The 72,089-nt window shown below is 34.7% G+C and overlaps 1 protein-coding gene and 1 long non-coding RNA gene across 4 annotated transcripts; both read right to left on the reverse strand.

Moving 5' to 3' along the window:
• Positions 1–5,070: 5,070 nt before the first annotated feature.
• On the reverse strand, positions 5,071–5,896 carry LOC131873703 (uncharacterized). Its single transcript, XR_009371620.1, has 2 exons — positions 5,506–5,896; positions 5,071–5,319 (listed from the first exon to the last, which is right to left on the reverse strand). It is a non-coding gene; the product is annotated as an uncharacterized LOC131873703 (long non-coding RNA).
• A 3,177-nt stretch (positions 5,897–9,073) lies between these two features.
• LOC131038408 (retrovirus-related Pol polyprotein from transposon TNT 1-94) lies at positions 9,074–30,809 on the reverse strand. 3 transcript variants are annotated; one of them, XM_059216487.1, is made up of 3 exons: positions 30,123–30,809; positions 15,428–15,750; positions 9,074–15,317 (listed from the first exon to the last, which is right to left on the reverse strand). In XM_059216487.1, the coding sequence occupies exon 3, from the start codon at positions 11,839–11,841 to the stop codon at positions 10,240–10,242; it is 1,602 nt and encodes a 533-aa protein (XP_059072470.1). In that variant the 5' UTR covers positions 11,842–15,317; positions 15,428–15,750; positions 30,123–30,809; the 3' UTR covers positions 9,074–10,239. The 3 variants fall into 3 exon arrangements, with proteins under 3 accessions (XP_059072470.1, XP_059072469.1, XP_059072468.1); XM_059216486.1 differs by having other exon boundaries at positions 9,074–15,759; XM_059216485.1 differs by having other exon boundaries at positions 9,074–15,750; positions 30,123–30,808.
• Between the last annotated feature and the right edge of the window lie 41,280 nt (positions 30,810–72,089).

Consider the following 72,089-nt stretch of genomic DNA (forward strand, 5'->3'; position numbering starts at 1 on the left):
TGATTTTGTGTTATAACAGTGACCGTAATGCTTCTAGGGCTTATACATTGTTATCTTATTTGACGCCTAATGACCATAATAGCTCTATTACTATGATATTCACCATGTGTTGACTGTTAGAGATAGACATCACTGTTCTAATGTTTGTGATAAGCTGCCTACAACTTTAGACAGTCATCTTTCACTGTTATCTGTGCATTGAATGTTCTCATTGCCTTATTGTTATTTAAACTATCTTCATTATTAAACAACATGGTTTCTCATACATGCTTACTGTCATTGTACAAACCCTTCCTCACACTATCAATACTCTGTATTTTTTCTTTTCTTTTCATGATTTGTAGCTCAAAGCACTGCATGCTTGCCTTTACTCATGTGATGGCTTTAATCACCCGTTGACCATCGAATACAATTTTATTCATTGTTGTACGTGTTGACATTGGATGGCAAATTTTACCTGTCATTGAATGTCAATATATGGGACCATGGGTACAGTTGTGTCTCATGTTTAGTAGCTGATTAGTGCCACCATGTGCTTAGTGACATGTATGCTCAACCCCTTCGGGAGCCCATTTTAACCCACATACATGATATTTCTGAAATGAAAACCTTTATCTGCACATGAACCAAACAAGTTAGATAAAACATGGTTCATGCTGATATATCATGGCATCTTTTCTGCATTGATCTCTTTTGTTTTGAATCTGATATGCTGCTTATTGTAGGCATGTGTTTTGATATTCTTATGTAGATGAACTATATTGATGATGAGTTTGAGTGTGAGAACATGATAATCCTCATTGCTCTAATATCATTTTTCTGAATCTCTTGCAGGTATTGATGAACTGAGAGCAGAAGAAAGTGAAGTGGATAAGCATCTGTGACTTCAACAACTTTCTCAGCTTCAGACTTGTCATTCCAGGCAATGACGAGTTACCTTGTTCCCCTACTCATCTTTTTCTGTTATATAGTTAATTGTCATGCTTGTATGAAAATATATGTCTATGGTTTCAGCTATTCCCACGACTTGTGTGGGATTTCATGTACAGGTTGATCTTTATAAACAAAAATATGTTACATGCAAATGTTTTATTCATGTATATCTCTTTTGATTCAAACAATTGCACATTTGAAACAAGATACTTGTATGGCATACATGTTTATTTGTAAAGATAACAATTTTTTTTAAAAAATCGTGTACCTTTCCCAACTGCAATATATAATGACCTGTATAGGTCACCAAATTTAGGTGTGATAAAAATTTGGCAACATTTACATTCATCATTAGCTCTTTATTTTATCCCTAAGTTAGTCTTAAGGGGGGGAGTTGGAGTAATTAGGACACTTTATCTAATTATTTATTAATTAGGTCCTTTAATTACTTTTTCACTGAAGCTAAACTTAGGTGCATTTTCCTTTATTAGCTTTAGTTGTCTCTTTTATTACGATTGTGACACTTGGAACTAGCTAATCTAATCTAGCCTTTAGGGTTTTGCATCTAGGGTTTCATTCATCATTTCATAAGGACTCATTCTTTCATTCATTGTAATTGTATATCCAAATTTGTGTGTGCAATAATATAGAATTTTCTGGTTGTTATAGAACATATTATCTTTATTTGGTCTCTTTTGTGTGATAGGTGTTTTGCTTGCAGATGATTCTTGGCTCCTATGCTTGTATCACCAAGTTCTACAGATATGAATATACAATTTAGCAAAAACTAGAATGAAATGAATATAAGTAGTGATGATCCCAATGTGCTCAAGGGCATAACAAGAAATGAATTATGCAATAACAATGAAAGGAAAAATAATAACAATGGAAACACAATAACTATATCACCTAAAAGGGCTTAAGGAAGTCAAGATGACAAGAGAACCATAGCAAGATTTTTGTAGGAGATAGCATAAAAATGCAAGATCTATAGCAAGGTACATAATTTTTGGAGAGTGGTTGAGAATGCCAAATATTTTCCAAGAAGAGATACCAAGATTATAAAAGTGAAATATAACTTCAAAAATGAGAGAGAAATTGGTAAAGGAAGGAGTTGACAATATGTTTGCATTTGTTTTAAGTGGACTCCGTTGAACTAGGGAATTACATGTGGAAAAATGATAAAAGAAGAAATTGGCATGGTATTCTAGTGCATCATATGAATGCCCGCACATCATGCTAGTGTTCAAACAATTTCAGCTCAAACATAATAAGGCACTAGCAAAACATAACTTAGAGGTGACATAAAAATTGACAAAAATAGACAATAGGAAATAATAACTAAGCACTATGGGAAGGTAATAAGCTAATGCAAGGGATAAAATGAACTAGAAATAGATAAAGGGAATGGACACTTAAGTGAGAAAAATATAGTGTGAAATTGCAAAAGTATGAAATTTTTAATGTTACACTTTTCTCTCATTTTAGTGAGATTATGAACCTATGTGAATGTGCATGATAAATTGAAAAGAAAATGCTAGAAAGGAAATAAAGTCTTGAAAATAAAAAGGATACTTTAGAGGACACAAAAATCTTTTCAAGTAGAGGAACAATGAACCCAAGATAAAAAGAAGTATAAAATAAATACATTAGAGAATAAAAACTTGCACACAAGATAATAAAATTAAAAAATAAAAAATAAAAATATATAAAAAAATAAACAATACACACACAAAGGAGAATTTAAGTACATAAACAAAAAATTGAATCAACAAAATGAAACAGACCTCAATGTGAAAGGTGTCTAAATAATTTGCATCATCCTAAAATATAAAGGAAAAAAAGGAAACAAGAAATATAATGACTCAATAAATTGCTCCAAAGAGAAAATACATTAAATAAATACAAATGAGGGAACATGCTTAGGGAACTAGCTTTCTTTTTCATAAGGGGTCATGCAAATCACAATATAATCATGGATCATAGACTAGCAAGTTGTGTTATGCTACCCAATGACCATTGGTGTAAAATGGTAAGCTATATAAAGTGCATATGATAGAGCCCATAGAATATTAGGTGACTTATAGGTGCCAAGGTAGGACATGTGAAGGACGTAAAAGCCAAAAAGTTGTATACGCTAGGTGGCTCATGTGCTACCAACATTGTACAAAGCACACGCTCTAGGGGGCACAATAATGAATACCACCATTGGGGAAATATAAAATTAAGGCCACAAGAGGAAAAAAATAAAGTAAGGTGCATGTATTGATGCACATGTGAGAAGAATATATGTCCCCTTAAAATATTGGCATGTGTAATATGTTGAATTTTTAAGGTAATCTAAAGATGAAGAAAGAAGAGAAGGGATCCTTAGGAATGATGCACGCTTCTAGAATAAGTTGTCCATGCCTCCTAGATATAGGCATGAAGAAAACCAAACTATTATGTTGTTACCATAGGGTGTTATGGTTGTGCATGAGATTGTACCAATGCCATATATACAAATAAGCAGAAAAATAAATCTACATGTGCCACGTAGTTGGCAGCAACACAATATACTCATGAGTAAGTGCATAAAAACGGGGAACCAAAAGGGGTGTTAAGTGCCCACATTTTTTTAAAATTGAAAAAAACTAACACTGGATGAGAAATTGAAGATAATTATGCTCAAATTTTGAAGACACAACAAGAGCATGAGTCATAATGCTCTGAGTCTACTTTCTCAACTACTATTTTTTTAAATGTTGGAAATTAAGGGGTTAGAATAGGGTGGCCACACAAAGTGCTATTTTTTATCATAAAAACATAACATAACATCTAGTGTGATCCCCTTAAAATGTTAATTTTTTAATTATTTTAAAAATTACTTTAGTGAAAAATTAGCTAACACCATGTAGTTTATCGTTGATTTTTCTTATAATGTTTTAATAAATATGCAATTTTTACTAATTTTTGAAGTGGAGACATCCTAAAAAAAATGAGCATACATGTACCCCTAATCTTTTTGAAAACTAATTGAAAATCATTTTTTTTTAATTTGTAAAGAGTATAGTCTAGTTTGTAAAAATGTTATCTATTTCCATGAGCTAACAATCCTTACTATTTATTGGTTCTCATTAACTACATCAGTATAAAGTGTTCACATAAACTACTAGCCATACAATATAAACACAAACATTCAAATAAATGAAGGTATGGAATGAAATAGTATATTCATTTCTTAAATGAAATAACTGAAGAATTAATAGATTTGTATTATTAAAATTTAGGCTATCATAAATAGAACATTTAATCTTAGCCAAGGTATATGACTTGCAATAATAACACATGGGAATAGTTTTATATAGGGAAACCATCTTTAGCTCAATTGATGAAATTTGATAGAGCACATTAGATTAATGTGAGGGGCCATACAACTCACATGATTTCAAAGAGAATATATTCACATAAATTATAAAAAAAAAAATGAGAGTAGAATCTTAATTATACATTTTTCATATTAATTATAACTTTTAGCTATAAATAGAAGGTTATTTAGACTACAAAAACATAAGTGTTGTGATTTGTTAGCTTTTTTATTAGATGGGAACACTGACTATTGGAGAAAAAAATGTGAGACACAATTCATTTGACATTTAGGGGTGTGGTTCTTGATAATAGTCACTCATTGGTTCAAGGAAGGAATATAAATAAATCATATAGGTCATGGTATACCAAGCAATATGAAATATATGCCCAAAGAAAGAATAAGATGAAATAACATTTGTACTTCCTTAGGATCCACCTTAAGAGATAAAATGACACAACAATGCAATGAGGGATGATACTATACACAAACTAAGTTCCTAAGCTCATCATAAAGGAGGTCAATGCTCTTATAAGTAATCACACAAACTCTTCATCAAGATACATCAAGAATCAATCCCTTTCTTACATTAGATTATAGTCATATATAGGTGAAAATTACATATCTTTGAATAAATTTGTAAACTATTCATAATTATTTCACATGGTAATGAATTTGTCATAAGATAAAAGAAGACAACAATTACTTTATATATGCAGTACTATGGATTATATGATTAATCACAGAAAAAGGAAAAAGGACAAAAATAATTGTTAATCAATACAAATGTGTAATATAATAAAACAAGAAACTATTGATTATAAATAGGTGTAGTCTTTCATTCTCACTGATATTTCATTTTTTAATTGCATAGTAAAATAAGCTATGCAATGAGATGAGCCATTAAATATCTTAGTGAAATCATTTACATTTGTGAACTTTCTTCTCTTATCTTCACCGTCTTGTTCTTCTTGCTTTATTTTATATTGTAAATGCCATGTTTAACATCTAAAAAAATAGCTTGTTTCTACTTCAAACCCCTGCACCACACATGCATGAAACAAAGAACAAAGAATAGGTTAACGAAGAAAACTTATGTTTAGGAAAAATTAAAACAAATTCACATCTGAAAGAAGAAGGAACAACAGAAAGAGCTTCCAGAGAAAGAGAATGAAGTCTACACAGGCCCTTGTACAAACATAATGAAGAAAATTACATTTCATTACCTGAAGTAGTCTTGTATAGAGAATAGTTGTTATCATCGGGTTATTCATCCAAGAATGCCCACAGAATTTATGACCTTTCTAATAGTCAGCCATGGAAGGATTTTGAGGAAGGTGACAGAGTAGGGTGAAGCAGAAATCTTGTTTCTTTGCAAGAACAGAGAAACATCAGTGGTATTCCTATTTCGCTACATTCTAAGTTACAATGAGTATGACAAAAAGGCAATGCAAGATTGAAAATTTTGTATAGAGGATTTGATATGATTTTATTGTATCTAGAATCTGAAAATTCAATTAACACAATCAAGATTTCTAGATATTTTTAATACTCAGAGTGCAATAAGATGTCAATTCAACTGAAAATATATAAATATTGTTAAACATTTCTTTATAATTTCAACTACAAATTGTTTAACTTATTATATTCATAATATCAAAACAACTTTGACAAAAAAAAAACTTAGCACTGTCAATAAATAAGAATCTTAAATCTATAATCAGTTCTATCATCAACGACGATGAACTTATTATTTAATTTAAAAAAATTACTACCCAAAATTTTTACAACATAAATTTGGGGCAAATTAAATATTGTAGCTTTTACCTTCCATGAAAATTAGAACTCAATTTTAATGACTGTTCTAAATCATTCACTTTAATCTTTAATCTTATTCCACAATAAAATCTCTGAGATAACAATAACCCTTCATTAGATTTTAAATCATTCACTTCAATCTTAAATCTTATTCCACAACATAGACTACAGGGAGATAACAAAAATTCCCCTTTAAGATTAATGCTGATAGTAATTTTAAAAGAATGGATAATGTACGAAGATGAGCTTTTTTTGTTTTTATTGTCACATGTGGCTTCCTCCTTCTCAGGTGTTTGGAGTAAGAAAGTATTACATTCTATTTTTTATTTATAGAATTCTCCTTTGCCTCACATATCGCAAGATAAATGTTAGGTATCCTTGAATGACATTTCAGAGACACAAAAAAGATTTATATTCTGATATCAAGTTGAAAAATGATAGACACGAATATTTTCAAAATAGGCTAATTCATAATACGACAATAAAAATATATAAACTTATTTTTTATTAATTATTAAAATTACGTACACACTTATAAAACATTACATTTCTTTCTAACTTCGCAAATCATCATACGAGAAAACTCTGAACTAGCTACTAACTTAAATCACTAAAGAACTATATTGAAATATAAGCTTTAATTTTTCAAAAAAAAAATGATATTGTACAAGAAAGGAGCCAATAGTGGACATAGGACCAATAACCATCATCTTTTTGTCAACCTCACCCCTGTTAGTAGACATAGTAGGAGCCAAAAAAAATGGTAACGGAAGGTCCATTAATAAATATCACATGTACCAATAGTGGATAATTTTTTAGCTTTTTTTACCACAATTAGCCCGTTACTAGGGCATTTGTGCACCACTACTGGGATATTTGTGCATAACTACTGGGGCATTTGTCCACTACTACTAGCTATTTTGAGTTATCTACTATTGGCGCAAAGGTGATTATGTATTGGACCACACTTTGAAATGACCACTTTTTGACCTTTGTGCACATAACGAATTCCACAGCGTACATCATACAAGCCAAAACAATAGCTTTAAGCAGTTAAGTCGCATATGGAGAGAACTAAAAATAATTGTCGAAATCGGATGAACCGTTTAGGAGCTTAAGATATGCGATGTCCACTACTCGCTCCTTTCCCCTATGTTGAATTTGTTTGGAAAATAATTCTTTCACAGGTGGGAACCGCAACGCCAAACTAAATCATCGCGTTGACATAGTCCATATTAGAAAACTCGTGCTTAACACCATGTGTTAGAGTGCTCTGTTTACTGTATTTTTTAATTAAACAAAAATAAGAAACAGTTGTATTGCAGTTGTTTTCTGATTTTAAATTAATTAATAAATACAGTCAACAGTGCATTCTGATTCTGCATCAATTCGCATGTATACAGCATATATTTGCATATATATACAATTGATATGTACATGTTGCCATTCTGTAAAGTTTTGTAGCGTTTGCCATTGAAGAATATGGTGGTTGACTGCCGGTTGCTGCAGTTGATGTTTATTCAGGTTTCTCTGTTCTTTGTCTCAGTTCAATGTAGGGAACTTATGCTCGGGGGAATGAGTCTTGGGAGACTTTTAGCGGTTAATCAGTTCTCTGCTTTTTCTTCTTAGATTTTTTCTTTTTTAAGGGGTAAATGCTTTTAACTCGGAGCTATGAACCAGTGGGATTTGAACCTTGATGGCAAGAACAACAACACAACAACTTAACCATCACAACATGCCACTATTAATTTTAGTACTTTCAGATTGAATAAAACTCAGGAAAATCAGAATTAGTTTAAACTAGGTTAATTAATTTATAGTTTTCCAGGCTTAAGTATAATAAGAAAATGAAATGCACAAGGACAAAACACAGTTACCCTGGGAAAACCTCCTAGGAGGAAAAACCCAGCCAAAAGATCCTCAGATCTGATTATGATTATGAACTGAACATTACACACTTATCTGGAGCATAGAAGTTGCAGTCACAAGGAAGAAGAGATAGAAGTCTACACAATTAGTTTGCTAATGAAGGTTATGATTTGCAGTCCTCCTCATCGGAATTTTCTGTGTAGCAAGGGTAGCAGCACCTTTCCAAGTAGATTACAGTCCTTCAATGGAGTCCTTCAAAGGTTCGCTGACTTCAATTTGAAATCTGCTGCTAAATAGGTTCGTTGTCTCCTATTAGAGATCTGCTGCCATCTGGTGAAGTTCGTTGCCTCCTATTTCGAGATCTGCTACCTTCTAGTGGAGTTCGTTGTTGCCAACTGCCCTTCTATGAATTTCGCCTTCACCGAATATATTTTGCATGTGCATTAAAACTGAATAAAGATATTGAGAAGTATATGCCACATTTATAGGAGTCATATAGCTTCTTAATTATGTCGGCCTTCTTTGCATTTAGATATTTATTTATTTTAATTCCTTTAGGTGAAGTGAGATAGGGTCGGCCCTATCAAGGAGGCGAGTGGGTTTGGGTGAAGCGTGGAAGCCTTTTAGGTGAGCCGAAAGGTATTGGGCCAGGCCCTATATGAAGGAGGCAGATTCCAATGTTGCCCAAGGCAATTGGAATCCGCCAGCCCTAATTACAACCAACACTCCCTCTTAATTAGGGAATAGAATCATAATCATAATCTTCCAACTTGCACACAAGCATAGATTGGATCCACCTTGTATTGCTCACAGAGGGTGGAGAGGATCTTTTTCTACCATCTTACATTGCCCGCAGAGGATGGTCAAAGGTTACAATACCATCTTACATTGCCCGCAGAGGATGGTTTAACAATTACACTTCTCCCTGAGAAGTTTACAATACCACCTTACATTGCCCGTAGAGGGTGGTTAACATTTACAATACCATCTTACATTGCCCGCAGAGGATGGTTAAGAATTATACTTCTCCTTGAGAAGTTTACAATACCACCTTACATTGCCCGCAGAGGGTGGTTAACATTTACAATACCATCTTACATTGCCTGCAGAGGATGGTTAAGAATTATACTTCTCCCTGAGAAGTTTACAATACCACCTTACATTGCCCGCAGAGGGTGGTTTTATACAATACAAAGTATCATTGAAATTGAGACTCCCTCTCAATCGGAGTTTCATTTTCCACAATACCAAGTCTATCCCTGAAGTACACAAACTTCACTTTGGATAGAGGCTTGGTAAGAATATTTGCAACTTGCTCATCAGCGCTGACATACTTCAGCTGAATAGCACCTCTTTGCACCATGTCCCGAATAAAATGATAATGGGTTTCCACATGTTTTGACCTGTCATGAAACACTGGATTGATAGACATTTTAATACAACTCTGATTATCACAGTGAATAACTGTAGGATCCCATGGTTGACCAAACAGCCCAACAAGAAGCTTACGAAGCCACACTGCTTCTCTGGATGCTACACTTGCTGCAATATACTCAGCTTCAGCAGTACTCAATGCCACTAAGGATTGTTTTCTGCAAGCCCAAGAGATCACTACAGAACCCAAGCTAAAACAAATACCAGAGGTGCTTTTCCTGTCTTTGATGCTTCCAGCCTAGTCTGCATCAGAATAACCTTCCAAGGTTATTGGAGTGTTAAGTGGATACTTCAGCCCAAAACCAACTGTGCCCCACAAGTATCTTAGGATATGCTTGGCTGCAACAAGGTGAACATGCTTGGGCAAGCTCATGAACTGGCTGAGAGCATTTACAGCAAAACATATGTCTGGTCTAGTGTTAACTAGATACATCAGTGATCCAATCAACTGTCGGTACTCGGATGGATCTGCAAATTCAGAGTTAGCTGCAGAAACACTTAACTTCTTTAAGTTAGATTCCATAGGAGTAGACATTGGTTTACAATCCATCATTCTAAATCTTTTCAAAATGTCAATAGTATACTTCCCTTGACTTAGAAAGATTTCGTTACATCTTTGCCATACTTCTAGACCTAAGAAATAATGCATTAGACCTAAATCTTTCATTTCAAATTCTGAAGCTAGTTCTTTCTTGCATCTAATAATAAGTTCATCTTTACCAGTAAAAAATAAGTCATCCACATAAAGAACTAGAATTAGCATTTCATCATTGGCTACTTTAAAGTAAATGTTAGGGTCAGCATCATTTTTACAAAAGCCTAGACTTAGCAAATATTTATCAATTCTTTTCATACCAAGCACGAGGAGCTTGTTTAAGACCATACAGAGCTTTCTTTAACCTGCACACATGGGTTAATCTATCCCGAATCTCATATCCCTCAGGTTGCTCAATATAGACTTCTTCCTCAATGACACCATTGAGAAAGGCAGTCTTAACATCCATCTGATGTAGTTTCCAACCCTTAGAAGCAGCAATAGCAATTATTGTTCTAATGGAAGTATATCTAGCAACAGGAGCAAAAGTCTCTTCATAGTCTATGCCTTCCTTTTGGGAAAAACCACGCGCTACAAATCTAGCCTTATATTTTTCAATATTGCCATCAGCATTATGTTTAATTTTAAATAACCATTTAGAGGAAACAATAGATTTACCTTTGGGTCTGGGCACAAGGTCCCACACATCATTCTTGATGATTGACTGATATTCTTCATCCATAGCAAGCTTCCAGGCATGATGACTTAAGGCTTCTTCAACATTGCAAGGTTCAGTTTCAATGAGATTACACATTAAAGAAACGTAGTTGGAAAATACCTGAGGTCTCTTAGTTTCACGGAAGGTGCCACTTGGAGCAGCAAATCTTTCAGCTTCTTGAATGGTGTTTCTTACCCAAAGTGACCTCTTTTTGGTAACGACAATGTCACTAGAAATATCAGTGGGATTCATGGGTTCTGGAGGATCATCATGATCATCTTGAGGTGGAGGTTCAACTTGCTCCCTCTGAATCTCAGGGTTAGTATCAACGTTTATATTTTGATTATCATTAGATTCATCAATAACACAAGAACCTTTCGATTTCTTAAAAGCAATGTCTTCTTCAAATTTAACATCCCTACTTACCTCAACGTACCTTTGACCTGGGATGTAAATCCTGAATGCCTTGGAGGATTCACTATATCCGACTAGCATGCCTTTCTTTCCGGAGGGTTCCAACTTTGATCGCTTTTCCTTGGGCACATGAACATAGACGGGACTTCCAAAGATTCTGAGGTGACTAATGTCTGATTTGGATCCTGTGAAGGCTTCTTCCAGGGTCATGTTCTTTAGAGCACGGTAAGAACATCTGTTCTGGATATATACTGTTGTTCTAGAAGCCTCAGCCCATAGAAGGGTCTGCAAGTCTTGATCGTGGATCATAGCTTTTGCAACCTCTACAATGGTCCTATTCTTTCTTTCAGCAACACCATTTTGTTGAGGATTGTATGGAACACAAAACTCCCTCTTAATTTCTGACTCAACACAAAAATCATGAAAGCTACTGGAGGTGTACTCACCTCCATTGTCAGATCTTAAACATTTGATTCTTTTACTAGAGAAGTTTTCAGTTAATGCTTTAAACTCCTTAAATTTACTTAAGACTTTATCAGATTCTTTATATTTCAAGAAGTAGATCCAAGTTTTCCTAGAGAAATTATCTATGAAGATTACATAATAAAAGAATCCACTAGGAGATGCTATAGACATAGGACCACATAAATCAGAGTGAACAAGTTCTAGTTTGTCTTTAGCTCTATTTTCACTTTTATGAAATGGACTTTTAACATTCTTACCAATAGCACAACCTTTACAAGTGTTATCATGAATTTGACTGAGTTTAGGCATACCTTTTAACTAACCTTTCAAGGGATGGAAGGGCTTGATAATGTAGATGTCCAAGTCTTCTATGCCATAACTCACAGGATTCCGGAGCCTCATTAATGAGGGCTTGAATAGGGTTAGTAGAGAGCTTATAAAGACTATCATATCTATGGCCAATTATACGAGCAGATTTAAAACTATCTTTCTTAGACCAAGCAAGAACTTTTCCTTCAGAAAATGCAATTTGATAACCTTTATCGTCTAGAGCAGAAATGGAAATTAGGTTTCTTTTAATTCCAGGAACAAACAATGTATCACTGAGATGCAAGGAAATACCAGAATCTAATTTTAGAGAAGTAGAGCCAGAACCTCTTACCGAATAACGAGCGTCATCACCAATTACCACGTGAAGGCTGGTACCTTTTTCTACTAGGCCTGAAAGATGATCACAGTAACCTGTGATGTGTCTGGAGGCACCACTGTCAATCAACCATGTATTGCTATCTGAGGGAACACTGCTAGATAGAGCGGAGATGAATAAGAAGTCATCATTTTGTTCTGAGACTTCATTTAGGTTTGTTTCACTTTGGTTAAGGTTAAACTGACATTCCTTAGCATAGTGACCGAATTTGTCACATCTAAAACATCGCACACGCGAAGTATCTCTTGATTTCTTCCAAGGGTGTTGGGAACTAAAAGATCTGGATTCCCTATTTCTTTTAGGATAAGGTTGCTTCCAATTTCCCCTTTTCTTGCATTGAGCTGCAAGCATGTGATGATCATCTACATGGGGGCTCTTGGATTGACTCCTTGTGATGAGGCGAGACTCTTCTTGGATGCAATCATTCTTAAGGCGATCAAGTGTAGGTAACTCAGACCGACCACTTATGGTTTGGATAAATGACTCCCATGAGTGAGGTAGACCATTAAGGGCAATCATGACAAGGTCTTTGTCTTCCATGTTATGGCCAATTAAACCTAGCTGATTCTTTAGTTCTGAAATTTTCATGAAGTAGGAAATAACAGAATCTTCTTTAGCCATTTTGATATTAAGTAGTTGTTGTCTTAATGTAATTGCCCTACTAAGATTGTTAACTTCATATGTACCTTGTAGATGGCTGAACATTTCCCTTGCAGTGGTGAATGATGCAATAGAGGTGACGAGGTGGTCTTTGACTGAATCAATGAGAATCTTCCTAGCCTTGATAGCATCCCTTTTGAATTGTTTCAACTCAGCTGCATCCGAAGGCTCAATTAGCTCTTTCGCTTCTATGAATTGGAGAAGATCTTCTTCCTCAAGAGCCAACTTGATTCGAACTTTCCATACAGTAAAATTTAGATTCCCATCAAGCCTATCTTCAACTTTCAGCCCCATTGACCTGATCTGCAAAAGCTACAGCAATCTGAAAATAAAAGTGTACTGAATTTTAAATCTGAAAATTGATCTAACCAATTAGCTCTGATACCATGTTAATTTTAGTACTTTCAGATTGAATATAACTCAGAAAAATCAGAATTAGTTTAAACTAGATTAATTAATTTATAGTTTTCCAGACTTAAGCATAATAAGAAAATGAAATGCACAAGGACAAAACACAGTTACCCTGGGAAAACATCCTAGGAGGAAAAACCCAGCCAAAGGATCCTCAGATCTGATTATGATTATGAACTGAACATTACACACTTATCTGGAGCATAGAGGTTGCAGCCACAAGGAAGAAGAGATAGAAGTCTTCACAATTAGTTTGCTAATGAAGGTTATGATTTGCAGTCCTCCTCATCGGAATTTTCTGAGTGTAGCAAGGGTAGCAGCACCTTTCCAAGTAGATTACAGTCCTTCAATGGAGTCCTTCAAGGGTTCGCTGACTTCAATTTGAAATCTGCTGCTAAATAGGTTCGTTGTCTCCTATTAGAGATCTGCTGCCATCTGGTGAAGTTCGCTGCCTCCTATTTCGAGATCTGCTACCTTCTAGTGGAGTTCGCTGTTGCCAACTGCCCTTCTATGAATTTCGCCTTCACCGAATATATTTTGCATGTGCATTAAAACTGAATAAAGATATTGAGAAGTATATGCCACATTTATAGGAGTCATATTGCTTCTTAATTATGTCGGCCTTCTTTGCATTTAGATATTTATTTATTTTAATTCCTTTTAGGTGAAGTGAGATAGGGTTGGCCCTATCAAGGAGGCGAGTGGGTTTGGGTGAAGCGTGGAAGCCTTTTAGGTGAGCCGAAAGGTATTGGGCCAGGCCCTATATGAAGGAGGCGGATTCCAATGTTGCCCAAGGCAATTGGAATCCGCCAGCCCTAATTACAACCAACAGCCACTATTGGCACTTTTTCTTCTTAGATTGATCAACAGGTAGATTAATCGATTTTTCAGGGTTTTGATCACATCCACTTCGAGAACTGCCATTATACTTGTCCCAGCAGTTAATTATTACAATGTTCTATATTTTAATGATTCAGGTTTTTATTGACTTGAAATTTCCTGCAAGGTACAGTTCACTTTAAATTCCCTTACAGTTTTGCATGATAGTCTGATGTACTTAGATGAATCAATTCATTTTTATTTGGAAGAATTCGTCATTTGATCTCACCCGCACAAAGACCAGCCATTATGTTTGCCCCTCTGGCGGTGAAGCATAAACCATGCTGTTGTTTTTTAAAATAATTCAGTAATTTCAATGGTGCCAACATTTATAACTACCATTAGATTTGTGCCTAAGACATTTTAGCATAACAGCCAGTTGTAGTTTGACGATTTAGCTTTTGATATAATCAATTCAGTATTTTCAATGATACCCGTATCAAGAACAGCTATGATAGTTTAGCATAACAGCATGCTGTAACTGTTTTATTCTCCTTTATTTTAAAATCATACATTGTTTTTAATCAAACCCATTTCAAGAACTGCTATTATATTTCTCCCTTGACAGTTCAGCAATGCAGCATACGGTTGTTTGGTAATCAGCAGCAAGTCATTTCAAATTAAGTACATCACACGTGAGACTTTTGCTGATGTTCCAACCAACATACTAGCTTATGCTTAATAATTCCTCATGCCCATGGGGATCCGATATCTGTATAAGTTTTAGCTATGGTTGATACTAAATTCCCCCTGCTGGTTATGGGGAACTAGGTACCACAGGAATGAGCTAAACTCAATTGATTCTTGAGTTGTTTAGAGTCTCCCAACTGCATGTGTTTGATTTTAGTGTGTTCCTAGACTATATTGTATAGGATGAGCAATGAGGCCATTTAAAAAACTTTCAAGCCCATGCTTTTGCTAGCCTACAATTCTTATGAGTGAAATAATCCTATAGAATATGTGTCCTTGATGCACATTTTGTTGTTAGCTTTTAGATAATCTCAAACACACTCCATCTTAGAGATTGACTCAAGAAGATTACCAGAAGATTAATCTGGCTCATCTGGGAGCAAATGTCTGATTCAACCGCTCTAAATAAGAGATAATGAATGATGATAGCTTATGGTAACTGCACAGTGAATAAAACAGTAAAAATGAGTTCTTTTGAGGAAAAATCATGAGGCTGTCTCCTTAAGCACGATTCCATATCGATAACTGACGATATCATAAGTAACTTACAATCTTGGAAGCAGTACTACGAAAGGTGGAAGTAAGGCCCAACTCCGCCAACTACAACATGAATAACAAGCACAGCTAGGACAGTCGAGAATAAACTTTCTTCCGACATTTAATTCTTGATTTGATATATATATTTGAGCTGTGGTACCTATTTCTCCCCATAACCAGAGAGAATCAATTGAATTTAGCTCATTCCTTATATAAATATTTTGACATTAACTTATCTCTAGGTACAAGACTCAATGGCAATTTCGTCCTCTTCCAAGGTCTACATCCCTCTTCTTGATGATACTCTCCCTCCCTTCCGAGGGTGTTAGTTTTTCCTGCAACCACTTAGACACGAAAAGGTAGTTAGGGAAAATCTCAGCCTTCCAAGATTCCTTAAATTAAATAAAACATTATTGTCAACATCAAAATATATATTCATGCCAATAATTTCATCTCTCTGATGTTCACATCAACTGAAAATGTTAGCAATATATATCTTTAAAGCAAAATAAAAGAATTCATGTAAAACGGGATGTAACATATGCAGGGTCCACAAGTTCCCAATGCCCATTTTGACAAATTTTGAATTTTGACATTTTCAAATGCCACCAAATTACATAAAAATATAGCCTATGGTTTATTACAAGTTACAACTACAAGCAATGCCAAAATATTTTTGAGAACAAGAGGGATTCTGGTTATCACATGGCCCTTAAAACTCCTTCACCAAGCCAAAGGTCTCAACTCTCCATGATTTTAATTGCATTCTTACCATTGACGTCGGTGTTGGACTAGCAAGAATCCATTCAAATTTGCAATTGGCCCTAAGGATTGAGCCTTTGTCATTTGACATCATTATTCACAGGTGTGTTGTGGAAGCTTTAAGCGGGTGATGACCAGCAACAGAAGGTCATATAGGAGGGACTGGTCCCTTATGGTTCTTTGAAAACATAGAGACATTTTCACCTGCCATAGGAAAGAGAAATGCTAACAAGAAACAGAAACAAGAACAGTTTGCAGATAAAAAGAAAGACCGCACTTTCTTCCAGAGGAAAACAGAAACACAAAAAGGTAGATTACGAACTGGAAGAAAAAGGCAGGGAAGCAAGCGACTTTCCCAAAATGCACTTTACTCAAAAGCACTCAGATGATATATATCCTCCGTCTTAACCAGAAAATGCCAACGAGAGAGCTAGTTTAACCAAAAGCTTCCCAAATTTAGTGGTCACTGCAAAGAGGGAAATCCAAAGTGGGAACAATGGCAAGGGCCATGCCCCTTCACAGTGGGGATTCCATCACCCACCGACCAGTCATGCATGAGCAGTCTATGGTGATACATAGAGGACATGGGGTTGATAGAAGTAGATGAAGGTGGACTGAAGAGAATAAGGGAAAGAATTGGCGTTAAGTAACACTGATTAGAGCCATTAAATGAATGACCTCCCACATGTCTAACCTTTAGTCATTGAAATATATTTGAAACTCATAAATAATTGTTTGAAGGCTAGCTCTAAGCCCAAGTTCGAAACTATTAGCAAGCTGCAAGACTGCCCCTTTATTCATGTACCACTTCCAACATGGTGTTTTTAGGCATCTTATACACACAATTGTCTTAGAACTTCTTAAAGAGTCTATGGATATCCTTGATGATCATTTAGTGTGATGTGCCACTACACCAAAAGATTGGCCTAGTGGTGAGGATGAGCACCAAGGGTGTGAAGGGAGGGGTTTTGTCCTCTAGAGGATCCATGAGGTAGAACATAATGGACACGTAGAGACCCCACCATCTAGATTGGGTGCACACTTGTTGGCATGATGGAGTTATGTCCATTGGGGCTGTCCACCACGCTCTTCAGGTTTTGACCTCAAGACCTCTGCTCTAATACCACTATGATATACCACTACACCAAAAGATTGGTCCATTGGAGAGGATGAGCACCAAGGGTGTCCAAGGAGGGGTTTCATCCTCCAGAGGATCCACAAGATAGCAAACAATGGACACATGGAAGCCCCACCATCCTGTTTAGGTGCATGCCTACTAGCATGAAAGATGAATGTCCATCACGGCTATTGTAATGTCCCCAATTGAACAACCCTAGGATACAAGCAATTTCATTTGTATTTTCTGGTTTTTCTTGAGAAGAAATTAACACCAAACAGCAAGTACACAATCTGATCATAAATTTCAAACCCTTATTTGCTGATATCAACAAATCTTAAATCATATTATGATAAAAATACTCAATTTCAATAACATTAAACCCTCCGAATTTAACTTCTGAAATTTATAATGCTGATGTACAGACTCTGCTGTTGCAAAGTATATAATGGCTGGAACAGTGTTTGCAGCAGTCACAAGGCTAAAACAATGGTGTGCTTGACTGATCCAAGGCTGGAATGATGTGCGGGAATTCTGGAAACACCAAAACTTGCTGATAACAGCTACTACTTATTGCTGATCCTTTTTGGAAACATATGCAATGTGTCTGAATCTGATTGTAGTCTCCTAGAAATGACTCCTAACTGCTATTTGTTGATGTTGATGAAAGAAGCAAGGTAAACCAGAGGCTGATGTGGTTGATCCAATGGTAATTAGAAGCTGATGTGGCTGATCCAATGCACAACTGACTGATTTTTTCCCTCCAAAGATGGGAATCAGCTAGGTGTAGCAAAAACTGACTGATCCAATGCTAAAAATTACAAATTTTGTTCCTCCAAGAGCAGGACTCAGCTAGGGTTGGCTGATCCAATGCTAAAATGACTGATTTTATCTCCAAGTGTGGTGTGTTCACTGTGTTGTGCCATGCACTCACACCTCATTTTAGCTAACCAAAATGGAGGCTTCCTTCTTTTTGGTCTCTTGGTCCTTATTTCTTGTGTGTTTCTTTGTGCTTGTTCCCCTTGGGCTGTTGGTTTTCATTGTTTCCTTTCCTATGTAGCAACTAGGGTTTAAGTTCAATAGGTACAAAGGGGGCCAGAGTTTAGAAACATGAGGTCGTATCAACCACTTCATTTTAATCAAAACCAAACACAGAATGCAGAGCACAATAATCTAGTTCATTTTTATTAAGAGCTTGGAGGTTATAACACCCAAAATCATGAAATCTTTTGAGCACAAAAATAATCTCTGAAGAGTTTTACATACCACGAAATTGTAGAACTTTTCACAATGCCGAGTCCCACCCCCCCCTCCCTCTCTCTCTCTCTCTCTCTCTCTCTCTCCCATGCTTCTTCTCCTCCCCCTCCCCCTTCTTTTCTCCTGTTTTCCTCCCTAAATCTCTTTGTGATTCCCTTCGTTTTCCATCATTCTTTGCATGGCTTCCACTGCACCACTTCCTCCGCATTCCTTTCTCCCATCATGCGAGCAGTGAAGTCCCATTTACTCCGGATTTTTAACATTTCCATGAATCTTCAATTGAAGTGCTTCAATATTAATTCTCAGTAAATGCAGTTCTTTAACATTATTAACAGCTAATTTCACCCTGATTTAAACACAAGACTACTTGCAAATAGAGAGAACAACTATCAATGCATAAGTGTGTGAGCATTCTCGATCTCTTGATAACCAAGGCTGTTCTCTTGGATCGACTGCCCTCACTCAGGTGATACTCTCCCTCTCATCATTGGAGGGGAAAACATTTTTCCTGCATTCCACTTGATTACCCAAAAATGTAGTTACTCTAATATCATAAGTATAATCACATCCATATAATCTATCTAAAACATACAACATGGTATTACATTTCCATAAACATAGATATTAGAACATTATTCCACCATTTCGCAGATTAAATCTACCTTATAGAGTGACTAAACATCACATCTGAATGACTGAATATTCAAGTTTAAGGGTTCACAATAAAATGCATAGTAAAATGACATAGTTAAAAAGGGTGATGAAAAATGGGACGTAACAAAAAACCTTTCATCCATGGATGTGCTATTTCATATTGAAAATAGCTGCTAGAAATAAGATTGATTGGGCTACCATCATTAGTGATAATGTGCATCATCAACTAATGATATGTTCAAGAGCACTAAGTTATACATGACTGCATATTTGGTATATTTGTTGGCTTTCCAAGCCACTTTCCCAAGATTGAAGAGAGTGAGCTCCCTCCAAATGGGAGAAACAAAAGTATATCACCACTACCCACAATTGGAGCTGAAAGAGAGTTAGAAAAGCTATTGCATGGTGAATGTTGCTTTTGTTTTTGTTGTCATAAGAGGGTTGGAAAATGATTTTGCCAAAAGGACATCCATGGAGGCAACCTCCAAGTTGAAGAATTGGGGCAATCAGCATATCCAATTCGAGACATTCACGTACATTAGGGTGGTTGGCTTTCACAAAGCACCATATAAACTTCCTTGGTACTTGCTGATGTGTTTTGATGCACTTCATAAATAGAATAAAATACCAAGGTATCTTATCCTCTCTTGAACAAAATCTCCTCTTACGCTAAACTTTGTGATCATATGAGGTGACTCCAAGGTTCCAAATGTTAGGTCTTGATGCATGGATAAGCTCAATGGTTGATGTGATATTGTTGGAATCACAAAGGGGACTTACATTTTGCATGAACTCTTGCTTGAATTCGGCTGGAACTCGAGATCTAATTGACTTGAAAAAGATAAAAAGGATTGAGGGTTCAAAAAAATCTAATCTACTCCTAAGATAAATGATAGAAGTGGATCATGCTAGGATAGACATTCCTTAAATCGAGCTTTGCTTCGCCATGTTGCCAACAACTAGACAAAACCGGTGCAATCTTGCAAGGGAATTGAAAGGTTTTCATATCATGAATCATTTATCCAAATACCTAATTCATTGGCGCAACTTGAACAAACATATCCACAATTGAACTTAGCACATTTTAATGTTCAGGCTAACTATGCACTACAATTGAAAATCATCCAACCACAAATAGTATGAACCAAGGCATTATCAAAATCCACACATTACTCCATCACAATCGATGAACTTAATCTTAGATGAGGATACAACAAGAAATCATGCAATATGTCGAGGAAACAACACATTCCACCATATCTTCAATGAAAAGGATGTTTATTTACAAGCTTGGCAACAAATTCTGCTTTCTCCTCCTACTCTACTTCTAACTATATGCTATAAACTATTAAGCTGCTATTAACCTTTACAAATGAGAAGAGCAAGCCTTTTATAGTGCTCTCAATACAATTGAATGGCCTAGATAAAATCCAAATCAATAGCCAAGATTGAAAGAAACCCTAATTAGGGTTTGTTACACCCATTACATAACATTTAATGCTTGACCAATGATAAAATTACAATAAATGGGACACATGTACTTCTTTGAATGGTGAACAATGAGAGATGAAGTTAGGTAGGATAAACAATATTTGATAAAGTGACATGTGCCACTTGCTCCACCTTTGAATGAGCTAGGTTCGCTGAACTTAGACATGTTGACTTTGATTGATGAATGGAGATGAGTTATCGCCACCTCAGCTTACACCTTGTAAATCATCACAAGCATTTGTGGTTGAGCAATATCTCTTGATACTCAACATTTTCAATTGCTCTATGATGAATGTGATGATGGTGAGAGATATTCCCAAATTGCATCATCCTTGTAATCAAGCATCTAACTTTAATTAGCTCTTCTAACTATCATTCCTTGATCACACTTGCACGATTTCATCCTCTTTGATGACGCTTTTCACCTTGCATTAGATCTGAATTCCTTGACTTGAAGCCTTCATCTTGGATTACTCTCCTGTTGTATTGGCAACGATTCTTGGATTTCTGGAGGAAATTCTAGATAGTTATAAAATTCCTTCTTTCAACACTTTCATCTCTTATGCTTGCTCTTTCATGATATTGATCTGCATTTTGTGATCACGAGTCTTTATTCTTCCTTTGTCGCCTCCTTGTATCCTTTTACACGCTGATGAAGCCTTCCACCCTTGCTTCAAAACCCGAAAAAGAAAACACACTTTGATCAAGATACAAAAGAAAACAATGTCATTCTTTAAATCTGGAAATGAATTTCGTTTGTTTGACTTCTGATTTTCAGATTTCAAGGTTTGATTCATTGATATTTTGAAGTTTGATTGCTCATGCTTTCAGTCTGAGACTTCACCTCTTAGAGATTTGATTGATGTTTCCACCAAGTGATTTCAAGCTTGCTGCACTACACCAAGACTGTTGTGGATCTTAGCAACCTAAGGAAGAACCTGCTGAAGACTTCCATGGACTTGAGCATGCAAAGGAAGGAATACTTCCTGGCTGTGGATTTCAAGGTGGAACGGAAGTATGTCATCAAGTCCGTGGATTTGAGGGTGAGGTGGAAGATGCTTAGGCCTGGCCAGGGATTTGAGGTGGAAGTGGAAACTCTGCTGGGAAGTCCATGGATTTGAAGGGGTGGAGGAAGTCTTCCAAGATGGCCGTGGATCGAAGGGGTGGAGGAAGTCCTCCAAGATGGCCGTGGATTTTGACAAGGATAATCTCATGCCATGGATGCATCTTTGTTATTTTCTTTCAGAATCAAGATCTCCTTATCCGATTCATCAAGGCAACTTTATCCTCATCAGGACATTAAGACAGCAGTGTTTTCATTCATTATTGCAACACCTAGGCTGGGGATTTTGGGGTACAAGGGAATGATGCTAAGAATGGCCGGGCTTTTTGGGAGGCAAGGGAGTTTTCTTAGGATGGCCAGGCTTTTGACCAGCAAGTGTAAGGCTGAGTTGGATGGCCAGGCTCTTGGGGACCAGGTAGAAGTTTTGCAAGGAAGACTGGTCTTTTGACCATGAAGTGGAAGTCTGTGGATTTCAGCATGAAGTTGAAGTCTATAGATTTCAAGGTGAAGTGGAAGTGAAGATGACTTCTCCAAGTTATTGATCTTATTAATCCTTTCATCCCTCATTAAACTTATTCCTTTACTTGATCTTCATTTTCAAAGTTAAAGATGTGAATGAGCAATGTTTCCTCTTTTCCTCCTTCACCAACCTTGCTGCCTTCAAGCACTTAACTGATCAATTCACATAACCTTCAATGTGATGTTAATCATCCTTCAATTTGCTCCAAACAAGTTTAGCATGTCAAGGAAAATTTCCACCTAGGTCATGGATTTGGAGGTGCAAAGGAAGAATTCCTTACCTCCACCTTGAATTGACCACTTCCTTGCCTATGTTGATTTCACCAAGTGTTGGGTAACTTGTTTGTTGGGTTGACTTGGTGTATTTGTTCTCTTCCATCATCACCAAGGTTTGGTCAATCCTCACTTCCTCATCCTATCTTGAAGATATCCACTTGCTCACTTGACTGCTTATCACACTTGAGATTCATACCTTGGCTCGACCAGAACGTGCATTCTCAAGCATCACTCAGTGATCACCTTGACCTCTATCTATCACTTGGTTTGCTCATATCACTTGACCACCTAGAGCTGAGACCTCAAACTAGTTTGAAGGAAGACCTGACTGCTGCTATACTGCTTGACTTGATCACTTCCTGACAATCAAAGGCATTGCATCTCTCAATAGCAAAAGATTAATAACTAAAGAAACTACTGCCAAGCTAGACAACCAGCTAAAACAACTACGCTAGAAAGCAAAAAGTGGGGGTCCCCATTTGCAATGGGGCAATGTGTGAAAACGTCACAACAGTACCAAAGTGACAAGCTAATTTTATTAGAACTTTGTAGGCAAGTAGCAAAATTCCACAAGATGATAGTTGACAAACAAGTGTTGATACTCCTCTCTATCAGGATTGGAGTATACTCTTGTGCAAACATGCAAACGGCTAAGATAACCAAAGTTGAGATGGCTCCATTGACTATGGACCTGTACGGTGATATAAGGAATAAATTTTATCCCATTGGGAAGATTAGCCTAGTTAGAGGGGCTTATTACAAAGATGCACCTACCTTGAAAGATCATTGGGCCAACTATATATATGAATATGAGCTCAAGATTTAGGACTACTGCAAATTATCTATAGATTTGAGGAGGGCATGTCGCTTGGGAAAAATCCCAATTACAAAAGACATAAAGGATGATGGGGAGGTGTTGCATCCATCCTATAATATGCTAAGAGTTTTTTATTGATCCATACACAATGTAGATTGTTCATTTCCAAAAGACTCCTCTATGCACAACATAGTAGTAAATGTGGTGGCTAGGTCAAGACAACAATTGGAAGCACCATTCCAAATGTTGGAGCTACCACACCCCAAGGCAAAAGAACAACAAGTAAGGAAAATTGGGGAATCTTTTAGTGTTGTAGTGAAAACAGAAAAAGGCTAAACAACAACCAACGCAATTGTCACTAAGAGAAAGCAGGTAGGGAAAAGGATTATCATAGAAACTGTAAACACCTATTAATGTCCACTTAATTAAATGAATTTTATTTGTTTAATTATCATTTATCCAACCATTAAATCAAATCTTAGATTTAATTAATGTCTCCTTTCTTCTATAAATTGAATAAATCCTATTTATTTGATTAAATCCCCTTTCCACATTTAATTGAATTTACATTTAATTAAATTCATTTTCTGATACAAATAAATCAATATTTATTTATAAATTAACCTCCCACTTGTATTTCCCTACAAATGCAAGTTGCACCCATTAATTGAAATAAATCATTTTATTTTAATTAAAAATCCTAATATCCTCCCACTTGCATTCTCCTAACAAATCCACTCGCATGCCTAAACCCTTCTAGATTCTTCTAATCACTTCCTATTAGCCTAATTCCCCCCCCCCCCCCCTTAAACGTTTACACATTCCTTAAGAAATGGTCACTTCTCAAAAATCCTCCAAAGTCTTCATAAATCATTAAAGGCCTTGTGTCTCCAACAAGTTAACCCTTAAAGTCTTCATAACCATTAATGGTTAACTCAACCTCAACCCTTGGTTAGAGACTTTCTCTCTAACTTAACCCTTATCTAACCCATGGGTCTCTTCAAGCACTCATTGCTTTGACCCTAGTTATCCTATTAACCCTTGCACAAGAGTTTATCCTTTGGATAAAAGCTTTATCCACTGACTCAACCCTAACCTTACCTCCTAAGATAACCACCATGTCTTCTCAGGCATTTAACACCTCTTACATCTCTCAAACCTCCTCATGGTGACACTTGTCAACATAGGATTGGGTTGAAAATCTCACAATGATTGATCATTCAATCCTAACCCTTGTTAAGATTACTCAATCTTAACCCTCCAATGACCCATTTCTTCTATAAATAGGCTTCATTTCCTTCATTATTGATATCCAAGTCTTCATGCATCTAAGTTATAGTCTCATTTCATCAAGCATTTTAGCCTCTCTTTGATAATAGCAATTAGATAATTTAGTAGCATTATAATATTAGAATAATTCATGTCTAGCATATCATAGCATATCATGTTAGTAATAGATCATCTTAGTATCATCTTCATGCTAGCTTAAATCTCATACTAATCTCATCATCTTGCACCATATCATAGCTAATTTCGTATCAATATCATGCTAAGATCTTAGTTGCTTTGCATTTAGATCTTTGATCATATATCCCTCATTCTTTAGGTAGTCATCCTAGAGATCAAGTGCTCATCCAAGCTAAGAGCCACCTTGATTTGAAGGATCCTTGGAGATAGAGAACAATTGAACAATCTTAGGAGATGGATGATTAACTTGTTTTGTCATTTAGATCTTTGTTTTGTTATGTTTCATTGGTGTATTTGCTTGTCTATGTTGTTTATTGGCTAACCCTCATTTCAGGTATACAGAAACAAGTGAAGAGGAAGAATAAGTTCCTCTCAGGAGAAGGAAGAGAATGCATTCCCAAGATCCTCATCTAGAGAAATCTCCCTCTCCCTCTCAATTCCCATCTTCATCTCCACCTCATGAGTCCCCCCTTCCAACACCATCTTCGCAACCCCTAAGACAATCACCTCTCCATACTAATGGTGTGCCTCAACAACCTCTTCTTCTTCCTTCAAGAGAGGTTCCTACTCCCTCACCTCCTCCATTTTCACTTCCTCCATCTCCACCAATTCCACCTCCTCCAAGGCAACTTGCTCCTCCTATTGAGGATTTGCCACTCCCAACTCAATCTTTTACTCCTCCACTTCATCTCCACCTCATGTCCCTAATCCTCCACATGAAGTTCCTATGCCTTCACCCCCACATACAAAACAAGGAACTCAACCAGTGGATAATGTTGAGCAAACTGAGGGGATCGCTCTAGGAGAAAATGTGGAGAATCTTGAGAGCTTGGGGCTTGAAGCAGAAAGGCATGAAGAAGAAATAGTTGAGAGTTCTCAAGGCACTACTAGGCCTAAAATTCTAACTCCTTCCCCTCCTTAGCAATCACAAGCAGGAACATCAAGCCTCTCAACATGGCTCAACCATATAGTACAAAAAAGAGCGAGGACATATGTTTCTGTTCTAGAGGAAGTATTTAAAGCCCAACCAAGAAAAAAGAAGAGTGCGAGAAGATTATCCACCATAACAATGGATCAACAAGAAAACAGAATAAAACATGTTGCCATCCCCATGGTAGATAAACCGAAAGCACAAATGATGCCTGAGGGTTATTCTTTACAACTAATAAACTTGGGAGTCCAAAACAATTAAGAAAAGATATAGTCTCTTCAATTAGCTGTCTCTACCATTTTGAAGTGGATGAAGGATGAAACTATCATAGAGGAGATCAAGGCTCAAGAAGGACGGTTAACATCCTACATCAATCATTTGGTAGGACCAATTGACTCTACTATACCGGCCTTGATATTAATGGCAGCATTGAATAAGGATGCTCAACATCTAGACCCAAAAGGCCTTCTCCCAATAGTTGCAGAACAAAGAGAGAATCTGCAGGCCCTTGTCAATAGGATAATCAAGAAAGCAATAAGAACCTATCACAACATCAGCAATGAGGCTAGTTTGGCCCACCAAATGGAAACTAAGGTTGATGAAGATTACGATAAGCCCAAAGAATGGTTTAGGGTGAGTCAGTTGAGAATAAAGATACTTAAGAAGAATCAAGATAAATTGAATTTCTCCAATGCTCTCACTGCCTACTAGTTTTACAGTTGCTATTTGTGAATTTTTATCACCTTACATAACTAGTTATCAACCATAACCATAATTGGGAAGTTCTAGCTCCTTCCCCCCCTCAGCAAATCAGGGTAGGAAAATCAAGCCTCCTAGTATGGCTGAACATTATGGGAAACATCTTCACTTGTGAGGTCACTAGTAAAGATAATCCAAGGGTTCATAGACTCATTACATGAATCGGTGTCTAAGGAAGCAATCAACAAGATGATAAAGAACAAAGTTGCTATCCAAAGGTTCTAGGATGAGCTGGCTAAGTTTGAAGAGTTGTAAGAGAAGATAGAAAAGTCAACCTTTTTCCAATAAATAAAGCAAAAATATCATAAGGGCCCGAATGTGAACGACTTGAATGAACCCATCAATCTTTTTCGATGTACTTCCCAAACTCAAACCTAGTGTGATGATTTAGTAGATGGATGTCAATTTTAAGTTATTTAATGATTTATTCTTTTAAATTTGTAATAAATCAACTTTAAAAGTCGATATTTTCAAAAAGTGGTGCTGAAGCCCATTGAGCTTGTAACTGGTAGTCACTCTTAGTTTAGATCTAGTTGCCGCAGTTAGGATTCAATTAGACTTTTCTTAGATCCACAAATTTTGGACATCAAAGTTATTATTTATATCTCCTTTAGAGACTCTTTGAATGGTTAGAAATCATTTTCTTTACAACAAACTTATACACTTTCAGAGTGAAGACTACTGAAATTTTGTGATTTTGCTAAATTTTGGAATCAAAGGATCATTGCCTCTATTTGCAAATGATATTCTGATCTTGGTGATGGCATGTTTATTTCATTTGTCCAAATTGAACAACTTGGTGAGATCTATGATTTAATGTGCTTTTTACATAATGTTGTGTCTCAAATCTATGCATGAAATATGGTGATTTGATTGCATGCAACTTAAAAAACCATATGCTATATTTTCTCAAACTGTTGCATTGGTATTGTATGTGATTGCGTGAAATATTGATCATTACAATATTGGTTTCTTGATTCCTCCTAACCATTTAGATCTGGCAAATGGAATGGAATTTACCAATGTCCATTTAATTTAAGTTTTATCTCAACCTGTTTTTTTTTTGCTCGGTTTTATCTTAACCTATTTTAATTATGTTTTGATCTTTCTTTTAATCAAGTGATTAAGCGATTTTTGCATGCATGAAGAAACATTTACAAATCTGTGTTAGAGGAGTTTCAATGATACATGGAAGAACAGATTTGAGTATCTTAATTGAATATTATTATTATCCCAGCTTGATCTAAATTGAACTCAAATGGCCACCTTGTAAACAAATCAAATAGACTACTTAGCTATCCCACATGGTCAAGACCCAACTAAAAGGGAACCTTGGAGCATAATTCCTTGCTTTTCAAGAGGAGTAAGTGATCTATCAGTTTTTTAGAGTTGGTTGTGCTAAAACTACCATCAGAATGGTGCTCACCTAGGGTTAGTAGATCCAATGATTAAATTGACAAAAATGTGAATATTGATGTAAGATCCCTCAAAATATAATATGGCAACAAAATAACATTATTTGCTGGCAAATAAAAATTGCCCTATTTCTGGAATCTTCTCTGAAATGTCCAAAATCTAGGAACAAACACTGTAGCAGCATTGTAGCAAACTGAAAAATGTTTTCAAATCATTAACAAATCAACAAAATTGTGATTCCATGGTGGAATCATCCAATGTGGTAAGCTAGGGTTTTAATTAATTAACAAACCAAGGGTTTTTGTTCTTGGATGCCCTAGACTAAACAAAGTTGACAAACTATAGAAATCTGAAATTTGGATGCACAAAGGATAACTTGAATGATGATCAAATGAGAAACCAACACTTCTTTATAGTTGCCTTTTTCAAAAAATTGGATCCTAATATTTAAAGATACTTTTTATTTTTGTCCTCAATCATTTGAAAAAATGTTTTTTATAAAAAGCATTTACAAATAATTTCATTTTATCTTTTATTATTAATATTTAAAAAATAGTTTTTATAATGATATTATCAATAAGATGTCCCTTTTAATTGGAAATTATTGGGCCTAGCTTAATATAGCATTATTTTATTTCAGTCCAGAAAAGGGGACATGACATTTAGTTCCCAGTTTTTGAAATTCTTTCTTGTGAGTAAGCAGGTAGCTAAAATCAGAGAGTATGTTTCTTAGTTTAACATAGGAAAATTGAGTGCGACTACTAAAGCTACCTATTTCCAAAGAGAACTGCCTCAACCACATTGATGATGGATTATCTAAGATGCCAAGATCAACAAAAAAAAAAATGATCTTCCATTCAAGTCCTGGTCAATTCCTCCTTTACTGGCTGCCCCATCCTTTCCACAAGAGGTGCCATCAATGTCACTTTTACTACTTGAGACTCCAGAAGGTGCTACCTCATGTTAAACGCTTTCTTCCCCAAAACCATTACTGGGTGGTTACACGATCACATTCCAAAATAAAGGCAACATCTAAATTTAAAACACGGGTCCCTTTCTTAAGGCCACAGTTTTGTCAGTTTGTATGGATTCAAATGCACAATTATTTGGTTTTGAATTCTATTGTTGTGGTTCTATATGCACCTTACATGTCTTATTCCCACTGGTATGGTACAAAGTCCTTCAAAAGTGAGTTCCTACTAAAGCCCTGGCTTGGTTTTTGGGCATGGACTCAAATTCACAAGTATTTGGTTTCAAGTTCTAAAATTACTCAATTTAACATGATGATGTGATAGCTGCATTACACCGAATCATGACTGCTTGTAGACATGAAAATTTGTGAGAAATTGGTGAAATCCATGGACAGAGAAAAGAAATGGTCGTACATATGGACATTGTGATTTCAAACAATACAGAGCCTAAACAGTAAAAACAACAGACTAAGATGTCTGGATTATAATGCAAGCATGAGCAAACTTCCAATTTCTGAAGTAGATTTCAATCATTACTGGATTATTATTGAAATAATCCATCTGCAACCAGTGGGTTCCAAAAGTGATGCAGGAATACAGAAGCTTGGATAGACTGATTCATTAGTAAGCATTGTTGCCTTGATAGTTTTGTCATTGTAAAGTACATAAAAACATAGAATAAAACATTATTCTCAACCATGTGCACTTTTGTAGAACCCCTTTGACATTGCCTATGAAAAATAATCAATGGGGTTGAAGCAGTAATGTTTTGATTTTCTGCATCTCATACAATAAGGATGTATGTGGCATCAACAGCTTGTGAAAACATGGCTATACATGTAACCATATACTTGAAATTGCTGTGGAATTAAAATCTTCTGTAATTGCATCTATATATAGCAGATTGCAACTGTAAGGTTATACCAAATTTGAATTGCCTATCTATTTGAGCAAATAAAAATATGAAGCGTATTAGTGAAGTTTTCTTCTAACCCCTAAAATTAGGATACAACACTGTAGTCACATGAAATAAAAAAAATGTGACCAAGGGATATTAGTCATAGATATACCAATGAACATCGAATGTCATTCCAAAATAGCTTTTTCTGTTCCTGTTTCTGATGTTGATAATATTCTTGGTATCAACAGACTTATCAGGAAGAAAACTCTAACTTACCTATCCTGGAGCTATTTAATTGATGCTTACCAATCAATTTATATCCATGCTCTGTGAGCAGTTGATAGCTGATTTCCATTTCCATTTTCTTCAATATCCTCGGATTAGTTCAGGGATCTGATTCCATCAGACAGGCTTGACTCCTAACAATGGCCATTCTATGTATTGATCTTCAATATTCTCTTCACCTTTCCCTGCTCATTCTTCATTAGGAACTCTACCCATGTTAACAGTTCGTCCCTGTAATCTTGCCGGTTCAAGTCGATCCGTATCAGGTGCGGATACTGGTCCGGTGTGGGCGGGGATGCAGCCAGGGTTCCGGATTTGTCCCGTAGGTTTGTCCCAGACGAACCTAGGAGAACCTGCAACGAATTTTGGAGTTTTGTCAGGGAGACATTCCTTCTCTAGAGAGTCAATTTCTTCAGACAGATTTTGATAAACACGGGCAGAGGCATTTGGAGTTGTTGCATTGCCTTCGCGACAGAGATTTGTTGGCTTACGAGGGGAATACATGGCGAATGATGTGTGGCCTGAATTTTAGTCGTGGGTCCGCGGTGAAATCGTCTGCGTTGCCGCCCACATGCTTTCCGATCAAGCGTTGGTCGTCATGGGCTCGACCTCGAAACCGCTGGTGCATTATAAGAGCTGGAGAGACATTTCCAGGGACCTCGAAACCAATACATGGATAATCATGGCAAAAATCTTAAAACCATATGAAACTTGAGGCCTTCAAATCATGTGTCTATTCATGAATCATGGGTCAATGAGTTTGACTCGAAAACTATAGAGTTAATCTTGATAGTAATATCACAATTTGATTTGTGGTGGAAAATGTCTTCTACTTATCAATTCATGAGCTTAAGGGGCTCTATAATGAATGGTTCATAAGGCACAACACTTGTTGAAGATGTTGGGAATGGGGTTGCAAGCCAAGTGGGTTTAACCTTGGAGGAAACTCCATGGTTAAGCGCGTTTGAGTTGGAGTAGTATTGGGATGGGTCACTTTTCGGGAAGTCCTAATGTTTCACCTCTGTGAGCATCACCTAGATGCAATGAGTGCTAAGTGTTCAATTCATTCTCATGAGAGATGGGATCTTGTGAACCACTACTCATGAATCATATGTCAATGAGTTTGACTCAAAAACTACATAGTTGAATCCTGATACCAATATCACAATTTGACATGTCGTGGAAAATATCTCCTACTTATCAATTGATGAGCTTAAGGGCTCTATAATGAATGGTTCATAAGGCACAACACTTGTTGAAGGTTTTTCAAATGGGGTTGCAAGCCAAGTGGGATTAACCTTGGAGGAAACTCCATGGTTAAGCATGCTTGAATTGGAGTAAGTATTCGATAAGTGACCTCCTGGAAAGTCCCAATGCTTCACCTCTATGAGCATCACCTAGATGCAATGAGTGCTAAGTGTTTCATTCATTCTCATGAGAGATGGGTTCTTGTGAACCACTACTCATGAATCATGGGTCAATGAGTTTGACTAAAAAACTACATAGTTGAATCCTGACAGCAATATCACAATTTGACTTGCTGTGGAAAATATCTCCTACTTATCAATTGATGAGCTTAAGGGGCTCTATAATGAATGGTTCATACTTGTTGAAGGTCTTGCAAATGGGGTTGCAAGCCAAGTGGGTTTAACCTTGGAGGAAACTCCATGGTTAAGCACACTTGAGTTGGAGTAGTATTGGATGGGTGATCTCCCGGGAAGTCTCAATGCTTCACTTCTATGAGCATCACCTAGATGCAATGAGTGCTAAGTGTTCCATTCATTCTCATGTGAGATGGGCTCTTGTGAACCACTACTCGTGAATCATGGGTCAATGAGTTTGACTTAAAAACTACAAAATTGAATCCTGATAGCAATATCATAATTTTTTACTTGTCGTGGAAATTATCTTCTATTTATCAATTGATGATCTTAAAGGGCTCTATAATGAATGGTTCATAAGGCACATCACTTGTTGAAGGTTTTGCAAATGGGGTTGAAAGCCAAGTGGGTTTGGAAGAAACTTCATGGTTAAGCACACTTGAGTTGGAGTAGTATTGGGATGGGTGACCTCCCGGGAAGTCTTAATGCTTCACCTTTGTGAGCGTTACCTATATGCAATGAGTGCTAAGTGTTTCATTCATTCTCACTAGAGATGGGTTATTGTGAATCACTACCCATGAATCATGGGTCAATGAGTTTGACTCAAAAACTATACAATTGAATCTTGATAGCAATATCACAATTTGACTTGTTGTGGAGAATATCTCCTACTTATCAATTGATCCTACTTATCAATTGATGAGCTTAAGGGGCTCTATAATGAATGGTTCATAAGGCACAACACTTGTTGAAGGTTTTGCAAATGGGGTTGCAAGCCAAGTGGATTTAACCTTGGAGGAAACTTCATGGTTAAGCACATTTGAATTGGAGTAGTACTAGGATGGGTGACCTCTTGAGAAGTCTCAATTTCACCTCTCTGAGCATCACCTAGATGCAATGGGTGCTAAGTGTTTCATTCATTCTCATGAGAGATGGGTTCTTGTGAACCACTACTCATGAATCATGGGTCAATGAGTTTGACCCAAAAACCACACAGTTGAATCTTGATAGCAATATCTAATCAGAAACAAATTTGAAATATCAAAAAAAATATTTTCATATTTTTTCTACATGTTAATTGGACTTTTTGAAGGCCTTTGGGGCATTTTCAACCCTTGAAACTTTGTCCTAACCTTTAGAACGTTGTCGTAGGCAAGTTCTTTTAGGACTTCGCCTTCAACTCTTAGAGACCTTTCCAACGAGAAACAACTCGCAATTTCGAGTCTTGAGTAGAAAGTTAGGTCTAGTCAAAGTTAGGATAAAATTTGATATAGTTTTTTGAAAATTTCGTAGTTTTGGCTTTTATTATGTAATAAACAAATATGACTGTTGCGTTTCGATTCTAAAGGGGTTTTGGTGACCCTTGGAATCTCATGAACTGTTATATGTTGATTTTCGAATTGAAGGGATTACTTTTTGGCTTGCTTCAATTTTGTGTTTACTTTGTTTGTGTAAGCAAACCCACAATACCGCAGGGTCTCAAGTGTTGTCATCTGAATCCATAATTCAGATCAATATCACAATAAAAATAAATTAATCTTTTAAATTAATTAATTTTTATTTAGAAAAAAATATTATTTATTTTTTAAATATAAACATGTTAATTTTTAAAAATATATTAATCTTTACAAATGAAATCTGTGACTTTAAAACATAATATTTGTTTATAATATTTAATTATTTATTAAAAGTAAATAAAAAATAAACGAATCTATGACATTTCAACTCAAAATAAAAATAAATTATGTAGATAAAACAACATAAAATTTTAAGAGACCGCACTTGCTAATAATCTAATTTATGTCTTAATGATCATAAATTTATCTTTATAATTATAAGTAATAATATTATTGTTGAAGATCGTAAGGAATAGGTTTTCTCACCTTTATGGCTGCTATTAGCTATAGGTATCCTTATGTTTATTTATGATGATAAATTAAGACTTATGTTATTGTTAATTTTTGCATGATTGCCATCTTTATGTTAGGGAGGTTAGTTAGTGACTTTAATAGTAATGGTTGGTTTAGATTCTCTCTATATCTTATCCGTTTTTTATTACTAACTTTGTGCTGAACTTATAAGGGCAGGCCCTTCCCTACTTGATTAAAAACTTTATATTATAATATTTAATAAATTTATATAATAATTATATTATTAAAAATTTTGAAATAAAAGTTCAAATAGATAAACTATTAAAAAAATATATTCATTTTTACATTTGTCATATAATTAAAATCTTAAGGCATTTAAAGCCCACTCGTCATTGTCTCTCACCTTTTTCATGCGAATCGAATGAATTTATTTTAATCATTTGTGTGGTTTAAATGCAACTTAACATTACAAGCATTCTTATCCTTATCTCATATTGAGATAAATACAAACATTTTTATACAAATCTATTAAACATATGTAGGAAGAACTTTGATGTCAATTATTTGTGCTTACATGAATGTTTGTATACATTTCTTGATTCTTAATGAGTTTGGAATCCATAATTTTGTAATTCATAGCATGCATTAATCTTTTATTGTTTTATGCACATTAAACGAAAGCATGTTCAAATTTTAGCTCTTACATTGTTAAAAAGAATAATTAGTAGGGCTTCTAAGGGAAGGCCATTACCTACCCTGATAGCAAGTACACTAGTTGGATTTTCAAAAGCTTTTTGATTTGTTGTACTTTCATCTATAATACCCAAAGCATATGTTCTTTTACTTAATTGATTAGATCTTCCAAGAAGGCATTGACTATGCAGCAATGTAAAACACATCCTAGTGTTGTGCACCTCCTATAGATTCGTAGACCATAGACCTTGTTGTGGCGTAGACCATAAAACCTTGAGAAAAACACCTCCCCTCCCGACTATAAAAAGAGAAAAGGCAACCTCTCTTTTGATAAATTTTATTTATATTTTTTACTTTATTTTATATAATTTATTTAATATTTTATTTCATACATTTTAATTATATTTTTAGTATAATTTTTAATACATTTTATTTATATTATTTTTTTTAATATACTTTATTTATATTATATTTTTAATAAATTTTATTTATATTTTTTAAACTTTATTTAATATTTTATTTAGTACATTTTAATTATATTTTTCATATAATTTTCAATATATTTTATTTATATTATTTATTTATTTATTTGTTTTATATTTAACTAAATATTAGTTTATTATCACATTAGTTTATGATTGATGTTTAAATTTTCTAACAATTAGGTTGTGCGACATGTTTGATATGTAGATTGTATTGTATTTGCTTGTAGGACAAAGGGTTATGTGATGATAGGCCTCTTTAATGTGGTTCCATTTATGTTCATGGGATTATGATGATGTGTATAGATGATTATTGAATGATTTTTGATAATGGGTTTTTTTAGAAAAATTATAAGAATTTGATATCAAATTATGTGGGCTTGAGGCCTAATTTAATTGGTGAGAGTTTCATGGGGGTGTCATTGGTTGGGAAATATCATATCATGTGTGTTCATATTGGAGGGTTTAATATCCCAAAAATGAGAGTACAATATATTGCCTATCGGTGAAAATAGGGGGTTTTTAATTCATGCTATGAAAAAATGCAATATTTTGTGAAAATAGGGGGGCTTTTAATTCAAGTTGTGTATTGTGGGGGGTGGGGGGGGGGGATTCTAGGGCAATATTTTTTTTAAATAAGGGGATTCTTTAGTATGTCATGAATGCATGTGATATAACCCAGGTTCACTAAGTGAAGCCCTCGTTGAGAGTTTCTTGTGGTAAGCACGGGATCACAAGATTCAGTCTCACCTTGGCCCATGTGGTACTTAAAGAGCGTGTCATGCTAGCATCACTAGTCACATAAAAATGTTTATTGGTGTATTGTAGCTTATGGGGGGCTACCCGATTTCTATAGTCTAAAAAAAAGATCACATAATCATGCATCTTAAAAATATTTTTGTTCACTAAATTCTTTGTTTTCTTTGTTCTAATGTCTTAGTATACCTTATGTTACATGTGATATTAGAAGCCTGGTGATATTATATAGTATAGCCCAATCATCTTGTATGCTTAATTACTCTCTTCTTATTTATTTTATTTTACATGTTGTGAATGTACGTTGGTCACAATATCATTTGTAATTCTTAAAATTAACTTTTATTTTGTTATTTCATTTCTAATTGATATCATATGGATGATTATTAGATACATGAGTCCATGTATTTTGATTTCCATTAACTAATCTATGTTATGTTTAGAACTCACATATATTGTATTTTCATGGTGATGCTTTCGTACTGGGAATCTTGTAATTTCATGATTGTTGAGTATGTCTTGATATGCACACATTTAATTTTTTTAATATTTTCTTATAAATATTTTGATTAGGCAAAATTTAATTGCATCTTGCAATAATAGATTAGAGGTCTATTGGTTAAAGTTTCGGTACTCTCATGCTTCGTGTATCAACCATGGTAAATATTACATTCAATATAGAAATAAAAATTGAAACATGTTTCTATATCATGGTCATACAATCATTCATAAAATCATCTTTTTCTCATAAAATCATCTTTTTCTTTCTCATCCCTTAATTTAGCCAAAAGAATTGTATTAGAAGACACTTCTCCAAATCTCACTTTATTGTAACTCTTTTAAAAAAAAAAAAATTCTCTTATCTTTTTAAATTTTTTCTTAGCAAAACTGTTTTATCACATGATTAATTTAAAATATTTTTAAATTTTTAAATTTGTTTTTATCATGTTACATTAAAAAAATTCATTCTATTTAATAACTACTCAATTCTTAAAAAGAAAAGAAAAGAAAAAACATAAAATAAATAAGATATTATTGAACATGGATTACATCTTTTTATATGGCTCTCTACACAAATCAAATTCTAAAAATAACCTTTACACTTTTTAAAAAATAATACTTCTATAAATGTATTTTTCAATCCTCAAAACTCTTAACAATGGACATACAAGTTAAACTATATTAGAGACACCCTCAGAATATGTCTCATTTTAAAATATTTATTACAAGGAAAGCAAAACACATGCTTAATGTCTAGTGAAGACAACTTGTAAGATGCCCGAACACATATTTTACTAAACAAAACACTATATCCTTAATGCCTAGTCCAGATGGTCTGTTTCAAGAGACCTGAATATTAGGTATTACTTACAATGAAAGCAAAATACTATATCCTTAATTTCTAAGATCACTTCCTCCAATTAGTTTTCTCCCTTAGCAAAAATGTTATAACATTGTCCATCTAATCAAAGCTCTTATTTCTCCAATTCACTTTGAAAGTTAAAAAAAACCTGCTGCAATTGACCATCCAATTCCCAACTCATGCCATGAAAATACATGGTTGGTCTCTTCCTTAACATCGTTTGTAGGAGGAGAGTGTGGTGAATGAGAGAGAGAACACTTCCAACTTTCAAGAGGGCATCCCTTTAAGATATGGATTTCCTGAAAATGTTGTTTTATCAAATGTTATCATATGAAGACCTTGTTGTGGTATCTCTCCCGATAGATTGTTATAAGAGATATTTAAATATCCCAAATAATCTAGCAAACCAGGCTGGAATGGAATTTTTCTTGAGAGAAAAGTCCAGCGATTCCAACTAACTCATGTTGCCGATGCTATCTGGAATGCTCCCAATGAAACTGTTCCTAGAAAGATTTAGAAACATCACGGCTTCTAAATTTCCAATTCTTGTTGAAATATTGCCCCATAATCTATTGTTTGACAATTAATAATTGCCATGCTTGAAAAGACAATGTTATAGTGCCTTTTTGATCCTTTGGTAATCAAATCTAAGTCCTCTATATAGTATTTTCTGCCAATATCTTCTTCAAGCTTTGGGAAACGATCCATATTCCTTGGACATTTGGACTATATTGTGAGTCGACACAATCTTCTCCAAGCACGAACGCAGATTCATCTACATAGATCATGTTGGCATTAATCACCAACTACAATATTTAATATGCCACTGTAGACTTTCTTCTTCTGTCATCTGATGTCTTGTCCTCCTCTCCTATTTCTTCTCACTCATGATGGTCTAGACAGATTTTAAATTAAAAAAATATTATTGTAATCTTCTTCTTCTGGATACTTCCTACGATGGATTTCAAACTGAATATCAAATATGTTTAATATGTTTTGATGTATTTTTTTTTGTTGTTGTTCATATACACAAAACATAGTAGTTTTTTGTATGAAGAAAATAGAGAGCAGTGGAAGGTTGTATTGGTGTAGTAACAAGAAGATACAGTAAAAATAGGGGTTTTTGTTCACAGTATTTATTGAAGATAAAAGAGAGGAGAAACTCTGCGTTAATCAATAAATGGTTGTATGATTTTGTTTTGAGGATATGGAAAGATAAAATCCTTTTGTTATGTATCTATTCTTATCTTTCTTTGTTTTTCTTTCATGCCCTGTTTTATTCTTTTTCTCATCTGCCTCTAGCCATCAGTGGTATCAGAGCTAAAGGTTAGTGGGTTGAAGATTTCAAAGGTTTTTCAAAAAGTTAGAAGGGTCATTCACAGTCAATAATGACAGCTCCCAACACAAGTTTGGCAAACCCCCAAATTCTTCAGATTAATGGGAAAAATTATGACTATTGGGCAATTACAATGAAGGCATCGTTTTGTGCACAAGATTTATGGGAGTTTGTTGAGAATAACTATCAGGAACCAGTAGATGCAACGACATATAATACAATAACTCAAGCAAAGAAAGACATTTTGAAGGAAAATAAAAAGAAAGATTCAAAAACCCTCTTCTTCATCTTTCAAGACTGAATGAAAGAATTTTTTTCAAGGATTCAAGCAACAACAAAGTCCAAGCAAGCATGGAACATTCTTCAAACAACTTATTAAGTAATGGAAAAGGTGAAAATAGCTAAGTTGCAAATGCTAAGAAAAGATTTTGAGATAATGTATATGAAAGAATCAAATACAATAGAATCATTTTTCACTCAAATTATTGGATTGGTAAAACCAAATCAGATCACAAGGTGAAATTCTTGAAGAAAGAAGAGTGGTTGAAAATATTCTAAGAAGTTTGCATACAAGGTTTGAATCTATTGTGGTGGCCATAGAAGAGACAAAAAATCTCTCACAATTTTTAGTGAATGAGCTTCATTCATCACTCATTTCTCATGAGCATAGGCTGAGTAGGTCAACAAATTCAAATTTGGAGCATGCTTTCAAGACACAATTTTCAATCAACCACGATAGAGGTAGGGAAAGAACAAATTTTAGAGGTAGAGGAAGAAATTCATATAGAGGTGGAAGAAGTAGTCCATCAAACTCAAGTGGAAGAGGTAGCAACCCATCAAGCTCAAGTGGAAGAGACAACTATCAAACATCAACTCAAAATCAGCCCTAAAGCCAAATGTATGACAAATCCTCAATCCAATGTCATTATTGAAAGAAATTTGGGCATTATTTAAGTGAATGTAGAAAAAACAATATGATTCTAGTCAACAAAGTGCAAATTTTACTAAGGAAAATCAAACTCGGGATAGCATGTTCATAGCTTGTACTGTTGCGCAAGAAAGTGAGAAAGACATATGGATTTTAGACTTGGGTTGTAGCAATAATATGAGTGGAAACTTGAAAATGTTTTCAAGTTTGGATGAGAGTGTAAAATCAGATGTAACATTGGGGAATGACAACAAAGTTTCAGTAATGGGTAAAGGAAGTGTCAACATTCTAACCAAAAAGGGGGAGAAAAAGTTTATTTCAGATGTGTATTTTTTTCTTAGGCTAAAACATACAAAAACAAAGAATGCACAATTTTAGACAAACTTCCAAGTAATAAACTCATAGCAAAAGTCCAATGACAAGAAATAGAATGGTTCCCCTAAGGATAAAACTAGATTTGAAGGTAGATCTTGCTCAAGAACACCCCTCAATGAACCTACAAGTGCATGAAGAAAAAGTTGCAGCAGTCACTCAAACAATATTTCAAGATCAAATTAAGGATGAAAATTGGTTATGACACCTAAGATTTGGGCATCTAAACTTTGAAGTTTAAATTTATTGCACAAGAAGAGAATGGTGAAGGAGTTGCCACTAATAAACAAACTAGATAGAATATGTGAAGGTTGCATTTTGGGTAAACAACATAGAGAATCATTTTCAATAGGAAAGTCAATAAGGGAAAACCAACCATTGGATATTGTTCATTCAGATTTGTGTGGACCAATTCAAACACCCTCAATTGGAGGAAGCTACTACTTCTTTACATTTATTATTGGGTCATCCTTCTAGTCATGGAGGCCCCTACATGTCCTCTCTCAAAAAGACAAAAAAGTGTACATGGCCATCTAGGTATGATGAGAAGATTCCAAGATGTGGGTTGTTATTATCGCCATGAGGCCTTGACCTTAGGATAAGAAGTGATTGAAGTGTTTTCAATTATGTTGAGACCAGTGTAAATTGGGTTGAATTTGGCCTACGGACATACACATTGATCTGTAAATTTTTGGACTATCACTAATTGTAACAACCATTGCATCTTCTTGTTTGTGGTGTTTGATCTAATTGGCTACAAAAAATTGTGTATGTATGTATGTATGTGTGTGTGTGTGTACGTGTACATGTATGTTCATGTGTGTTCATGTATGTGTGTACATACATGTATGTATCTATGTGTGTGTACATGTATATATGTGTGTGTGTGTACGCATTTATGTATGTATGTGTGTGTGTGTGTGTGTGTGTGTGTGTGTGTGTGTGTGTGTGTGTGTGTGTGTGTGTGTGTGTGTGTGTGTGTGGGTGTGCGCGTGTATGTATGTATGTCATGTATGTATGTCATGTATGTGTGTATGTATGTACATGTGTCTATGTATATGCATGTATACGCATGTGTTTTTTATGTATATATGTATGTGTGTGTGTATGTCATTTATGTGTGTGTGTATGTGCATGTATGTATGTATGTACATGTGTCTATGTATGTGCATGCATGTATGTATGTATGTATGTATGTATGTATGTATGTATGTACATGTGTCTATGTATATGCATGTATACCTATTTGTTTCTATGTATGTGTGTGTGTGTGTGTGTGTGTGTGTGTGTGTGTACATATGCATTTATGTATGTGTGTGTGTATGTATGTATGTATGTATGTATGTATGTATGTATGTCTATGCAATATGTGTGTATAAGTGTGTGTGTGTGTGTGTGTGTGTGTGTGTGTGTGTGTGTGTGTGTGTGTGTGTGTGTGTGTGTGTGTGTGTGTGTATGTGTGTGTGTGTATGTATGTATGTATGTATGTGTGTGTGTGTGTGTGTCTATGTAATATGTATCCCATGTGTGTATGAATGTATGTATGTCATGTATGTATGTATGTGTGTCTATGTGTGTGTACGTATTTCAACCATTTACTTTTGTGTAACATTATTATAAGTCCATATGTTGCCTGAGATTCATGGTTTCTTGATACTATAATGAGCATGGTTCTCATACAACTTATGGACTAGATCCTAGGACCTTGCTTTGGAAGAGAACATGTATGAACTCATTAGATCAGTTAAGTTGACCATTCATTATCAGCTAACAAGAGAGTCATTATCAGTCAAGTATTCATGTAGACCACTAATCAGATCAGTTTAGTGGACCTTCATTAAATCATTTTGTACATGGACTTGACAAGTAGAATAGCTTAAACATGCATATTTAAAGTTGGGTCCAATTCACTTGACATATATGTACATGTGGGCGTGTGTATATAGGGTCTGTAGATTTGAATTGCTTCTCAATAACAACTTGTCCAATGGGGAATAAAAGGACTAAATTACAAAAGTATGATCGAATAAAAGAGACTAAAAAAGGGATACAATACCTTCTCAAGAACAAGTTCCCATTGATGATGGAGTGGTCAAAATTCAAGAAAGGAAAGAAATTGGTCCTAGTCAATCCATAATTTTTTTCTTTGGTATGGCGAATTTGATGGAAAGGGATGAAGACTCTCTTTTCAATGTGATTTTAGCTAAGGATATGATACCAGAAAACACATTAAAATTACACTGCAAAAAAATATGGGATGAATATTTTCAAGACAAATCTCTAATTGGAAGAGCACAATTGTTTGCAAATTTATTTAGGATAAAAGAAATGACTCCTGTTTTAGAGTTGGTAGGTGTTGATAACAAGAAGAAATCATCAGACGAATCAATAAATCAAACAATGGTTGAAAATTTGCAAGAAGCTCTGAAATGTATTGAGAGAACAAGTCGAGCTGCTGATTTAAGTGCTGCCTAGAGAGCATTAATGACTATGATTCCCAATAAGAAATTATCACATAGAAGACAAATTAAGCAATTTCCCAGTTACTGAATGTCTCTATAAGAACTGTCTAGAGATATATTAGGAAAAGAAACGGGTTGGACGAAAATATTGAAAAGAATTTGGTCAATATTTGTAGGGTTCCTCGAAAAGATAGAATTTTTGAAGATGTGAAAAGGTAGGTTATTGAATATTGGACCACTCCCATGTTTCTTCCAATATAAGAGACACTATATAGATGATGGATGAAGATGGTACAAAAATTTCACATATATTAATTAGTATAATTAAGTTTTTTAAACTAATAAATTGGATTTGATCGTAACTTTGCATGACAATTTAAATCTGCAAAAGTGTTCAATTGGTTGTCAAAATAGCATGCTAAATGTGGTGTTAAGAATTTGTGGAACTTTTGTGAGAGTGGAAATGGAAAAGGAGAGCATGATGGATCAAGAGCATGTTTAAAGAGTGCACTTTGCTAGCATGAACTTGCAAGTACATGTTCAACGTATATATGTGTACTTCATTTAAAAAATCTCTATTTATAAGTATGTATCTTATGGGTCGGAGTTACATTGCTAAGCATATAAATTGATTTAATTTCCTGTAGTCTTTTAATTTTAATTAGTATAATTAAGTTTTTTAAACTAATATATTGGATTTGATTGTAACTTCGCATGATAATTTAAATCTGCAAAAGTGTTCAATTGGTTGTCAAAATAACATGCTAAACGTGGTGTAAAGTTTTTATAGAACTTTTGTGAATGGACCTGAAAAAGGAGAGCACGATGGATCAGGAGCATGTTTAAAGAGTACACTTTGGCAGCATGAACTTGCAGGTACATGTTCAATGTATATATGTGTACTTCATTTAAAAAATCTCTATTTATAAGTATGTATCTTATGGGTCGGAGTTAAATATCTAAAATGAGTTATTGTGTAGATAACAACATATGAAATTCATGTGAGATAGTAGAATGGTGCATAAGTCATTTTGGTGCTCATGACACCACAAACAACAAATGCCATTTTTAGGAAGTTAAAGATATTGATTGATCCAATCCTTATAATTACCAAACAATTAATGGTATTAGAAGTTTGCATCAAGTGATGATTATAGGACTTAGAAAACCTCTTGTGATTTAGGTAAGAGAACTTAGATCATGTTTTTCTATTGATTGCATTGAAAATAAGTCATGATTACATAACTTAGCAAACCTCTTGTGATTCAGGTAAGAGGAAAATCATGTTTATATGTTGATTGCATTGAAAACAACACAAATATTCAATAATCTTAGAACATTAGAGATGGATATGTTTCACAATGGGAGATGAAACAATTAGTCACAATGCCTCCTTATGAAGATAGTGACATTGTAGATATTCATGATCATCTATATTCAATTGATTATGAACGTGCTTCTGATTTAGTTGTGGTAGGTACACTTGCATTTTATTTAAATATCCTTTTTTATTTTCTTGTACTTCATTTAAATTTAAATTTAAATTTAAATTGAATTCTTTATACATTGTAGCATACACTTTATGATTTAATTGTTTTTAATTTGTGGTCTATAGTTGATATTTTTGTCGTGGTTGTGAATCTTGACAATATAGAAGGTGTCGACTATTATCTACTAAGATGCACAAAACCAAAATGCAAATTGTCATAATTAGTGAAAGATAATGATCCTAGATCAATTGTTGTTGAAGGTACCTATTATCAACAAACCAAGATAGATAGTAATGGTGTTACATTTACTGCTTACATGCTAGGCCAAAAAGTTTTGCATTACAGTCACTTAGTTATAGTGACAAGATTACATTTTGACACTTTACCAAAAAGAGGTCGTGGCCCCCAAAAGTGGACGATGCCTATCAAAGATCATGAAATTTTTTTAGAGATAATAAAAGATAGAGAGGATCCAAATTTTATGTACTATGAGCTCACATAACTTATTAGTACAAGTCAACTCATGTATTTTTTTTGGACCATGATACATATATATACATTCTAGTTATTTTTTTGGATCATCATACATATATACATATGTACACATGTACATCCGAACTATTTTTTGGACCATAATACATGTATATATATACATACATGTGCATTGGAGTTATTTTTTTGGATCGTCATACATATATGCATATGTACACATGTACATTTGAGCTATATTTTGAACCATGATACATGTATACATGTGCATTCGAGTTACTCTTTGGACCATGATACATATATATGTTTTGTTCAATTATGTTTTTTCCCATATTTAATGTTGTAGATTCATAATGACATTAGATGTGGATTTATAATGCCTATCTTTTAATATGTGTTGAGTTATTTGTTAGGATACTTTCCAAATAAGCAAATTTGAAATGTAATAAATGAACCTTAACTTGATCAAAATGCACATACTTGGCAATTTGATACTTAAAAAAACTCCAATTTTTTTAACACATCTAAACTCAATTTATACTTAGATACTTTACTTAATTGATTATATACTTAAGATACTTTAATTGATTATATATTTGTGTGTATATGGATGTAGATACTTTACTTGATTATATATTTATTAGATTACTATGTACCACTCCAATAACCTAAAAAATCATATCTACTATTTTGTTTAATTGACTAAATTCTTGCATCAATTTTAGTACTATTTCAAAAAAAATATGCATAGTTCTATAAGAAATATATTATTATCAAACTAGTGGCTATTATGGCTTGTATTTATTTAAAAAATCTAATCCTTTTTTTGGTTTTTTACTATATGAATATTTGAAAATTAAAAATACACATTAAAGGCCTAAAGTGATATCACAATCACAATCACATCATTATCCAAGAAGATAATTACAATTTTTCTATAGAATCATGTAAGGCATCCAAAATAATTTTCTTTTCCATGCATGAATTGCACTTGACTAAAATACTTCATTCAATGAAATGACAATTGAAATATAATGACATACTAGGTCACATATTAATAAAAATATAACATGGGATCATAGAACATTTATAAAATAAAACAATGATTGAATGTCTAGACATACATGTGTACTAAATGAGCTCATAAAACATGTATAAGACAATGTACAAGTGTCAAATAAAAAATCATATACATCTGCAACATATATGTACAAAATAAAGTTCAAGCAAATAAACAAAGTGTCAAATTAAACATCATGCACATGTCCAAAATACATGTAAAAAGTATGTACTGTATATAAGCTCATGTCAAACATGACATATAAAAAATAGCTGTGTCAAACTAGGTCGGTGGGCCCTCCACTGATCCATGTCCTGAATGTTGTCTCTACACAAGAAATTACACATATATAAGCACATGGTGAAAATAAATATTACTTCAACATAAGTATACAAATTTCACTTCAATAAAAGTACAATTTTTTTACCTAGCTTGATCCAACATCCACATCATCAGACTGTACACACGTAGGAGGAGGTCGGGATGACGAACTCAAACATGATCCACGAACCCCCCCCCCCCGCCACACACACACACACACACACATACATACATATATATATATATATATATATACACACAGACACACACACACACACACACACACACACACACACATATACATATATATACACACACACACATACATACACACACACACGTATACATATACATATACATACACATACACATACACACACATATATACGTATATATATGTGTGTGTGTGTGTGTAGTATGTATGTATGTATATGTATATATGCATATATATGTATGTATGTATGTATGTATGTATATATATGTCTTTGTGTGTGTGTGTGTGTGAAAAATAAATATTGCTCTAACATAAGTATTCAAATTTTACTTCAACATAAGTACACAAATTTTACCTAGCCTAATCCAACATCCACATCATCAGATTGTACATGCGCACGAGGAGGTCGAGATGAAGAACTCAAACATGATCCATATATATGTGTGTCTCTATGTGTATGTGTGTGTGTGTGTGTGTGTGAGAGAGAGAGAGAGAGAGAGAGAGAGAGAGAGAGAGAGAGAGAGAGAGAGAGAGAGAGAGAGAGAGAGAGATTATGCTTGAAGCAACCAAGATCAAAGAGACCAATAGATAGCACAATGACAAGAGAGATAAAATATGTGATAAGAATAAACTGTATTCCTATCAAGATGGTAAATAGATCAACTGGATCATCCAGAATTGTTACATACAATGTAGATGAGCCTTCTTATAAAGGCAAGGCTAAGAGACAAGAGAGCACACAATGATGACATGTGGCTCAATGATATGCAAGGGTAGGTAGGAGAAATAGTAAAATATTTCACATAAGGTGGATCACCCACCGAAGGTGGAATTATCACTCCACAATAAGTGGATATGATAAAGTAACAACAATATCACACCATAAAAGGTGGAAATTCTCCTACATACACACTCCCAATGTAGCACATCTCCCTAAGTGTCTCATATGCAAACTACTATGATATGCATGTACCTAAGTAAACTTAAGTAAAGTATAATTATATCCAACATGAATAAATAATTACACCATATATATATATATATAATGTTAAAAAAACATTAGTTCATGTATGTCTTTCAATTGAAATGAGCTCTCTAGATATACATGTCTATTTAAATCTTAAAATACCCAACTGTGAGCATGTGTAGGAGAAGAAGGAGGTTGCGAATATTCTAATGTCTCCAACGTAATAGGATGATGTATATAATTCAAAATTCAAATTGTGTTAACAATTTTGAAGTTGAAATCCACTATTTAAAATCAATTAAATAATATGAACTTGCAGAAAAAACAATGTACCTCATGTGAATTGACGGATTTCCCATTCCTACTGATCTCAAATGAATGGAAGGACATGTGGTCAATGTCTATATCTAGACATGCATCACCTAAGAAAACAAGCAGACTCATATAGTGGCCCAGACCTCGAGCAGGAGGTGTAACCTCCTGACTATAATATGGGGGGGACTGTAAGAACATGTGACGACAGTATATGCTGCGGGGTCTCAGGTGTTAGATTGACTGGTGTAGGTTGAGGAGAAGGTGTGGGATCAACTAATGTCTATGTCAGAGGGGCTGTAGGATGCACTGGAATACCCTCCTCTCTCCTCATATCACCCTGAGATGCTTTGCCACCATGACTTCTAGATCCACCTCTGCGAACATGTCATCTCACATGTGTCACTACAGAGTTGAGTGGGATCCCATACTCAGAAGAAATAAATATGTAAGCATCCAATAAATCACTCGACATGAATGCACTCATCCATTGCAAAGGATCAACCTCTCTCAACCGCACAACATCAACGGGAGATGGTATGTCTGCATGGATGTAAGGATCATAATTGCTTGATGACGCATCTATAGCCTATGGAGTGGTAGTCTATGAGCACAAAAAGTATCTCCTAACATGACCAGATGACATTTGATCGACTTGAGTTAAAATCTGCATAAGGTTAGAGAAAATGTGATGTCTAGCATCATCCACTACATGGCATCATATGCTGCCTGTGCTAATTCCAAATGTTTTGGCATAAGCAAAAGGTTTGGACCAACTAATGCCCATTTATTAATGGGCAGTGATGCATCAGGTGATCTATATTTATCGCACAACCTCCCTCTCCCCTGTCCAACATTCACTGGTATATCCTTGTAATGTACATCCAAGCCCATGTGAAACTTTGCAAACAATTGTTTGCAGAGATAAAGTGGCAAATCATCCTTGTGTGGCCATCTATGATGAGCTACCAACCATCTAGGATAAATGAAAGGTGCCACAACTGCACCTGGTGACTAAATAGGCCCCAACCTTACGGTCTCTCCCTACATAATTGGGGAACATGGTGTGCACTTGTGTCATAGAAACATCCCTATTGATGGTTTTCCATCCCACCGTGTTAGTCACACTATGAGAGAGGGAAGCATAGAAAGAGTCAATAGATATATCATCATATGGATTATATGATTGAAAAGTGTCAATCATATTCATAAGCTCATCCCTAATGATTAGTGCCCTGTCCTTATTTGGTTGGGTAGGGGCAGTCAATAATGTACTATCAAGAGGGTCTATGGTATGTTATAGAGCTTGAACGGTCTCAACAAAAAGCCGAGCCCTGGAAGCACTACCCTTAGAGGGTATTTGACCAGACTGACTATATGTCTAGTCACCCTCGTGATGAACACTATCCTTAGATGGATGATCGACCATATGGAAAATATCTACATGTGTAGTTATAAAAGAAAAGAATTTTAAAACTAATTATTCAAACTAATTTAAAGTAATTCAAACTAATTTTAAAAACTATTTAAAACTAATTCAAACATATTTGAAAATGATGAATGTAATTGTAATTTAAAGTAATTTGAACTAATTGAAACTATTTTAAACTAATTCAAACAAATTTCAAATTGATACGATTCTAATTTAAACTAATTTGAAATTGATGCAATTTAGTAATTGAATATATAGCATTTGATACAAATTACTTTAAAGAAACATTAAAACTAATACACATACATACACATACACAGGTCCACACATGCACACATACACACATACACACATACATATACACAGATACACACATACACACGCATAGATACATATATACACATACATACACACACATAAACAAACATACACACATACATACACATACACACATACACATACATACACATATACATACATATACATACATATACATACATACACACACATACCCACACATGCATATAGACATAAATACATACATACATACATACATGCATACATATATACATACATACACACATACACACATACACACATACAAACACATGTCACACACACACATACACACAAATACATCCATACATATAGACATACATACATACATACACACATACATACACACACATGTCACACACACACATACACACATACATACATACATAAATACATACATACACAAACACACATACACACATACACACACATATACCCACATACATACATACATACATACATACACATAGACACACATAGACACGCATAGACACACATACATACACACACACACACATATATACACACACATACATATACGTATACACACATATACATACAGGCATACACAAACACACATGTATACATACACACATATATACATAGACATACATGTGCACACACACATACATACATACATACATACATACATATACATATACACATACACATATACATATACCTATACACATACACACATATATTTATATGAACATATACATATATACATACATTTACATACATATATACATATACATACACACTTACATGTACACACATACATACATGCACACACACACACACACACACACTCACATACACACACATACATGCACATACACACACACATGTACATGATCTAAGTATGCATGTGTATGTGTAGGTATATATGTATGTGTATGTGTATGTGCAGGTGCAGGTGTGGGTGTGGGTGTGGGTGTATGTGTATGTGTATGTGTATGTGTATGTGTATGTGTATGAGGATTGAAGTTTGTATGTGTATGTGTATTGATTAGAGTTAATTATGGTTTGATAGTAAGGGTAATGAGAAAATAAACATTTTTTTTGTCATCATTTAATAGTAATGATTATATTTTTCTAATGGTTTCATAGTGTGAGTTTTCAAAATTTGTTTGGTTTAATGTATCTTTTACATTTTTCTAATGGTTTAATACTAAAGGTTTTCAAAAAATTGTTAAACTAGAAAAATAAAAAAAATACATAACAAGAAATATATATATTTTTTTAAATCACAAAAACAAAACAAAATAAGGGAAAATTTTGGTACATGCTTCAAAAAAGAAGGGTTGAAACTAAGCTCTTTTTGTAGTTCGACCGAACTCACTAAGCTCCCAGGTGCCAAATGGCGGGGGTCCCCCAAAAACTGAGTTTATAAAGCCAATAGTTTGGCTGAATTATTGGTGCCATTTAGGCGCCACACTCGTGCCAACTGGTACCACACGACATGGAAATCATCTAGCCAAATTGAGTTTGGCCGAACTCAATCTGTTTGAACTAAGTTCAGCCAAACTGCACTAGTTAGCCCAAAGGGTGACACAAGTCTGTGCTTTTGCCCTTATCATTATCAAATTGTGCTCAAAAGGCTGTAAAATGAAGTTTGTGGGTGTAGCAATAGCATTTTGGCCCAAGAAAACATGTCTAAAATGGATTGTGTTGCAAAGAATATGTAGAAGTCTTGAAGAGAAGCACATCAAGAGTTTACCTTGTAGCCAAAGGGGCATTGAAAGCACTTACGGTTGTCAGAGAAGTATTAGAAACTCAAAGTGTAGTTGTAGGCCTTGCTTGTGGATTGCAAATAATTCCAATCTCTTTTGCAACCAACTTTTCCCCTCAGAACGAGAGAATTGTGGAGACAATGAAGGGTGGGAATGCTAAAGATGTGGGTTTGGAGCCATATGAACCTGCTTGTTAGGAACTCTCAAAGTTTCCCTCTACCAGGATGAGTAACGAGAATTACTCTCCTAGTTGTCTCTTCATCAATAACCACCCATGGTTGATGGTAGTTAGGCTCACAAGGTGGTTGGTTTTCATGAAAGCACTAGACCTTGGCACAAAATCTTTCATGTATAACCAACCAGGTAGTTTCACTTCAAGACAAAATAGAGGCAATTGGTTCTATTGGGTCATATCTTTTGTAAATGGGTTAATTAGGTAAAATGTTGGACACATGTAAATGGCTGGTAACTTGTTGCGTTCCTTATGGCTATAAAAGGAATACCAAAGCCATGCTTAAGGGTTTTGAATTTTTTGAGTAGTAGGAAGCAAAGCTATCTAGGGTTGAGTAATCTCATAATGACAAAATGTTAATGTCCTTTCCTATAAATCTTCAATTAGTAAATGAATAGAATGCAGGATATTTGCAGGAATTGTCTCCATTTGTATTCAAATTTTTCATATGAATCATGACATCAAGGATGTTTTGTTTTGTCTTGGTAATGTTCTTGTCAATGTGTAGTCTTGTATATGGGCATGCTTTAAGGAAGCAATTAAATTCTTTTTGCATACTACAATGAAAGTTGAGAATATATTTTGAATTAACGAGAATGGATCATGCAAATAACAAGAGGGATTGCATTAATGTTAGGCATTAATATTCAAAAGGTCCACTAATTTGAGTTATTTTATAGTTAAGGTTTACATTTAATCTGAGGCCTAACTCTGTGCCCATGGTGTGTACTGGTTTGCTGAAGTTGTTTGAATCCTGTTTTAGAACACATTGAGTGATTAATATTCCCTTTTGTGTTTTTCTTGCTTTTCCTTTTCTTAAGTTATTCCAAGATCAACGCGTCTGTGATTGTTACATGTTGAGAAAGGAAAATATGAAACTATGTGTTTCACATAGTCTTGTGACTTTCAATACGTACATAAGTTAAAGTTATCAGTCTGATTTACAACGAGAAGGGTTGAAGTTTGATGAGACATTCACCTAGGGAAACCTTAGGTAAACTGAGAACCATCCACTTATTATAAATTTGCATACCATAGGTTGTCTGTGAGAAACCAAAAGGCATAGGTCTGAAATAAGGAATACCCTCCCAAGTCTATTGGATCTCGAAGTGAAGAAGGCTAATAAAGCCTTGTTGTCCTATGTTTTCTTGTCTCCAGTCTATTGATAGTACAAATCATATGCTCTATGTTCTTAGTTCCATGACATAGAGTTTTATTTCTCCTTAGGATTGGAGGTGGCAAGAAAAATCATCAACAAGGGTTTTGGGTTTGTTGTTATGATGGGTTGTTTGCAAATTTGGGGTTTGAAAAATGTTGGGTTAAATGGGTTTCTTGGATGTGCATTCAAATGAATTTTTTTTGGGGGAGGTTTCACAAATGATCCACTGAGAAAGAAGAAACCTCACTATTGAATCTAGAAGGATTGAAACAAATTTTTTTATATAAAATTTGACCTATTTAAGAGAAGTTGTAAAAAAGAAAATAAATTTTAGTCCCAAGTTAGGCCATATGGCTGTACGACTTGAGACATCATTCAAAAATTAAAATAAAAAATCCCATAGAAAGTTTATATGTACAAGTTTATATGGCTACTGCTGCTCCCGCTTCTTCAGGGGGTACTCCAGGTTGAGGAGTGACTCAAAATGCTGCTAAGATATCAGTATCTTTGGTCTGATATTCCGGAGTATAATAAGTTAATCTGTAATCTTTAACACCAGCTTTGAATCCGACACTTGCTTTAGTCTCTATTTTTGGTGACATAAATAAGTCCCTCCCTATGATTTATTGGTTAATAGCTCTTACAAGAACGAGGTCTACTCAACCTGGGTGTCGAATGTAAAGAGTCACTTTTGTATTACAAAATTTTTTGTAATACAAAATACTCATTTTGTAGCCTTTATTGTCAAAAAGGCTTTTCTTTCAAGTGATATTGTATCATGTTATGTATGTATGACGCAACCCAATTTCTTATTTCGATTGACCTGAGGACCTTTCCGCAATTCTCATTTTATATAGAAAAAAAATATAGATTTCTTCATTTTAGGCGAAAAAGAAAATGAGAAAAAAATTGCAATAGCAGACCGTATGGGCATAGGTGAAAATGTGCCTAGTTATTGGCTCAGGCAAATTGAAGACTTCTTTATGATCGTTATCCATTTACTTCCAATTTCATAAATTAATATTTCTTTATCTGAACAAAAGAGCATCAGCAGCCTCTAGTCATGTTCTAGCTCTTTTGAGAGCCACATCAGCCTCAATTGCTTGTCTCTTGCCTTCAGCTCGCGCACGATCAGCTGCAACTAGTCTAAAACTTTCCTGAGCCTCTTGAAGATCAATATCAATACCTCTTTCTGCATTATTTACCAATAATGTGATTTCATTATTGTCTATCGTGGCAAAACCACCCATCAAAGCCATAGTGGACCACTAAGCATTCCACAGACCACACCCCACCCCCATACCCTTGAATTTTGTAGTATGGAGGTGTTCTCATTGTTGGCCCACTAACTTTTGCCCACCATTAATTTTAAACTATCACCACTTAAACTTCTTGTTTAATTGCCGACCATGGCTTTTTTATTGAAAGCATTTCAAACCTTTTTTAAAAGTTAGTAGTTTATTAAACTAAATTACCTTTCTTAAAAAAGTTAAACGCGACCAAGCTTTTATATATTTTATTGAAAACATATTAAAAATAAATAAATCAGCCCTACATTAATATTTTTGAAAAATTAAAATTAATTTCATTTTAATATGGCGTGGGGTCCACTTGAGTTTCCTTTATAGAAAAATTAGCTACTTTTTTCAAACAAACATAACTTTCACTTGGGGAGTTGGTTTTTTAACTTCTTGTAGTCATTGGAAAGATTGTTCCAAGCACTACACAATGGTATAGGTTTAGTTCTCTAATTTTGCCATTTTGATATGTTTTTGGAGCATGAAAGTTAACGTTTTTATTTTCACAATTTTGGTTATGGTCTTTGTGTATGAGATCAAATTTTCAATTTCAAATAGGTCTCGGAGAAAATAGGAGTGTACTACATATTGATGGTATTGTTTTCTCATTTTTTTGGGTATGGAGAGTTACGTACTTATTTGAACACTTATAGGTGCGTACAAATTGTGGTGTGATTGTGTGATCTAATATGGACGAGTCAAGAGACGAAACCTTGAGGGAGTGCATGTTTCCACGAGACATTTATGAATGCTACAACTAATTATTAGATTTATTACTTTCTGGTATAGGTATATAGGTGTTTTTCAAAGTTGGAATTTGAATGTGATAGGTACACATGTTGTCTTCGGTTTGAGGACATGTTTGGACTTAGTTTGAGAACCATCCACTTATTATAAATTTGCATACCATATGTTGTCTGTGAGAAACCAAAAGGCATAGGTCTGAAATAAGGAATACCCTCCCAAGTCTAGTGGATCTCGAAGTGAAGAAGGCTAATAAAGCCTTGTTGTGTTGTGTTTTCTTGTCTCCAGTCTATTGATAGTACAAATCATATGCTCTATGTTCTTAGTTCCATGACATAGAGTTTTATTTCTCCTTAGGATTGGAGATGGCAAGAAAAATTGTCAACAAGGGTTTTGGGTTTGTTGTTATGATGAGTTGTTTGCAAATTTGGGGTTTGAAAACTGTTGGGTTAAATGGGTTTCTTGGATGTGCATTCAAATGATTTTTTTTTTTTTGGGGGGGGAGGCTCCACAAATGATCCATTGAGCAAGAATAGACCTCACTATTGGATCTAGGAGGATTGAAACAATTTTTTTTAATATAAAATTTGACCTATTTTAGAGAAGTAGATTTTTTTTTTTTTTTAGTTTATTAAACTAAATCACCTCTCTTAAAAAAGTTAAACGCCACCAGAATTTTATATATTTTATTGAAAACATTAAAAAACAATTAAATCAACCCTCCATTAATATTTTTGAAATTTTAAAATTAATTTCATTTTAATATGGTGTGGGGTCCACCTGAGTTGCATGTATAGCAAAATCAGCTACTTTTTTCAAACAAACATAACTTTCACTTGGGGAGTTGGTTTTTTAACTTCTTGTACTAATTGGAAAGTTTTTTCCAAGAACTACACAATGGTATAGGTTTAGTTCCCCAGTTTCACCATTTTGATATGTTTTGGAGCATGGAAGTTAGACATTCTTATTTTCACAATTTTGGTTATAGCCTTTGTGTATGAGATCAAATTTTCAATTTCAAATAGGCATTGGAGAAAATAGGAGTGTAATACACACCGATGGTATTGTTTTCTTATTTTTTTGAGTATGAAGAGTTACGTTCTTATTTGAACACTTATAGGTGCCTACAAATTGTGGTGTGATTGTGTGATCTAATATGGATGAGTCAAGAGATGAAACCTTGATAGAGTGCATGTTTCCATAAGATATTTATGAATGCTACAACTAATTATCAGATTTATTACTTTCCTGGTATAGGTTTATAGGTGTTTTTCAAAGTTGGAATTTGAATGTGATAGGTACACCTGTTGTCTTCGGTTTGAGAATATGTTTGGACTTAGTTTGAGATTTGGAGTCTCATATGGGTTATAACTGAGTGCAAGTACAATGTTGGTGTTGAATAAGTTGTCATGATCATGTAGGAACACTTTTGCATTGACATGGCATTATTAAGTTTGTGATGGTTTGGTGGTGATTTGGTTTGATGTTAGGAGGTTGTTTCTTATTTCGTAGATATTTGACTGGTTCCTTGTCTATGTTACGTGGATGTGGACATGTTTGGAAAATCAGATTAGAGATTAATTTGGTAATTGAGTCATTTGGTCTACAATATTATTGTCTTTGATATCCCGGTTCACAATTTACTAATGTGATGTTGAGTTTTCATGTTTCAATGTTTAAATCTATGAATTATATGATTTGTAGGTATGTGCAACCTATTAATTATAGTCGGATGAGTTAGATGCGGATGATCATTGATGTGCAAACTTTATAGTTGGTTCTATTTGTGGTCATTTGCATATTAATATGTTTTGTTTTGGATGAGAGGATGGATGGTTAGAGTTTCTAGATAGTCAATTGTTGGGACTTGTAGCATGTGGTTTATCATGTTGTGATGATAGCTTGGTTTCATTTCATTGGTTACACATTTCAGTGGGATATTTTGATAGTGATAGATTGACAATGTAAGATTGATCACGGTGGTTTGTTGGTATTTGTATCTTTTGGCTTAGAGAACTTGATTTCACTTGATGTTATTGACATTTTAGTTGTGTGTGTATGTAGACTTGTATGATCTTCATTTAGTAGATGGTTATCATGATGCCATGTGTGACTCATTATCATAGTTTCAGTGGGAATAGCTGGTAGTGACGTGTCTTCAATTTTTAATGGTAGATGATCTTACTTGGTGTTGTAGATCTTTGGAGAGAAGGGTCTTTCACATTTGTAGGTTCACTAGTAGGAGATGGTTATCTCCATGTTGTTTGGAGATGTAACTGACATCTTAGAGCCATGGAGGACTCTTGGAGTCTTTAGTTGAGGTGTTGTTTATGCTTCATTATATTGAGGTGATGTTTGGTATAGAGTATGGATGTTATTATTTCATTATGCACTCTTGATTGCTAGATTATAGTTTTGGCATGATACATTATTCTTGAGATCATGATATGTTGACTTGGAGCATGTGATATCCTTGGAGGATATGGTTAGATCATAATGTCATGTTTAGGTTCCTGATTCTATGGTTGGAACTTTGATAGTTGATCTTGGTTGGTTCTCTTTGTATTTAGTACATGATCTTGTGCTTGATTACTTCATGATCATACTATATCACATTTGGATTTTGGCATTGATTGATAGATTTATAGGTGCTCATGGATACATGGAGACTTAGCTGATGTCGGTATTCTCTTGTGATTAGATACATATGTTGAGACGATTGGTAGTTTCAACATGAAGATCAAGGAGATTTCACTTGGTATTGGACTTGAGAGGAGATTGTTCTTGGAGTGAGTCATGATGACTTGGTTATCTTGGAGGATCATTCTCACTTCCCACTCTTGGTTTACTTGATGGTTTACTACTTGAGAGGTATTTCCCATTGTTCCTTTTAGGTACATTATGATTTATGATTTATCATTCATTGATATGGATCTTAATCTATGGCTAGATGGTTAGCTCTATAGAATTCATTTGAGAGATGTTGAGCATGGTTATCTCCTTATGCATTTGAGTTGATATTATGATGTCATTATGAGGACATTAGGAGATAGCTTATTGGGTTGATTTTATTTATCGAGAATGGATGTTATGAGTTTGGTCCTCTTGGTTATGAGAGGCTTACATCTATGATGGTATTAAACATGATACATAAGTTTGTTTGGTTTAAGAGATTGAATAGGTTTGGGTATTGTTATGGATTTTCATTTGGGGTGTTTTGGAGGAGATCAGACTTGACACAATGTAGCTTCTTTGAGGTGGTAGTAGAAGGACAATTTATGTTTTACATGTTTTATTTCTTTATTCTATTGTTTCTTCTATGAGATTCATGATTATATGATTTGGGAGGATGGTGACATATTGTGAGGGAGTATGTAGCTATTTGGGTTGCATGTGTGGATCATTGTGTTTTTTCTTGCTTCTTTATTATTTTATTACTTATCACACCTTGATAGGAGCATTGATTGGTAGACAATATATGCCTTTAGTTTATTTTTAGATTTTATATTACCCATGTAGTGTGAGTTCTTGGATATATATGCTCTTCATTGATGGTTTTGATACAAGGAGCTTGATTTTGGTCTATTGGTTGATATAATGTTGGTATGAGTTGACTAATATTGATTATACCTAGGTTTTATGGATGGTTAGATGTATTGGCATGCATTGTGGATGCCATTTTTTCATGTGGGTTTTTGCCTAATGACAATAGCTTGGGACCTTTTTTATCACATTGGATTTTATGCTTTTGTTCTTGGGAATTGGCACATCATCACCTTTGACATGTTGGAGGATGAGAAGAGTTATTGCTTGAGATGGTCGTAACTTGATTTTATTGCAAGTATCTTGATGGAGCATGTGAGCATGTTGGAGATTAATGTGGTTTTATATATGGCTATGATGATGGATTTCATTGATTGACCCTTATGCAATGTATGTAACAAGTGGGATAATGTTGGGATAAGGTTGTACACCTTTCATAATGTTTATACTATTTATTTTATTATTGTGTGTAGTGCACCTAGGGGTGCCTAGATGGACATGCATCACTAGGAGTTAGCATTCTTGGGGCCACTTCATGTGTTGTATTGTAAAAATGTGAAATATGTTTAATGTGGGTCTCACAAGGGGAAATCTATTTAATTAATATTGGTGAAATATAAATAAAATGAAAACTTAGTACACAATATTAAATGTGGGGTCAATGGTTTTGTGAACTCATCATTTTGAGTCACATGGTTTTACTTTACCACTAGTTTTATTTGTGTGAGCTTGGTTTTATATAAGCAAGCACAAGTTAGTGGTTTAGATTGGTTGGTTTGGTGGGCTATCATTATCGATTATTTTTTAGGAGTGCATATGTGAAGCATGGCATGGGATGTATGGATTCACATTTGGACACATGGAGGATACATGAGGAGGCTTGATGTTTCAGAAGTATTCATTGTAACTCTTTAAGTACTTTATATTACTTTATTGTGAATAATAAGATGGAGTGTAGATTATTTTGAAGATTGGGTTTTTCCTTAATGAGGTTTTTCCAAAGTATACCTTGTGTTATCTTGTGGTTTGTCTATTTGATCTATGCATAACGGTTATTTTGTAAGCTTTTATGAATGTATTTTTCTCATGGGTTAGGTAGGAAATGGATTAAGTGAAACTGAGTTTGAAGCATTATTTCCTAACAATGAAGGGAGCTATCATTTTCTTTAAGATTGACCTAAGGTTTGGATACCATTAGTTGAGGATCAAGGAGGAATATATTCTTAATAAAACCTTTAAAATTAGGTATGATCATTATGAGTTCCCAGTGGTTCCATTTTGCTTAATATTCCTTCAACATTTATGAGTCTGATGAACCATGTATCCCATTAATTTTTGGACAAGTTCATGTTGGTTTATTTTTTATGACATCTTAATTTACTCTAATAATTGAGAGGATCATGAGCAACATTTGGGGATTGTGCTACAAAGGCTTGGAGAACATATTCTTTATAGGAGGTTAAGAAAATTCTCCTTCTTTCAACCAAAAATAAATTACTTGAGGCACATCCTATCGTTGGAATAGATTTCCAATTGACCCTTCCAAAATTCAAGATATATTTGGCTTTACATTAAGTTTGTTGGTATGATGATATTGAGAAGGTTGTTGGAGATTGATGATATAATTGATAAAGGATGATTACTGTCTTAATAATATTATTTTGTCATTGATGTCAAGCAATTGATTATTTGATTCAATATGATGCCATATCTTAAAGAGCATGTTTTGATGAGTATAAAGATGTCGGTAAGTGACACAGAAAGAATGTGAAAATGAAGGGGAGTAATAAGTTATTCAATGGGGAACTATTACCAAGTTAGACAGTGATGAGATTATGTTATTTTGATTGTTTTGATATCCTATATATGTGTATTCAAAGACTGAATAAGAAGGAGAAAAGATTTCATGTAATAGAATGAGTAAAGGTTCGATACTGTTCTATTTTACCGAGCAAGGAGCTAGTCAGTAAACACCAAGGTTATCAGTGTCGGTTAAAGAAGAAAGAATGTTACCGAGTAAAGTTCAGTATTTACCGAGTATCAACCGAGCAGTAACATAATGCATTGGATGAATAAATACATTATTAAATGAAGGATGCCAATGAGCTAGAGATTTACAAAAGATTGGAATGTCATGCAAGAAGTTTTTTAAGGATCAACGACAATGAAAATTCAAGAGTTAGATCTACAGCACAGATTGAACAATCATAACCGAGCACAAGTACCAAGGAAGAAATACAAGTTCCAAGGCAAGATAAAACATTTTTTTAGTTCAAAGGATTCAATGAACCTAGTCAAGTTTGAAGATCTGATGGCTAAGATTAATCATGGGAAATGTGATTAGGGAGATTAAATGGCTAGAAATTGTTTATAAATAAGGAAAAGATGATGAACACTGTAGGTGGGAAAATAGAAGAGCAGTGATATTGTAGAGGTGATTACCGAGTACAAAAGATTGAAGATCTGACTGAAGAACAGAGTGAGAAGCCTAGAAAGAAGGAAGATAAGTCTTATGACAAGATTATTTTGAGCACATAGAGTCTGCTTTAACATTTCAGATGTGAAGTTGAAGATATATTTTATTACTGTTATTTATTTTTTTAAGTGATAGGAAATCTCTTAACCGAGTGGACCTAACAGTCCTATTTGTAAATCCTCTAGCAAGGTAACATTCTGAATGAGTGTTTGAAATCCTTTGACAAGGTCACTTCTAACCAAGTGCAAGATTCTAATAGATCTGAGGGAAATCCCTTGACTGGGTCACATCTAGCAATGTGTTTATGTAATCTTTAACAGGATTGGCTTTTAACCGAGCATACTCTAGAAGAGTATATTTTCTTAGTGGGTCTGAAATCCCACAGTGGTTTTTCCCTATTTGGGTTTCCACGTTAAATCTGGTGTTAAATGTGTTTTGATATTTCAAGTTTATCTGTTTATGAGTTTGAATGATTTACAGTCATAGTTGCATATCAAGTAAGTTCTACCGAGGTTGAATCTGAAGAATATATAGTATTGTAAGTTTATCTAATTCACCCCCCCTCTCATCTAACTAACAATTGGTATTAGAGCTTGGAATCTGAAAGAAAAGTTTAAAGAAACTTGAGGCAAGATCTGAAGATGTATAAAAGGGATGCACCAAAGCTGAACAAGTCAAGTTTCTCCACATGGTAGAAAAGGATGAAGCTGCACTTATTAGGAATTGGAGAATATGCAACATATTATCTGGAGAATGATTACACAGCACCTAGCACCTACCCGATGAAAATGGAAGAGATAAAGGCAAAGAAAGAACACATTCAAGAAATGATTGAAATAACATCAGCATTGACCGACTCAGAGTTTAATGATCTAGAAGGTTGTAATGATGCCAAAGCTATGTGGAATAAGCTTATATCTATGTATGGTGGTGATGAACATGTTCAAAGAGAAAAAGTAGACCGTCTAAGAGGACAACTTGAATCAATGAGAATGAATGAAGGTGAGAACATAATCCAATACAGTACAAGGTTAAAAGAAACTGTCAATCAAATCAAAGGAGCAGGAGGAACTATTGAAGAAAAGGATGTAACAAGTAAGTTGCTTAGAACACTTCTACCTGTTTATGCCATTCGAGTCTCTGCAATTAATGAATTAAGGTTTGTACCAAACATGCCAGTATCTTTGGATGCTACTATCGGTAAGCTACATGCTTTTGAGTTGAGTAATTTTGATAACAGTGGGTCTTCAGTTAACAAAGTTGAATTTGCATTCAGCTCTTTTCATATTGATGAATCTAATGATTACAATGATAGAATGTATAAGTATGCTGAAGGAAATCACAATGGAGCAAGTGAGAGATTTCACAAAAACATGGAAGAAGTAGACAAACTATATGAGGAAATCAGAAAGCAAGAAGAATTTGAAGCATTATTGGCCAGAAGGTTACCGAGAAGAAAAGGTAAGTATAAAGGAAAGTTACCTTTGAAATGTTTTAACTATGATAAAATAGGACATATGGCTTCTAACTGTCTTGACAAAGAATCTAGTGAAAAGAGAGAATACCGAGATGACAGACAGAAAGACAACCAATACAGAGGGCACCGAGACTTCAGAAGGAGAGATAGAAAGACATGCCTAATAGCTGATGAGGAATCCAATGATGATAAATTTGATGGGACCGAGTTAGAGGAAGTTGTATATGTGGCTATCAAAGATGGATCAGATGAAGAAAGGTATGAAGAAAAAGCCTTAATATCACACATAAATAAAAATTATTCTTAGATCATGAATAGTGGATGCTCACATCACATGACAGGTGATAAACACAAGTTTTTTAATTTATAAGATTTTGATGGAGGTTATGTAAGATTTGGTAATGATGCACCATGTCCTGTGAAAGGTAAAGGATCTATCACACTTCTTGACAATGCTAAATGTGATGATGTATATTGGGTTGAAGGTTTGAAATACAATTTGTTGAGTGTAGCACAACTAAACAATACAGGATACCAAATAGAATTTCAAAAAGGAATTGTCAAAGTTCATGACAAACATGGAAAGTTGGCTGCTATCGGGAATCAAACAAGAGGTAATACATTTCATCTCGACTCAACTCAGAATAATTGTCTGTATGCAAAAATAGAAGATACCTGTTTATGGCATAAAAGGTTTTGTCATGTAAATTTTGATAACCTGATCAAAATAAGTAAGAAGCACCGAGTAAGAGGTCTACCGAGCTTGGAAAAACTAGAGAATGCAATATGCCAAGGATGCCAAATGGGTAAGATGACAAAATCAAGCTTTACAAGTAAGTCTTACACTTCTAAAGGAATTTTAGATCTTGTACACACTGATCTTTGTGGTCCTATGAAAGTTCAAAGTTATTATGGTGATAAATACTTCATATTATTTATGGATGATTACTCAAGGATGATGTCAGTTATGTTTTTAAAAGAAAAATCAGAAGCCTTTCAAATGTTCAAATGGTATAAGGCTAGAGTTGAAAATAAAACAGGAAGATAGTTGAAATGTCTAAGATCTGATAGAGGAGGAGAGTTCATTTCAGATGATTTTAACTTATTTTGCAATGATCATGGTATAAAGAGACAAGTATCTGCACCAAGAACACCACAACAAAATGGGATAGTTGAAAGAAGAACCAGATCAATTGTAGATTGTACCAGAACTTTGATGATAAAAAGAGAGTACATCAAATATTTTGAAGAGAAACAATAAGCACTGTAGTTTACACCCTGAACCGAGTACAACTGAAGAAAGGAACTATGAAGACATCGTATGAACTCTGGTATGATAAGAAACCAAATGTAAGTTATTTAAAAATATTTGGAAGTAGATGTTATGTTCACAAAGATGACAGAAATAGAAAATTTGATCAGAAAAGTGAGGAAGGAACATTTCTTGGTTATTCCTCTAAGAGTAAAGCATTTAAATGTCTAATAAAATCATCTAACAAAATAGTGGAAAGTGCAAATGTGAAAATTGATGATTTGTAGAAAGGAATGATGAAGGAAACTCCAAAGAACCAGAAGATTATGAAGAGTTTGTACATGTACAACCGAGAAGTCTAATTGAGAAAGCCGATTAAGAAAATACTCACTTACCGAGTGATGAAGAAGATCATATAGAGCCTACCGAGCCTATATTAGCAAAATATGTCAGAAGAAATCATGAATCAAGTCAGATCATAGGAGATAAGGATGCTCCAGTGATGACAAGGAACAAAATGAGACAGAACATATGTTTGATATCGAAGTTTGAACTGAGGATAGTAAAAGAGGCATTAAGCAATGATGATTAGGTGAATGCTATGACAGAAGAGATTGAACAAATCAAGAAAAATGAAACATGGACACTGGTCCCAAGACCAAAAGAGAAAAATGTAATCAGTACAAAGTGGATTTTTAGAAATAAGCTAAATGAAAAAGGTGAGGTCATTCGGAATAAAGCAAGACTAGTTTGCAAAGGTTATGCTAAAGAAGAAGGAATAGACTATGATGAGACTTTTGCACCTGTGGCAAGACTTGAGGGAGTGAGAACATTGTTGGCATATGCTGCTTTCAAAAATTTCAAGGTATATCAAATGGATGTTAAATCTGCATTTTTGAATGGTAGACTAGAAGAAGAAGTTTATATTGAACAACTTGAAGGATTTATTGAAGAGAAGAATAAAGATCAGGTATGTAAGTTGAACAAAGATTTATATGGCCTAAAGAAAGCACCTAGATCATGGTATGAAAGGTTGCATTCTTACTTAATCAAGATTGGATTTATAAGGACTAGTGAAAACAACAACATGTATATGAAGAATGATGAGGATAATGGAATACCAATTTCAGCCATATTTGTTGATGATATTATTTTTTGTGGAAATGATTCTTTATGCAAGAACTTTGGAAATGAAATGTGCAAAGAATTTGAGATGTCAGTAATCGGTGAAATAAAGTATTTATAGGTTTACAGATACTGCAAATGAAAAATGGTATTTTCATTACTCAATCCAAGTATATAAAAGAAATCTTGAAGAAATTTGGAATGGAGGATTCTAAACCTGTAAGTACTCCTATGACTACTAATTGTAAATTATCAAAGAATGATGAATTTGCATCTGTTTATGAGACACTTTACCGATCTATGATTGCAAAGTTGCAATATGTAGTTCACAGCAGGCCTGATATAGCACATGCAGTAGGTATAACTGCAAGATTTTCTACAGATCCCAAAGAAACCCATATGACAGCAATCAAGAGAATTTTTAGATACTTAAGAGGCACTAAAGATTATGGTTTACTATATAATAAGAGGAATGATTTTGACTTAAAAGTCTATACTGATGCTGATTGGGCAGGAAATATTGATGACAGGAAAAGCACAAGCGGTGGAGCTTTCTTTTTGGGAGAAAGACTAGTGAGTTGGCTTAGCAAGAAACAAGGATGCATTTCATAGTCAACAACTGAAGCTGAATATGTCGCTGCAGCATTGAATTGTACCAATGTAGCATGGATCAAACAACCATTGGAAGGTATGAATGAGACAGTTACCGAGCCAGTAACTATATTTTGTGATAATACAAGTGCTATCAATATTTCAAAGAATCCGGTGATGCACTCTAAGACAAAGCATATCTCTATAAAGTATCATTATCTAAGAGAAGAAGTTCAAGAAAAGAAAGTTGTGTTGGAATATGTTAGTACAAAGGAACAATTAGCAGACATCTTCACAAAGCCACTGCCAAGGGACACTTTTGAGTATCTCGGAAGTAAGTTAGGGGTCCTACCCCTATCTAGTACTCACTGACAGAGTTCGGTGAAAGAATCAATTCAATGACTACATAATACTATTTGCGAATTGATGCTGATTTACACACCTTAGGATGTTGTCTAAAGTTGTGTAGGAAATAGTGAATGAAGACAAGATGCTCTGATCGAGACTAAGATGATAGATTTGTATATGTTTTAACAAGCATGGAAATTACTTCACAGGGGAAGTAATCATGGATTAGTTTTTACTTTTGGCATTGTTGTCAAAGGGGGAGAAGACTAATGACAGGGGGAGAAGATCATAGGAGAAGTTTATAGCTCAAGGACAATAGGAGAAGAATAACAATAGTCTGAATCAATTGGAAGAAATCAAGTTGGTATTTCCATCAATGCCAAAGGGGGAGATTGTTGGCATTACATTAAGTTTGTTGGTATGATGATATTGAGAAGGTTGTTGGAGATTGATGATATAATTGATAAAGGATGATTACTATCTTAATAATATTATTTTGTCATTGATGTCAACCAATTGATTTTCTAATTCAATATGATGTTGCCATATCTTAAAGAGTATGTTTTGATGAGTATAAAGATGTCGGTAAGTGACACAGAAAGAATGTGAAAATGAAGGGGAATAATAAGCTATTCAATGGGAAACTATTACTGAGTTCAACAGTGATGAGATTATGTTATTTTGATTGTTTTGATATCCTATATATGTGTATTCGAAGACTGAATAAGAAGGAGAAAATATTTCATGTAATAGAATGAGTAAAGGTTTGATACTGTTCTATTTTACCAAGCAAGGAGATAGTCGGTAAACACCAAGGTTATCAATGTCAGTTAAAGAAGAAAGAATGTTACCGAGTAAAGTTTAGTATTTACCGAGTATCAACCAAGTAGTAACATAATGCATTGGATGAATAAATACATTATTAAATGAAGGATGCCAATGAGCTAGAGATTTATAGAAGTTTGGAATGTCGTGCAAGAAGTTTGTTAAGGATCAACGACAATGAAAATTCAAGAGTTAGATCTACAACACAGATTGAACGGACATAACCAAGCACAAGTACCAAGGAAGGAATACAAGTTCTAAGGCAAGATAAAACATTTTTTCAATTCGAAGGATTCAATGAATCTAGTCAAGTTTGAAGATCTGATGGCTAAGATTAATCATGGGAAATGTGATTAGGGAGATTAAATGGCTAGAAATTGTTTATAAATAAGGAAAAGATGATGAACACTGTAGGTGGGAAAATAGAAGAGCAGTGATATTGTAGAGGTGATTACCGAGTACAAAAGATTGAAGATCTGACTGAAGAACAGAGTGAGAAGCCTAGAAAGAAGGAAGATAAGTCTTATGACAAGATTATTTTGAGCACATAGAGTCTGCTTTAACATTTCAGATGTGAAGTTGAAGATATATTTTATTACTGTTATTTATTTTTTTAAGTGATAGGAAATCTCTTAACCGAGTGGACCTAACAGTCCTATTTGTAAATCCTCTAGCAAGGTAACATTCTGAATGAGTGTTTGAAATCACTGACAAGGTCACTTCTAACCAAGTACAAGATTCTAATAGATCTGAGGGAAATCCCTTGACCGGGTCACATCTAGCAATGTGTTTATGTAATCTTTAACAGGATTGGCTTTTAACCGAGCATACTCTAGAAGAGTATATTTTCTTAGTGGGTCCGAAATCCCATAGTGGTTTTCCCTATTTGGGTTTCCATGTTAAATCTGGTGTTAAATGTGTTTTGATATTTCAAGTTTATCTATTTATGAGTTTGAATGATTTACAGTCATAGTTGCATATCAAGTAAGTTCTACCGAGGTTGAATCTGAAGAATATATAGTATTATAAGTTTACCTGATTCACCCCCCCTCTCATCTAACTAAAAGCCATCGTGGAATGACCCACACCTAAAAAATGTGTCAGAGGTAAGAAATTTCATGGGACTAACATGATGCTACAAAAGATCATGAAGGGCTTCTACAAGGTTTCCAAACCCACAACCACTTTGCAATGAAAAGGAAAAAGGTTTGAATGGTTAGAGAATTGTGAAATGGGCTTCCAATAGTAAAATCAAGCTCAAACCACATCTCCTATTCTAGAAGTAATTGCCCCTAAAATGGATTTTCTATTTTGGATTGATGCATAATTGGAGGGCTTGGGAGGAATTTTGATGCAAGATAACTGAATAATTGCCTATGAGTCATGAAAACTAAAGGATCAAAAATTAAATAAACTAACTCATGATTTAGAGTTGGCTTTAATTATTGTAGCGTCCTAAAATTGCAACACTTGCAATTTCGACTGCATTTCGGTCTTCACAATGGCGACGCAACACGGAACCTGAATGGAGACCCCGAAACTTGTCCACGACACCAAAAAATGCATTTTTCAAGCACCCTGGCCTGAACCTCCTTTGCACCCTACTGTCCCGGGAGGTGGGACCAGAGCGCCCAGCGCCCTGGTCCCCCAGGACCATGGCGCCCAGCGCCCTGGTCCCTGGCCCTATTTTGGGCCCGGTCTCCTATGGGACTTTGGGTCTTTTTGTTTGCAAATTGGAAAATAACATTTCCTGGTTGGCCTAAGGTCGGGAAAATCAGTCTATCAGCCCTAATTGACAAGTATATAAACTCCATTTCCTCTCCCATTTTGGGTAGGAAGGATATATGTGTACAAGACGTGGAAACGATACTCAAACATTCAAGCATTCAAGCATTCAAGCATTCCTTCTAAGTCTCCATTCAAGGCTAAGTGTTGCATTCAAGACAAGGATTCAACCATTGAAGAGGAGATCACTTACTACATACTACTACAACATACAACATACAACAACATCTATACCTTCACACATAAGGATACAAACATCCTTACAACAAGGTATTAGTACTTGTTTTACATTACAGACATTTACATTTACAACATTTCTCATTTCTTGGTTAATTCCAAAACCGGGGTTTGACCTAAGGGCAAACCCCTAATCCCTAACCCCCCAATCATCTTCGCTTTTTTGTGTGTAGGTTGCAGGTACACGGCTGAAATTGAAGATCTGGAATCCTTGTGCAGAGACGAACAGATCCCCCTTCGTTTCACAGATTTTTCGGAGGACCGTGTGCACGCCGGGTGCCATCGTCCCGTCAACTTTTGCTCAAATTTGCAGGACAACACCATATCGACATTTTACTGCTAATTCCAGGTCCGCAGCTTCATCCTATATCCTTATCTCAGTTTATAAGCGAATCTTTCTCACTTTCTATGCATTCCTAGCTTAATTCTTCTATGCACATTCTTTACAAAAGAGGGTAGCCTTGCTGTCTTAACCCTTGAAATGCATTTAGCATCCAATCTTGCATTGTGTGGGATTGGATCTTGTGGGTTTCAACCCCTCTTTTGAATGTAAAGTCTCCTTAAGTGAAAACCATCAACCCTAGCAACCTCCCTTCTCTCTCCTTGGAGTTGGAAGAGGGGAGAGCAACTAGGGTTCGATCGATTTTCCGCTTTACATTTTGGTGAACCCAACGTGAACATCCTTTCTGATTATTCATGGTTAGATTTGAAAATTGGATTCCTTAATTACATTTCCATGTTTGATCTTTTGCAAATTTTAGAGGTTGATTGCATAAAAACCCTAAATTTTCTTTTTGAAAATCGAACTTGTGAAATATTTAATTGTTAATGCTTGTTTCAGATCTGCCCTTCTATTACAAATTATTAATTCATATTTGTGCTTTAATTTTGAAAATTAAGTGGTTAAGTGTCAAAACCCTAATTTTTGAAACCCTCTTGATTCAACCTTTGTCTGACAATTTCACTGATCAAAACATCTCCAAATCAGCTGTAACTTTGGATTCCGCAATAAAATTACAATATCTTTCATCCCTGAAAATTTGGAAAAAAGTTGCGAGGACCGTGTGCACTCCGAGCGCCATCGTCCCCGACATTTTTTCCGAAATTTCAGGAGCTAGATTTTACTGTATTTTCCTGCTAAAGTCCAGAATTTTGGCTGATTTTACCAAATCTAACACTTTCAAAATTACAGTCAAAGTTGGTCTTGTGATTGCTTGGTTTAAGGCTTCTAAACATTCAAAAATTGTTGAAATTGAAATTTTGTGTCAAAATTGTGTTCTTACTGTCCTAAATCTGAAAAGTGTGTTTGCATTCATTCGAAATTTCAGTGCTTTATTCAAATTCTTGCAATTTGTGACTTTTGAAATTAAGTGCTTAATTACAACTTTAATTTCCGCTTTCAAAATTGAATTTTGCGTGAAATTGAGTCAACTTTTAAATTTCAAAACTTGCATTGCTTTTGGTATTCCCTCTAAAATCATAAAATTCAAAATTTCAGTTTCCCTCTCTTTTTCAAAATTCAAATTTTGCATTTTTCGACAATCTTGGTAGGGTTCAATTTCGAGATTGCAACTTTAATTTGGCCTATCTATAGATCGTAAAATCACTCAATTTTTTCAGATTAGCTCTAAAATCATCATAACTTTCATCCCTGCAAATTTCAAAAAAAGTTGCCGGGACCGTGTGCACTCCGAGCGCCACGGTCCCTGACATTTTTTCTGAAATTTCGGGAGATTGTCCTAATTGTATTTAACAGCTTAAATCCAGAAGATTGGCTGATTTTACTGAAATTTGCTACCTCTAAAATTCAAAATTTTCTCTCTCTCTCTCTAGTGCATGAGTTTTACAACAATAAGCCCTACTTACACTATTCCCGTTAGACGAAGCTGTAGAATTAAGTCTTTTCGAGGTTTAATTACTGAGGAGATGGAACCTAATTTGAATAGCCTTTTTAACGAGGACATGGGTAATTCCTCTAATCCTCCTAATGATGAAGAAGCTCTCCATGAGGTTTCTGTAGAACAACTTGCGAAATTGGATAACCAATTTGATGATTTTCGACAATGGATGTCTCAAGAATACCCTGATAGTCAAGCTCTTCCTTTAATTGAGGGTCTAAAACATATGCTTCAAAGTGATAAGAATATTTTGCGTGGTATTGCACACATTGTGGATTCGAATGTGATGCCTATGAAGAGTTGTGCCGAAACTTTAGGTTATACACAACCTCCCACTCAAGTCAATCACTCTATCCCTTTGACAACTTCTATTGCTAGCATACCTACCTTTACATCAAACATAATGACTACTTCTATACAAGACATTCCTCCTGTGATCACCAGTCATGGGGGCAATCCTTCTTCTTCAATTAACCCTCTTCCTTCATTCAATCCGACTTCTTCATTCATTCCTTCAATGAGTGTTCCTATTACATCTTCACAAATGAACATGACGCAAGGGGGCAATTCATTCAATCATTCCATTCCTCCTTGTAGTGTTCCTCCTATCCAATCATCTCCTATGACTAATTATCATAGAGTCCCACCACCTTACTCTTTACCTTCTTTCAATAACATAACACCTCCATCTCAATCTAACACATCTAATATGAATTCTTCGACTGAAGCGACCATTAACAATCTTGCACAAACTGTCTCCTCTTTACAGCAACAAATTGCCTCTATGAATCAATCTAAGTTTAGTGTGCCCACATTTGATGTTGCGAGCCCACTTTCTCTTGACATTGTTCGAGCTATCCCTCCTAAACATGTTGAAATCCCGCATTTGGAGCTTTATAATGGTAAAGGAGATCCTCTAACACATGTTAAGACTTTTCAAACAATATGTACCGATTTTGCTTATGACCAAAGGTTGCTTGCAAAACTGTTTACTAGAACATTAAGAGACAAAGCCCTACAATGGTATTGCTCGTTGCCTTCTTATTCTATTACTTCTTTCGAACAACTTGCAAATGCTTTCATTCAACAATTTCAAAACAATATAAGTCCTAAGGTTACTTTGATTGATTTAATGCATTGTAAACAAGGTGTTAAAGAAAAAGTGACTAATTTCATTGGTAGATATAAGCATTTGTATGCTCAAATTTCTTTTCTAGTGCCTGACAATGATATTCAAAGAATCTTTATTTCTAATTTACAAAAAGATATTCGAGACAAACTTCTATTTTCTGAGTTTACTTCTTTCCAACAGTTGTGTGCAACTCTTCACAATTATGAACTGACTGTGAGTCAAATGGAACAATCACATCCTATGGCTCCGAGTGATAAGGGTGATAGAAGTCAACAACCATTTGGGAAGTTTAAACCGAACAAAGATTCCATCAAATTCAATGAAAACATCATCAACAACAATGTGAATGCAGCATCAGGTGTGCCTCCTATTTCTAAATTTTTCAAGAAAGAAAGAAAGTATACTCCGTTGAATGAATCATTGCATAGTATTATGAATAAGTTATTGGAACAAAATGTGCTTACTCTTCCTCCTATAAGGCAAATTGATCCTGCAAAGATTACTTTACCTTATTTTGATAACAAATCTTTTTGTCAATTTCATCGTCAACCTGGGCATGATACTGAAAAATGTTTTTCTTTAAAGGGTAAAATTCAAGATTTGATTGATAATAATACTATCTCTATTTCTGGAGTGAATGATAAAGGCAATACATCTGTAGCTCCTCCTAACCAAAATCTTCAGATTTTTACTGATCCATTACCTTCTCATACCTCTAATGCAATTGAGACTAATGATTCCTCTCTCTCATCTGATGGTCTTGTGTCTATGACTCCGAATGTGATTAACTTTGTAGAGCAGCAAGAAAACCCAAAAGAACCTTCCATCACATTTGATTCTAGTGAAACTATCAGGGCACCTGATGGTCCTTTATACATAGTTGCAAAAGTCAAGAATACACCTTGCCGTGGAGTGCTTATTGATCCTTCGTGCATGATTAATGTTATTACTGAAGAATTTCTTTTTACTTTGCAATTGAATCAAGTGATCTATGACAAAACAGATGTGGTTGTGAAATTATTTGATGCATTTTCTTCTCCTGCAATTGGTTCTATTACATTACCTATTGAAGTTCATAACAAATCCCTTGATGTGAACTTTTCTATTATTCCTTCATCCGAACAATTTCGTGTGAAGCTTGGTTATCCTTGGCTATCTTCCATGAAAGCTATTGCTTCTCCTATTCACAATGTTTGAAATTTCCCCATAATGGTGAAGTTGTTACTATCAATCATAGTCTCTTTAAACTAGTTGAAAGAACTTCTAGCGTTCCTATTGATTATTTTTGGCCTAAACAATTCCAATCCCTTCCTCCGCGAAGTGATCATCTTTTCAAATCTTATCAAAAATGGAAAACAGATATGATCCTATCTTTAAGTGAACCTAGAACACCCAAACTTGATATTCCTATCGTTCTTGAGAAGGAAGTTCTTCCTTTGAAAGATAAAACTAATGTCTTTCCTCAAGAAGATTCCCAACCCATCCCTATGGATGTGACTATGTCTATGCCTAATAAACCTTCTAAAAGTAGACCTATACCTCCTCGTCATGATGGACTTGGTCTTCTTCCTAAACCAAAAATTCCTCCTTTATATGGAGCAGTTCCTCCTCCTTCTTTTTATAGAGAGAAGAGACCTTCTTCTTC

Source organism: Cryptomeria japonica, chromosome 2, assembly GCF_030272615.1.
Source record: "Cryptomeria japonica chromosome 2, Sugi_1.0, whole genome shotgun sequence".
Taxonomy (NCBI): domain Eukaryota; kingdom Viridiplantae; phylum Streptophyta; class Pinopsida; order Cupressales; family Cupressaceae; genus Cryptomeria; species Cryptomeria japonica.

Bases quoted from the DNA above. Each gene is read 5' to 3' on its own strand.
- LOC131038408 (XM_059216487.1), bottom strand. From the start codon at position 11,841: ATGCCTAAACTCAGTCAAATTCATGATAACACTTGTAAAGGTTGTGCT.